The sequence below is a fragment of the Thunnus albacares genome, chromosome 13, assembly GCF_914725855.1.
Source record: "Thunnus albacares chromosome 13, fThuAlb1.1, whole genome shotgun sequence".
Taxonomy (NCBI): Eukaryota; Metazoa; Chordata; class Actinopteri; order Scombriformes; family Scombridae; genus Thunnus; species Thunnus albacares.
Window position 1 is genome coordinate 20200468 of NC_058118.1, and position 71485 is coordinate 20271952.

At 39.1% G+C, this 71485-nt stretch overlaps 1 protein-coding gene and 1 long non-coding RNA gene across 2 annotated transcripts; one reads left to right on the top strand and one right to left on the bottom strand.

The window, feature by feature from the left end:
• Window positions 1–12588: 12588 nt before the first annotated feature.
• On the top strand, window positions 12589–60502 carry pdlim4 (PDZ and LIM domain 4). The gene is made up of 7 exons (XM_044370502.1): window positions 12589–12844; window positions 23346–23497; window positions 35549–35633; window positions 48911–49194; window positions 50625–50782; window positions 55897–56035; window positions 57907–60502. The coding sequence occupies exons 1-7, from the start codon at window positions 12743–12745 to the stop codon at window positions 58109–58111; spliced, it is 1125 nt and encodes a 374-aa protein (XP_044226437.1). The 5' UTR covers window positions 12589–12742; the 3' UTR covers window positions 58112–60502.
• On the bottom strand, window positions 17996–31352 carry LOC122995337. Its single transcript, XR_006406781.1, has 3 exons — window positions 31242–31352; window positions 29587–29588; window positions 17996–18007 (listed from the first exon to the last, which is right to left on the bottom strand). It is a non-coding gene; the product is annotated as an uncharacterized LOC122995337 (long non-coding RNA).
• Window positions 60503–71485: the final 10983 nt, after the last annotated feature.

Genomic DNA, 71485 nt, shown 5'->3' on the forward strand with positions numbered 1-71485 from the left:
CTGTGCCTGGCAGAAATCATTTGTCCTTCTTGCAAAATGTAACACTGGACACTTTTTTTTTTTTTACCAGTTAAGCCAATGATTCACCTTAAAGGTGTGTATGACATTTTTCACATTGCTGTTGAAGCCATTGGAGGAGTTAACCATCTTAACTGCAGCCTGGTTTAGTTCAGCTAATGCTTTTTGGGGCAAAAGAAGGAAGGCAGGTAAACAACCTTTCAAGAAATAAAATGAAACAAAAGCCAGACACCAGGCCATTTCCTGCAAGTGTGTGAGTGGGTGGTTGTAGAAGTTTGTATGAGTAGGTGGGGGTGCATGTGTATGTGTGTTTGTGTGTAATGTTTGGTAGGCCCTTTCATGTTTCTTTCTCATAAGCGCTGTTTGACATTCCTGTACAGGGCTAGACCAAAGTATTTTTAAAGGATAAGGGGAGAAACTGAGGGTGGCAACAGGAGGGATAGGGAATAGAAAAGAAAAAATAAAGCACTTTTTATGCAATCAAATTTATATCAACCTCTTTCACTTTAACTTTTGTCTTCCAAAACCTCACAAATGCTTTCTTTTTTCTTTTTAATGTTTTAGTTGGGAGGTTCTTAACAGGAAGCCAAAATGTCTTAGTTGTGACATTCTAGTCTGTCTAAACAAGAACTCCCAGAGTGTTTTAATTGGTCTGCTTGACAGTGTGTGTTGTCTCCTTGTTAGTGTGTGTGTGTGTGTGTGTGTGTGTGTGTGTGTGTGTCTGTGTTTGGTGATGGGGGTGTTTAACAGCAGCTGCTGACCAGTAGCTGTAATTCATCCCATGTTCCAGCGCTCCTCAGAGAGAAACAGTGATCTTACGATCTGGACACTGCCCCTGCTAAATGTACTGGTGACTGCACGTAAGTTAAAATCAGAGTTATTTAGGAGTCTTATGGGAAATGCTCGTACTTCAGCCTGGTCTCCACTCCAGGCCCAAAAAAGGTTAAGCCAGAGTTCAGTTACAAACTGTGTGTCACACAGACATGGACACATAACCACTAACAGCCACAAAAAAGTGATGCACTGAGCCAATTTAAACTGATTTATTGTCATTGTCAATATACATACTTTTTAACATTTGCAATCAAGTTTCTATGTCCATCTCATACAGGTCCATATAAAAAACATAATTATACATTTCAGATCAATATCACTGCAAAACTGTAATCAGTTGCTCAACTGGATTTCATGCAAAACCATTTCCACAGATTACAGAGATAGAGTAGATAAAACAACATCAACATCACTGTAGTCCAGGTAAGACGAGTCTATAGCCAGCTGCTTGAAGCAGCTAAATGGAATTCAGCCATCATTCATTTTATTATTTACACCTTTGCTTTTCCTACTGAGACATCAGAATGTCTTCTGTAAACAAACAAACACTATTGAAATGTTTAACTTGATGATGGGGCTTGATGAAAAGTTGAGAGATCATCAAAGTTATTACAATTCATCCTGTTTGTCTTAGTCTATCCAATATTTGTCCAGATATCTTTTGATCAAAGTGGTTGACCGACCGACCAACTGCCATCCCCAAAACAATGCTGATAGCGTGGCCCAAAATAAACAGAAAATATACTGTTTTTTAAAACCAAAAGTTCAATCAGGGTCCCTGGTCAGTCTTTAACAAATTGCTCAAGTGTAGAGGTTTCAGAAATTACATTTCCAAAGCAACAGAAACCAGTAATTAAATAATTCAAATGTTTACGTTTGAGGTCTCGGTTGGATGATGAAGTTGATTCTATGCTATAGAATCCTCCTGTCATGACCAAGAACATCATGACTCACTTCTGTACTCCACGGCTGTAAGAATTGCTTCAGCTAGCTGGCCATTTATGTCTGTGCCCCAGGGGTAACACAACCCTTCTTTGTGTGTGTGTGTGTGTGTGTGTGGACACTGGCCTTGCCCTAACACTGAAGCAGTAGCATACCTCTGTGACTGTGAAAGTCTCTCTGTTAAGTCTACCATATAATTGCTTGTCTCAAATTCAGGACCAGACTTGTCAAACAAGCCCATTGACGCTGATGTTTTGCTTTGTTGTGTGTGCATTTGAAGTGCAGTTGTTTGGAGTAATCAGTTTGGGAGTGGGCCAACAAACTATACATTTCAAAACATCAAATTTGATGGTCATGAAATGTGAACTAAAGAGGAATCTTGGCTCAAATGACTTTAAAAGATGCAGGAATATTTGAAGCTTCAGGTAGCCGGGTGAATGATATACCAGATTTCCAAGGGTCAACACTAGCTCAAAGCTAACCCATCTGCTAATTGGGAATGTAAAATTCCCAAATCCTGGACAATTAAAACTAAATATCAAAGCAAAGCTAGCCTTTATTTGGACAAAACACAGCTGACACTCATTGGACCTCATTTGATCCAATCTAGGGTTAGAAGAGGTGATGTCAAAGGTGTCTAACAAAGACAGTTTTTGTCAAAGATGTTGTATCAGGAACCATCTTAAAATGGGAGTTTCCTGAGGTATCTACTCCACGTCAGTGGGAGAAAGAGTGAGACATCTCCCCTCCCTCCATTGCCTCTCCAGTATTGATCAAGTATGGTAAAAACTGAATGAATTCTAATTTGCTGGAACTACAAGAACCGTTTGCTTGGTGGGCCTTGGACCACACTTAAGGTATCCCTAAGGTAAGTTACAAAGATTTCAAGTACTATAATATGGTTAAAAGAATACTGAATCTATTCCTTCCCCCTTGAATTAGATTAAGCAGGAACACAAAAGATCAAATTTCTCTCTTAACAAACTCTGAATCTGAATGTTTAAAAATAACATCTAAACTTGATCATCCTGCTAGAATCCCTCTTTGTTTCTGCACTCTCTTCAGCAGCATATTTCCTTGTATGGCTGAAATGAACTCTGATGGACTTATCAGGGACTTCCCCATCGGTTTATGATGTGTGTAATTTTTTATCTGCACTTCACAACACCTGTTCCTCTTTTGACGTCTCTGAGTCAAAGATATTGTTGTTTGGTGGTTTGTGCTCATCCTTTGAAGTACGGCAAAGTGAAACCTGAGGTTCACTGAGGTGGTTTTGAAAAGATTTAAAGCAGGGGAACACACTTTTTCACAGCAGAAAGAAAACACTCTTCCATTTATATGGCTTATTTTCTTTATTTTGAGGTAAACACTGCACAACACTGTGTGCTTCTGTACACACGTTACAAGCCTCCCTCTTTTACAGGCAAACGAGAATCCCCAGTATACACTACAAAGCTACAGAGTGAGTTTGTAACATTCCTATAACCAACATAGAAGTTTCCAATTACTAACCACAATTAGCAGACAGAGGGATCACAGAGCATTGAGCTTGTTAAATCCCTTAAGACCCATTTACTAGCAAGGATTATGAACAAACAGCTACTGTTAGCCTCACGCAGTGACACTTCTACAGTATGCAATCATAGACATAGCAAAACATAGCATAACAAAAACGTCCTGCATTCAAAATTTTATTCAAAGGTTCATTCACAAAATGAATGGAAAATATAAAATGTATAACAATAAAATGTAATATTCTCTCAATTACCCATGAAGATATTTTCAGGTTTTATTTGTCCAGGTTTTGAGATGTCTGTCTCCACATTTTTTTTTGGTCAGAACCGAAAATTAATGGAATTTCATTTTTGTGCTAACAGCTTTGAAAATTACTGTGGACAATTTTCATTGGAACTCTTTTCTTCCTCCCCAAAAATAGTCCCAACATAAACAGATGATGGTTATCCAGACTAACAGGGACATTGATTCTTGAAAGAGATGCTAAACAAGCCTTTTATGAGAATGAAAGAATTAGCAGCATGGTGTCATTCATGTGTAAGATGCATGAATGTTGTATTTGGCTCAATTTGGATTGTTTAATGTTCAACCATGCATATTTCACTGGTATAGAGGTGAAAATAATCAAGTATTATACTAAAATTGTACTTTATTAAAGTAAATGAGATAATGCATTGTGTTACTTTCTACATCTGCTATGGTAGGTGAACACCATTGCATAATTTGTGTGATCAATATTGTACCAAAACTAACCATGATCTGATTTCCACTAAGTACTTTGGTTTGGTTTAATTTATAATTCATGCACTTGGCTTTAATACAGGATAACATGCAAACGTTTAATCAAAATACATAGAAAACATACATCCTAATGTTGTGATGACACAAGTTTGTTTATTTCACATTTGGGTCTTTGTTTTGATTACACTTATTATATGTTTTTGCTGTATAATATTTTATAAATTATATTTATGTTATATGTGTATGTATAATAGATGTGTATACAATTATACTCAACATTAGAAGGCATTCCACATGTTGATATAGACAGACAGGGCAGAGACAGTCCTGCCAGCTGGCATCAGTAGTAGCGGCCTTCAACCCTGTGGTATTGTGCATCAACTGTAAATACGAACAAAGCAGTGAATGTGCTGAACTCAGTTGTCAACAGCTGGCATGTGTACACGTGGGAAACATTTGTGTGTTCTTCACGGGTCAGAAACTTCCAGCACAGGACAAAGAATGCATTGTTACAGTGTTGATCTAGTGTAATATCTGTGTGTGGGGCATTTAGTAATGATTCGTTTAGATCTGAATCAAGATCAGATGATTCCACAGTTCGAAGCCTCGAGCATCATTTCCCTTCATTTCAGTTCTCTCTACCTCCACCAGCAAGGGTTCAGTTCCTGATATTAATTTGTTGGTTTTTTATTTTCCTCTGTAAAGCAAACAAAGATCAGTACTTTCAAATATTTTGTTCATGAGGCAGTCATCTTCCACATGGAACCACAATTTTAATCAATTATTTGTCTGGAACATGAACTCTAACAGCAAGATGTAAAATGTTATCACATTGTTGCTAGATTGTTACCAGAAAGCTACAATATTTAGGTAAATTAAACCTGAGCCAGTTGCACAAACACAGACTTAGATTAGACAAATAGCGGCAAACTTAAAGGATAGGTTCACAATTTTTCAAGTCTGTCTTGAAACAACAGTCGGGTGCCCATATGAACATTCAAACTGGTTTTGCTTGCTCTAATCATTCCTCCTGTTCATAATGACCATTTTAACATGGGAGTCTATGGGGATTGACTCGCTTTTGGGGCCAGCCTCAAGTGGCAATTTGAGGAACTGCAGTTTTTGCCACTTCCGCTTCATTTTTCAACCCCGGAGGTTGCTGCTTGTTTGGAGAACAATCAAGAAACTTCCATGTTCTCATGTGAACCTGGAGTCATCACAACTGCTAACTGTAATTGTGACCAATTTCAGCGGTTTCAGTGGTTCCAAGACAGTATGTCTCCCATGGTTGAAACAACAAACACAACATCCTCGAGTCTAACAATCTGTTGTGCAACCAGGATGATGGATGATTGATGCAATTTAACGGTGCCCACATGAATTCCTAATGCCACTCCTGTTTCTGTGGTCCTTTCCAGTTCATGCTCTTGTCACATGGATTGTTTACAAGAGAGTATAGTACTGCTTGAGTAGTGGTTTAAAGCCTAGTCACAGCATCATATTGGCTCATTCGGCTATAATGATTGGGGTGGTGTCAATTATGGTTTTTGTTTGTAACACTGGAGGGAAGTTATCTATAGCTCTTTTAGGTTTTGGGTGGACAGTTTGGTGGAAATGATTTGATGATTCATCCTGGTAAGTTTAATAAGATTATCCATGTGTGAGAGAAAGAGAGACAGAGAGAAAGAGAAAGATAAAAAGGGCGGAGAGTCGTGAGAAAAGAAGGAATACATACACAAGTACCAGTCTAGATGCATTCCTGGTGCATCAAGATGCATCCTGGACAGAGTGAATGGCATATTGAGATGACATGCTGCAACATTTCTTTGAGCATTTTTAATCTGAAGTTAATGTTCTATTTCTAGCTTTTCCAGACAGAGGTCTGCCTTTATCTTGGATTGTTTTGCAATTTCAGTCAGTTACTTAGTAGGAAAAGACCTTACTGACAGTTATAGTGTGGGAATATGACAAAAATTGCTAATTCAACAATTCTTTTCTGTACTACTACTCATGAATCAATCACTTTGTGTTCAGGCACCAAATCATATATAATAATCTCATTAAACACAATCATATTAAAATATTTTGTCATTTAACTCATCTAACTAGGCACTTAGCCTCTCTTATGTTCATGTCAGCACACTGCTATATATATATATTCTTGTTGGATTGTCTGCCAGTATGTCATATTAATGGGCTACACTTGAAGATCCATTCACATCTGTCTGTTACTCCAATGACAGTAATGCCTGAGCAGCACATTAAATATTCATTGCTAGCATCTGGTCAATGTACATGTGTTCCCGTGTGTGAGCCCAGGAAACAGAACTAACAGCTAAAACTAACAGCAGAAACAACTTAAACTATCACTTTTTTGGGGGGGGGTTATAACATTTAAATTTTATCAAGCCGTGAAGTCATGTATAATTAAGGACGTGGCTGCATTGAGTGACAGGTTGCTAACTGTTAGGTGGCTTGTTTCAGCAGGCAGGCTTCATTCGGCCCACCTCAGCCCTACCTCTTTGCCCATTTTGGATTAGCCGCGAGTTAGACAGAATCAGGCACTGCCAAGATGGTGATGTCCGAAGCCGCCCACTTTGAGCTTCAAAACTGCTCTTCAGAAACCAATAGATGACGTCACAGTGGCTACGTCCATATTTTTTACAGTCTTTGGTAATATCTACAGATATGTCTACAACATTCAAGTATCTCTTGGCAGCAACCAGCACCATCTTGATTCTTCCGCTGTATTTCAGCAGCACAATTTAGGACCGTGACAATGAATGCCAAAAATCTTTTCGTTTCCTTGCAGATATTCTGATCAGCTCCATTCCTTTTCTGCTCTGGTTCTGCCACCATCTTGTTGTTTCTGTCCATTCTCTTTGTAGCTTCAGCATACGACAATCCCTTTTCTGTTCTCATCTTATTCACTTTCCTGTACTTGATTCTTTTTGGACACTGTGCTGATCCCATATCGTGATTTCCTTCTCAGTGCAGGCACTTAACTTGCTCTTTCGCACTTTACACATCTCCACATTACAGTTGTCCTCCCCACACCTCCCACATCTTCTGACTCCTCTACATACTGCAGCAACATGTCCATATTCTTGACTACAGAAACATCTGAGAGTAGCTCTCTCATATGGCCTCACCCTGTAACACACATAATCAAGGTACACTCAAAACTTAAACACATAAAATTACTGTCCTCTTTCTCCCTTTCTGGGAATCGAGTCATTCCCACAAGAAACTGTGAACGGTTGTCTGTCATGGCTACCACCAACTCCTATCAGTGATGATAAGCTCTGCCAATGGTGCCTCCTCAAATCCCTGATTGAACGGTTGGTTGTTTTTCATCTTGGTATGAACAATGTGTCTTACTCTCAAAAAAGAAAAAGCTCCCCTGCGCCTCCTCATGAAAACAAATAGCATAGTAGTTAGTATTGGCAGGTCTGTGCTGAACATAAAAACGTAATACAACTCTTGACTTTGTTTTCTGTGTTGTGATTAGATTTTAATGTTGCATGGAAAATTCAAGTCACATTGAAAACCAATTCATTTCTTATTTGTTATTAAATACAAAAAGCTAACAATATTTCCCTTTTGAGCTTTGTTTTTTATCTAATTTTGTTTTGTTTTGTTTTTATGTAGGCATGTCAAATCTCTCATCCATAAGTGGGAGCTACTCAGTACAAACACATTAACTCATCGCCATTTAGCAGTTTGACTTGGAAAATTTATGGGTTAGTGGTCTGATTTAGGAGGAACTGTGAAAGAAGGTTGTATATACTCTTCAAATAATGATAAGGATTTTCTTTTAGATATTTCCTCCAATATCGATTGTTCTTCTCTATCAGTTATTTATAATCACATCAACTTGCCAATATTAAGTATATAAGTCTGCAGCATTCTTATGATAGCTTTGGGCCTGTGGTCGTCTTATGCTATGAAATCATCTGTTTTTCATTTCTGACTCAGCAATATTGCAACCACATGAATTAAGCTTCACGATTTCCCTACAACTATTTGCTTCCCCATGGGGTGCTTAAGGCATAGCACTGTAAGTGGCACCATTGTTTCTTTTTTTTGTTTGTTTAAAGATCTTTATTGAATTTCACAATAATAAATTTACAAATACAATATATCAAACAATAAAGTGCAATGAGTGCCAGCCTGTGCCATTACGGAGAACTAACCATTTTCATTGCAGGGGACATAAAGCTACCAAATGTTGTATGAACTAGAAAACAGAGTAAAGAAGCAATATTTTTTATGTTGATGCAGCAAAGATGTTACCAGTCAAGATCTACATCTGCTGATATATTTGCCTACAGCAGACTTCTGTGCCTGACTTAAATTTGTTGTAGTGATCCCAAACTATAGGCAAATAATTGCAACGGCCTAATGAGATTCTGGTATTAAAATGATAAATGTGTGTTTTTAATTACAAACTCAACTTGCAAACAAACCTGCATGAGTTGATTTTTTGGCCACCTGGGGGCAGTACAACAAGCTGTACACAACACTGACATGTTAATGGCTTTTTGTGGAAAATGTGTTAGCACCACTTGCTTATTTACACATATGACATGTAGCAACATTAGGAGTCCTGTGTTTCTGGCCACCTGATGAATAAGTCCAATATTCGCTCTGATGTTTTGGTCTTGACCAACACCTGGGTGAAATATCCGGCTCATTAGCTGTTATATGCTCCGCTATATTCTATGTTCAGCTACTTGCTAACTTTATCTCTTTGTAGGTACAGCAGGTTTACCAGAGCTTTTTTTGCTGAAAACAGCTGACTGCTGCTGTAAACAGGGTTGATGAAAGCGGTTGAGACTGAGCCAAACACTGAAGTTGCAGGTCGTAAAACCAAAACAATGAGCTGAGAGAGGTTAAAATGTTCCCCTGAGCTGAGGGTAACTGCAAAGTCAGGTGATTGTTATCTGTGAATTTGTCACTATGAGCAACATTACACATATGTCAGATAAAATCCATTTATAATGTGAAAACAATATTGGTTAGTGCTGCTTTATTTTTTGTTGAAAACTTAAACCTCAGTGTTAATGTTGCTTTCTGGACAAAGATATTCAGCATGTTTATTACCCAAGTTGAACTGCTACACCATATATCAAGTATTAAACTCTGATCTTTGGTTTTCAGAGTTTTTAGGTGTGTATACTGTCATATATACTGTTAATATAGTTGTCTTTTTTTACTGCAACCATTGTATAATTCTTGTACTAAGTAAATTTGGAACGTGTCTGGTGCACCAGTTAGGAATCTCCTATGCAATATTATATTTGAAAGATTTTAAAGACCTTTAGGCCCATGATAAATGTTAAAAACTCATGGTATTCTGTCACGATTCCTGCCTCGGTCCTGTTTGTGTTTCCCTTGCCCTTTCTGCCTCTGTCCCTGCCTTTAGCCCCACACTCTGCTCTCTTGACTTTGCCATTCTCCACCTGTCCACCAGATGCCCCCGGACTTTTCCTGCCTGGTTCCCACACCCACCTGCTCATCTGTTGCCACCCCTCAATTGCCTTCACCTGCTGCTCATTACCCCATCAGTCCCAGTACTTTATATACAGGCACTCTGTTTTCCATTCACTATCAGTTTGTCAATATTGCTTTGTTGTACACTTGTGTTCCAGCCAGCCTGTATCCTGTTCCTATTCCTGTTCCTGAGGTTTAGACCTTCCGCTTGTTTGTGACCTGCCTGCCTGTCTTGCCCCTTGTTGACTTGTTTGCCTGTTTTGGACTTACTTCCTGATACTGATCTGTAAGCCTGTCTTTTGGATTTCGTTTATTAAAGCCCTTTTCATTCTACCTGTCTGCCTTGGTGTCTGCAGTTGGGTCCCCCTCCCATTAGCCCTGTACACAGACTAGTGACAGTATTCTATTAAAAATATATTTGTCAGTATAATTCTTGCTCCGTTACTGAGCACTGTCTCCCAACAGTTATAATTGTTAGACTTTATTTACTACCAGTGGAGGAGCTAAGGAATCAAAGTTTGTGCAACAGCTTAACTGACATCATTCTCCCAGACAGCAAAGGTAATCCAGATGAAGCTCATAATTACAGCACTGCTGGTCTTACCTGTTTCCCTTCAGGTCCTTTTTGGCTTTATAACACAGAGGCAAAATCAGAGAGTAAATTGATTTGTAGAGATTTAAAAGGACTTAGGTGCTGCCGAGGGTATGTCGAATGATGACCATCCAGGGAAAAAGAACAGAGGGATGGGAGCTCTCTGTAGTTTGAGTTAGATTTATTGGGAGCAGGCTTTGAAGAGAATGCATATCCGAAATGTCAACCCGCTGATCTGCTCAATAAATCTCCAGTGCAGACACCAGTCTTCTCATCCCTTTTTGTTCTTTGTTAGTCATCCTTTAGAGTATTCTGGGAAAAGGTATTTTTCAAGGGCAGTCTGTAAATACAGTTTTGTAACACCTGCTGCAACATGATTGTTGGCTTTGTTTCCATGTCCATACAAATTACTGTATAGGTATTTTTTTGTTTTGTCTTGCTTTGGTGTACCTTTTGAGCTTCTATTGTGAAAAACTGATAAAGTATGATGTGCAGAAGTGAAGCATGACAGTATTATAATGAGACAAGAAAGTTTTAAAGCTCCCGGTGTGAACATACACTCACATATGTATATTTTGAATGTGTTTTTTTATGTTTTCAACTTTTGCAGTACATACTCAAAGTCTTATGTCTCTTTGTCTTTTTCTGAATCCAAACTCCTGAGAGGATGTTTGTAGGTTTGTGTACACTGAACTGATTTAAAATTATCTGGCTCATATTCTTTCTTCAGTGTGTTTTCTATTGTTAAACAATGAGACAGCTTGCATCAATTCCTACTTTCTCAACATGCTTTATTGCATCACAGCAGTTGATTGTGCAAAGTTTATACAAGACTACAAAAACATTGTCACTCATGATGCAAGGACAATTATAGCTACCTGATGTTGAGATCCAGTTGGTTTGACATGACAGTGCCACTTGTTACACAGTGACTGGGATAGGTTAGTGTCTGAATCAAATTGACTCAGACCTCCAGACAGAGCTCCGCATGCCTGCAGTTGTCTGAAAGACAGATTCCCAGGAATGTCTATGAGATCATTCTCTCTGCAGTAGAAAAATCGTACTCTAGCTCACTGACTCACTCTGTAATTGGCTGGGGAAATGAAAGAATCAAGACATGGGGGCAGACAGGATACTAGGATATCCACTGACAAATGGGAGAGGTCTTTTCTGCCAGTGATGCATCCAAATTACAGCAAAGCATCTTCGCTATTAAAGATGATACTCAAGCCTTACAGCTTTTTGCTTAAGAGCCTGATCAGTGAGTTATTGACAGACTTACATTTTAAGTGCCTGTCCGGATTATCCTACAAGGACCTGTTTACAAATTAATTCATATGTATAAAAAGCAAACTACAGGCACTGGTGTATGAAGCAATGTTGAAGTTATAATACAAGCTTTTATATAGCTTTATTCATTAGAGAATTAAAATACTGATCTACCAGTATGAAGCCATTCATGACGCTTCAAAGCAGAAGAAAATACATTAATTTAACTTTTTACTTGAAATGTCATTTCATACACATGCTAACAATATAGAAAACAAGGATTATTAATGTTGTTCATGGTTTCTGGTACTGTTAAAGCCTTGTTTTGTTGACAGAAGTACTGTAACACTGGCGTTTTCATTTACATATTGTTTCTCAATCAATAATTATATCAATTATCAGTTGACAACCAAAAAAGGCATTTTTTTTCATAGAAGTCGAACTTCTTCTTGCATTTGTTACTCTATCTGTAACTTAAAGATTAAAATCTGTGTAGAACATTAAAAATAGGCTAATTAATAATTGCCAACTACTTCAAATAACCAAGTGAAGTCAGTGATGATTAAAGGATTTCCATTGTAGATCTGCAACTAACAATTATTTTCATTATTGATTGATCTGTTGATTATTTTCTCGATAAATCAATTAGTGTTTGGTCTATAAAGTGCTTAAAAAGGGTAAATAATGTCGACCACTGTCTCCAAAAGCCCAAGATGATGTCCTTAATTGTCTTCTTTTGTCACCACCAACAGTCCACAACTAAGATAGATATATTGTTTACTATCATAGAAGAGTAAAGGAACCAGAAAATATTCACATTTGTGTGGCTGGAATCAGATATTTGCGATTCCTTTTCTGACGACTGACTGACTGATTAATTGCAGCTATATTCAATAATGGGAGCCTACAGCAAGGAATAAAATGCTTAACGAGGAACTGAAGGGAAAACCAGAAGAAGTAATAACCCACATTTATAGCCCACCTGCTGTGTTGAACAATAAGCAGATTTTCGTGTCTCCTTCTCCCTCACAGTTCACATGTCTTTGTTGTCGCAGCTCCGTCCCCTCCCACTCTGCACAGCCCGGGTGAAGGCGGGTAGGACAGCCCGTCATCCCCACGTCAGAGGCAACTTCGTTATTTAAACTTGAATCAAGTGGGAGTAAAGTTTTCACAGCCGGGACAGTGTTGCCTAGCAGCTAGGCAGAGGACTTTGGATAGTTCACGTTGCCCCCTTTTTTTTTTTAAAAAAAAAAAAAACCCGTGTATCGAGAAACCGCGGACATTTCCCCCTCTCATTCTGCCTGACATCTGTCCGTTCCCCTTTCGCAGTCTAAAATGCCAAACATGCCCCAGACCGTGACACTAAAGGGACCCTCACCTTGGGGTTTTCGTCTGGTGGGAGGACGGGATTTCAGCACACCGTTAACCATCTCCAGGGTAGGTAACAACTTTGCTGTTTCGACGTGTGTATCCATTCATTGAAAAGTACGCACCGCCGGAGGGAGTCAGCATCTCAGGGCATAGTTTTTTTTAATCTTTATGTGAACGACTTTTTTGCCATTTCCAGGCCACTTATAGGCTACTAGATGACAGACAGTGACTGGCCGGTGCAAAGGATGTGGGGAAAAGCTGGAAGTGAGTGAAGCTGGAATTGTTGCCCGAGCAGCCTAATTAATCTTAAATAAGAGGTCGCCGACGTCTAATTATAAGTGTATGAACAGGAGCTCCACTCTAAAAGCTGCCAGATGGTGCCGTCTAATTCCTGGCAGCAGAAGTCGCCGGTACAATTTATTGAGTCATTACATTTGGCCAACCATCAATTAGGCTATATGGCTTTCAATATCACAATATGGTGATTTTTTAAGAGTATTTCATTATTAGTGTTATAGCTTAACTATAACAACATAAACATAAGGACTCCCTTAAAGAGGGGATGGTTCATGTCCATAAGGTTATCCGTAATTGTGAAATAAGTTTAGTTCTTAATGTATAAATGATGCCATTTAAACTAATTTTTCCAAATTTTGACTGTAAGTGATCCCAGATGGTTGTGAGACAGGCTGTAAAATGATGCTGGAGTTTTGGATTATGATAATGATTATTGTTGCCGTATTATTATATGTGTTATTGAATTATTGTCAATAATATTGATGAAAGTAGTAGTAGAAGTAGTGGCAGCGGTATTCATAAACCTTCATGAACTTTCCTGACCCTCAGAATATGGGTCAAGAGTCAGTGTGCTGGCAGTGGATCTGGCAGTAGCCAATAGTTCATCCCGGCCAGGGTAAACACATCCCGCTTCTGCTGCAGGGCTTGCAGAAAGGGGGCTGAGGGGGGAGGGGGGTGGGCGCTGACATTTGTTTTTCATCAGAGCTCATTGGTGCTGCTGAGGGATTCCAGGTGTTGTGCTCAGCTGTATCACCAGCCCCAAACTGACCCTTTAACTACAGGGCCCTGGCACTTCAAACTAGAGGGGTAATTTTTAGATTTACGGCGGGCGATTAACGAAGTTGAGAGAAGCAGAATAACCCCTGAAGATCACCTGAAGTACTGAAGTTTTTAAACCTACCACTTTATCCCTCAAAAGAATTGTGATGCAATGATGAGGCAAACTCTGACTCACAGTGTTGAAGTCATGAGCCTTGACACTGGTACATCTGTTGACAAGATGACAAGTTTGTGGTTTCTACATCTATGATTCACTCTTTAATTTGGTACCTTCGTGTCCCCAAACACTTTGAAAGGCAGCTGAAATTTGCACCTTTAAAAAAACTACAGAAATCTTCTTTTTGGTGGCTCAGATGTCATTGGTGAATCCAGCTCTCTGTGGACTGAGGACTCACTTTATGCTTGAGGTTCATGTTTCAGTTAGTCTCTCTGTGTGCATGGAGTAGAGTTTCCAACAGAGACCATGCCCAAGACCAGAATTCATTGGTCAAAAAGGGAAAAAATACTCTGCAGCCTTTTGCAGTCCTTTTTTGTTCATGCTGACTTGCTTAAAATGCTGCAGCTTCAGGGGATCTCAGGCTTTGTGATGCACATCATTCTTATTACTTTAATCATTTGTACAGCAGGCAAGTCATGGTTTCAATAAAACTGATTTCACAGCTCCTAAATTTCACCAGCTCAATCTTTGCATACTTGCATAACTGCCTATATGAACATCACGGTGTGTGCAGGTCAAGTTTTTTATTTATTGTGAACATTTTGTAACTTTCTTCTGGTGACATCACTGAAATTAATTACAGGTTACATAGTAGAAAAGGTGGCAATAAAAAACAGCCTTCATGTGGAATAACTGCTTGCAAGAAGAGAGTTTAACTCCAACATGTTGGCCACCTGAAAATTATAGAAAGAAGCAGCTGGTAAGATGCAAGCATTTAGCAAAATATCTTATATCAGAGGCATAAATACACAGTCTCTTGGCAGCAAGTCCAAGCATTACATTGCCTCCTGCGGCCTCTTTTTTGCTCTCTACCAGCTATTACAGAGCAGTTCAATGTCCAATTGATGTCACATGCTCCAAAACATCAGCTGGCGATAGCAAATGTGTTGCAGAACTCAATAATTGTTTTATCCTGGTGTGTTTTATGTTGGAGTTTACATCAGCCTATAAATCAAAATTAATTTCAAGGACGTGCTAAAAACACAGAGACGGTGGGAAAGGAATCCTTTCGCCTCACCTCATGGGAGCTTGTTGCATTCTGAGGTTGAAGCAAGATGTTATTCATTGCTGCAGATATTCTGGAATATCTCCTAAACTCGCTATTTATCACATGCTTGCTTCATTCTTGCTGTACAGTGCATGCCCAAGACGGCAATTACAATGTGCGGAATGGTGACACAGAAAGAGTTACATGTAGGGAGAGGAAGAGTGTGTTTATGAGAGTGAGTTTCAGACAAGAATAGTTTATGTCTTACAGTGTCCAGAATACCTCTTTTGGGGGCACTTTAGTTTCATGTAAACCTCGTATGAGCCAGAAAAGTCCGAAGGGTGTAGCAGTGTCTACTACCCTTTAATTTTAGTCAAGAGAAGTTTAAAGAAATGCTGAACCCTGTTGTTTTTAAGTTTTACAGTATTTTACACAATCATACCTCTACTTTGCATGATTGACAGATTCCCTCCCTCTCTTCCTCCATGTCTTTCTGCAAATATAAAAGAGAATACCATGAAACACCTGCACATGCAGAGAGTGAAAGCTGTAAATACCAGAAAACAAGTTCTGATGGCAGCAGCTGGTTCTTTGCTTAAGGTAATAACGTCCCAGGATAAGCCCATTAGTCCCCTGCCAGCCCATTAGGACATGAGTCAGTTAAAGGCGCATCTACTTGACTCTGGAAATATGTACCCTGATACTGTGCATGGCGTGTTAGGTTGTTAAATGGCTGTTTGTGCATGAGACGGAACGAGTAGCAGTGAAAGAGAAATATCATAAAATCGCTGATGCAGCTGCAGAGTTATTTAGAGAGGATGCGTTGAATATGGCAGCTGTGGTATAAGCCCTTTGGTAAACTGATGTGAAACCAACGTCCAGGCAGAAGGTGACGCAAGACGCTTTTCAGTCCTGCCAACTAGTGAACGGTCCTCTGCTGGACAGGAATTCCCAACTGAGTGTTGGATAAATAATGACCCGAGTGGTGCACAGAATCACCGTCCAGCTTCACCTTCTGACACCTTTATGTTGTGTTTCCTTTGTGGTCTGTCTTGTTAATGCAAGATGCTGTCTGCTTTCAGACAACTGTTGATGCATTTAGGGGTCCATCTCAGTTTCCCAAAGCCCAAGGCAATGCTTTCATATTGCTTGTCCAAAACCCCAAATATTCAGTTGAATATGATATACAGTAGAACAGAGAAAACCCACAAATACTCACATTGGAGAACATGGAACCAAAGAGATTTTGGCCTTTTTGCTTGAGAAATGAATCACAAGATTAAATACCTGTCAAAGTTGTTGTTGAGTGGTTTTCTGTCTATCAACATATTGATTCGTCATCTATCATATTAGCTTTAGTCAGTGGAAAAAATGGGACCCCTTTGGACATCTCTGATGAACTTTGTAATATACACAAAACTGATGTATCTGGTTCATTAAAAAACAATCTTGGATAAATCCAGAACACAAACTTTTAATATGAAATACAATTCTAACATTGTAGGTATGAATTCAAGTCAGTGCCTGCCAGAAAAACCAGATAAACCCAGCAGAACGTGTAGGATTCTTCTTCATTAAAATTCCTGTAAGCATTTTAATGAAGCAATCATTTTAGCTCATTGTATATAATGAATTAACTTACATTATCGTGCTGTTGTCTCAATGGCTGGATTTTATTCCCATCTGAGTCTAAACTCAGACAGAATGAAACATTACAAGATAAACTGGAACTGGTTACTTTCTGTTTTTTGTGGTGTTGATGAATTTAAGGAAGTAATGAGACAAAAGGAAAGAGAAAGCCAGTCATGAATGCATGAATTAAAAAGACATAACTTAGATTTTATTAGCGGTTAAACATCCTATGGACTCAGTGTCCTTTGTAACCTTTAATCTCTTGGTGTATGTCTGTCCGTCTCTCCGCCACATACCAGAGACAGGACATGTGACCTAAAGCCACATGAGATGTTTCTCTGACACTGCTGGTTATAATTGTCAGCTTCAGGTTGTTCTGTGGCATCTCTTTTCTCCAGGCTAGAATTATAAATGCTACAAGCTGCATCTCCACAACAAGTCGAGCAAAAGATAACAGATGGTACTCTCGAAGAATTTCCTGTTGTCAGTGACGCCATGGAGTTCCTGAACCAGAAGGGCGGGAGAACAATGCGAGTCTTAGGGTTGTTGCTGAGCTTCTCCGGGTCATCTGGTTATCTGATATATGAAATTGACTCTTTGTGATTGGTGCTCATATGAAAATGTGTCAGCAGTGCTGTTAAGATGACGGTAACGGAGAGATCTCTGGTCTTTAACACCAAAAAGTCAGAAAAAACATCATAATAGAGTACAGTAATTACAGTATTACAGACAAATTTGCTTCAATATGACCTGGGCCATGAAGAAAATGTCAAGTTCTTACACTTTGTTGTATATTTATTTACTGTATTATATACAGTTTGTCTCCCTCGCGGTGTAAAGGGAGTTTTTAGTAATGTGCTTTCCTTTGTCAGTCTTTCTCAGGTTGTTGTTTTGGAGCAAATACATCAAAATGTATTTGCTGCAAGGACTGCCACGTATCAAAAACATGATTCTTGTGATGCTCTTATGATAATGTGCAACATACTGAACATGCTGAGAAAGACATAAAACAAGTCTTCAGGGAAAGTTGATCCCAATTCAGTGCAAAAACTGGTCAGAATGATAATTGGATTACAGATCAGATTTACAGGGATTGTCTCATACTTATTGGTGACTAATATTGCTGAATAACATCATGGTCATGCTAGACAGTGTGCATTACAGGCTGTAGTGGTGTTCAAGTGACTCTCCGATTTGTTTGTGTTCTCATTAAAACCTAACCCCACATATTTGGTCATCATCTGCAGCTTTGCTTGTTACTCTTGGCACATTTGGTCTCTTTGTTTCAGCATGATAATCACGCACCAGTCAGAACCTCACACCCCGAGGTATGTAATGGCTTTTACAAAGTGTCACCAAGGTCATAACCATGGTTCCTATCGCAGGTCCAACAAAGCAAACAAAGGCGTTTGACACATTGCCAGGAATTATTCTCTCCGTCGCTGAGACGTGCAAATCAGTGCTCCCACCCAGCAAAATTGTCCCTGAGGAATCCACACATAAAGAAAACATTTTAAATTGATCTTTGTCGAAAGATTTTTGGATGTCTGGTTCATACAACTTTTCAACCAAATTTGGTCCGCTTTTAACATGGATGTTTACATATCTTCTGACTTGCAAATCACCAAATTCGTACATACTAGGCATGAAAACACAGTGACTATGGGTCACCATGCTCTCTGACCACTGCTGTAGATATATGGTTATGGAGGAGGTTGTATGTGTTTGTGTTTGTGTGTGTGTGTGTGCACATCCAGAAGAAAGAAGCAGGAAGAAAATTTTAATTCCCTTGAAATGAATAGATTAATGATAATTTATTCTGCAACTACAAGAATTTCTACTAATGTAGGAATGACTCTACTGATTTTGAAAGTGTCCAAACAGAAATGTCAACATGTATAAAACAGAAAATGCAGAAAATGTCAAAGAGGGAGTATTGGATTCTCAGCTTGGATCAAATATGTGCTTTACATACCACTGTTGGAGAAAAGAAAATCCTCAAAAGGTCAACTTTTCAGTAGTTAAGAAAAGCTCTGTTCATTTTATGGCTTAGATCTCGAGACAAGACACAAACACTGATGACATGAAAGAATACTTTCCCTCAGGGCTGGCGTCATACTCGAGTGAAATCGTTGTAGCTTTTTCACTCGTTCACTTGTGTATGCGTGCATTCATACACTTACAGTACATAAAAGCATTCACTTTCATTGCCCTGTCCTCTGACTTTCTGTTTCACTCTGGAGCACACAGAAAAACACAAGAACCCACAGTGTGACCACACTCCAGCACACACTCATGAGGCCTCCGCGTGCCACATGATGACTCGGTGCAACATGAGGCTGTCATTTTCTAACCAATCTATCTGTTAGTAATTAACTGTGTCATTGTTTATGGAGCGGCCAGTTATGGAAACACTGACTGTTTAGATCACCCAACAACTAGCACAGTTGCTTTCTGCAGCATCAATGCCGCCCCAAATCCTGTCATCATGGGACATCATGGCTGCTTGGGCAATCAACACACACCACCTGTTTGATGCCTACAAACATTAGGTGAACTTATTGCAATTTAAAAAAATGATTTTACTTTCATAGATTAAAGGTCATTTTGTTATTCTCAGTCACTGATTAATATAACGTAATGCAGATTAAATCAATTTGACTGAAGGCTAAATAGTTTTTCATTAAGATTCCTCTGTGTTTTGATTCCTCTTCCTGTTAGCAGTAAGATCAGTATGTGTGGAATAAATAAAAGAAACCCTGTGTATTTCAGCAGTTCTAACCACCATAATTATTATGTAATAGATTACAGACTCACTTATAAACCTGACTTTTGCCATTTGAACAGCCATTTCCCGAAATGAAAATAAATATTCCTTTTGTTGTCGTTTTTAACAAATTCCATGAACGTCTGCTGGAACAAAAAGTAGGTTTACTGAGTGAAAATAAAATTAAATTCACACCATATGATAGTAAGTTACTATTTCTAGCAAAGTTATATTTTTTTGTGGAATTTATTGTCTTTTTCTGCCCCTTCCACTTTTCATCACACACAACAGCTTTGGTTCCATCCGCTGTTTGAGCCAAGATAACTTTTTTTATTAGTTGCACTCACACACCCAGTTTGTTTTCACAGGACTGTCACTTCTCGTTTTTGAGTTAGATAATTTTATTCTTTTTTCTGCCAACAAACGAAACAAGTAGAAGTTGATCACACTTAGCTTTTGTTACAGTGGTTTCATGTAAGTAAGAACACAAAAATAAAAAGTTCAGTATAAAAAAAGAATGTTGGTATTGCCCTCAAAGCCACTTGCGTAGGCCATAATGTAAAGACCTAATTAGATAATTGCATTCATCTTTAAGACTGCGTAGATTTAAGTCATTACATCACTTTACTGTACATCCGCAACATAAATATAGCATGTTATGATTATGTCTAAACCACGTAACTCTACACCCTCCTTACATTTCCTTACAGAGCGGAATGTATGTCCTCTAGTGACAACGTTAGTCATGCCATTGTGGCACTTGGCATACCACTGTGTGAGTGTGTGTGTTTGTGTGTGTGTGCGGTTCACTAGTATTCATGGCTTGACCCTGAGGTGATATTACTCACTCTGTGTGTATGTGTGTGTGTGTGTGTGTGTTGGGGGTTCCTGAACCTTGGTCCACTATGACACAGCCCAGGCACAAACCCAAGACACACACACACAAACATTTAAAATGCATTCTCACCAGGGAGGTCGTGCTAAATGACGTGGGTAAACTATAACCTCCAGTTAGTGATTGTCAACAGATGCACTGAAACAAACTAGTGTAAGTCACGTTTCCTTTAAAAAAAAGAAAAAACCTCATTTGTGCCTTTGCTTATGTGAAAGACTCAATCTTTAAAAATGTATTCAGTTGTGTAGTTTATATCAGATTTCTGCAAATGCGGTTGATGTTTAGGTGGGTTTCCTTGAGAGTCCTACACACAAACATATACACACTTCCCACAATGCCTCTGACCTCTCAGTTTACCGGAACTGAGTCAGGGACAGAGGGGCAGTCAGAGGTTGTAAATTAGGAATTCCACATCTGAACCACACGACTCAGCTATTAGTGTTTCATGGAGCGTGAACATGTGTTCCTTTGCTCTTAAAATGCTCTTCCCAGTTAGCGAGTGTGCTTCTATTACACAAGCAGCCCCACTCGCTCTCTCTCTCTCTCTCTCTCTATCCCTCCCAGACTGGGCCTACTTTTAGCCAATCACATCCAAATTTGTCTTGGATGAGATTGCAAATATCTGTGAGTGAAGTAAGTGTTATTTCAACACAAGGTTCCACTGTTCTTAATGCACAGCTGTCAAGGTAATAGGCATTACAAGACGTTGAGAGGTCAGGCAGTGAGCGCTCTGGTATGGAGATGAATGAGCTCATAGAGAGGTATCCACTTAAAAACCTGGACGACAGGACAAGGATTAATTGCTGACACTTGACATACAAGGGGATCATTAACTGGAAAATCCTCCTAAATCTTCTGTTTTATGTGTATTTTGGATACAGGTAGTAATTTTAGCTTTCAGACATGTTACAAAGTGCTGGAATCTGAACACCTACAGTACCTGGCTTACATTTGTTTTTAAAAAAAGCATCTCAGTTTGATTAAAATAACATTTTTGTTTATTTTTTGGTAATTTTGTGCCTATATTAGATGAACCGAGAGAGAGATGCAACAAAGGCCCCAAGCCAAAGTTCACATATTGATGAGAGGTGGCAAACACATGGGCAAAAATATGTGTCATTAGAAACTGCATTTGAATCATTTATATTTGAAATAATTCGAATTTCTCAATTTGAATAAATGCATTAAAAAACTGAATTTGAATTATATAATTTGAATTTGTACTGTTTAACTTGAATAATTGCATTGAAAAACTGAATAGCATATTCTGAAATTGAAGTTATTAGTTTGGAGCTGAATTCCAATAAACTTGGAACTGAATATGATTAAATGAAATTGAATTCATGGGCTCTGAAACTGTATTTGATCCTAACTGAAAGTTCAACTCTCTATATATTTCCACATTTAGTTCTCGCAACTCAAATTCAGTTCTTGCAATTCAGTTTCAGTTTACTGAGACACACATCGGGTCATCGAGGATGCGCAACTGAATGCAGATTCAGAGATTCATATGTATTATACATTTATACAAACCTGTGAATGGAGCTCTTGGTCATTCTTCAGCATGCTGAAAACTGATGGTGTTCAGTATCATCCAGAGAACTGAAGGGAATTCTTGTGCAATTTCAAAAATTTTCTCCGAAAAAGCAAGACATAAAACTACTGTTTTTACATAGAATGGGGAAAAACTTAATGCTTTCTAAATATCTAGCTCCCATTGGTCATTGATATCGTTGAGAGAAAATAGCCGTTACAGTATGTGAAAAGGAACTCTGTGAATCTGGACTCGATTGCTCTTCCTCAACAACAAACAATATAATTCAAACAATATAAAAATGTCAAAGAGCATTGCTCAGAATTCTTCCAAAAACAGTGTGCAATTGCACCCAGCTGTAGAAAATCTCCTCGCATTCAGTGGTTGGAAAAATACAGTCAAACTAATCGTCATACATGTCATAGCCTGACAGCACATGCAGCACACAAAAAAGACGAGAAACATGATGACAATTGTTCGCATTTCATAATGTTTTTGTTTCGTTGCTAGTAAAGCATTTTCTTCTACAGCTTGCTGCCATATGACGATGACTGCTTTACTGTGGATGTCTTGGTTTGATGACGGAGGATTTGATTGGTAGTTTCTTCTTATTTATGCCCACCAAAACCGTATGACCAGTAAGAAGCAGGCCTAGAAATAGCAGGGACATCTGTGTGTGTGTGTGTGTGTGTGTGTGTGTGTGTGTGTGCGTAATAATGGAAAATTATTATCATATGTCATTTAGTGTGTCTGCGAAGGTGAAACGTACCCACTGGGATACTCGCCCTCCCCCTTTTTTTCCTCTGTATACCTCACCCGTCTGCCTCCCTGTGTGGCTCAAATGTCCACAGACCAGCCTGTTTCTGGACTCTCACAGAGAGAAAACTGCTCACCGTCCAACAGCTGAAAGATAATAAGCAAAATTACAGTGATGTGGACATGGGCTCTAAAAGATCCAAACGGTCAAAGTGACAAATAGAAAAAGAAAAATGTTAATCGATATATTGAGCAGATGCTTGCAAATGAATCTAACGTTACACGGTGACAGTTGTTAAGGTTCAAGGTTCAAATGCAAACTCTGTTCAAAACAGCTTATTTAATGCAGCTGAAATCAGGGTTTAGTCTGATGCAGTTGCTGAATGATCATGAATAAGTATAAAAATGTTCCATGTCTTTCCAAATATTTCACGACCTCCAAAACTCTTAGTGGCCTCTTGCTTCTCAGTGGCACTGTTGCTGGCTGTAGAAAGTGTAAACTTAGAGTGCTGCCTAAGGCAATATTACATAAATCAAAAGAGAGCTGCTTTTGTTGAATTTGGCCTCCGTGTTGACACTCCCAAACTAAAACTCTTTTTCTGTCTTTTCTTTTGGTCTTTCTTCCTTAATGACAGTTTGACACCACTTATAACAACCCTTTCTTCTCTTTTCCTGTTTGTGTGTGTGAATGTTATCTTCAGGTAACACCAGGCAGCAAGGCAGCCCTAGGTGACCTGTGTCCGGGCGACACCATCCTGGCTATCAACAGTGACAGCACGGAGCACATGACCCACATGGAGGCTCAAAACAAGATCAAAACCTGCAATCAGCAACTCACACTCAGCATCATCAGGTATGGAAACGTGAGACTGCCCTCACAAGAGAAAACTGCAGCTTCGGCCATTTGGTCAAACCCATACCTACAGAATGTTCAGATTTTCCTGACAAGGAAGCTTTTGTGGTTATGCAAATAATGACTCTCGGTAGCAAAATAGCTTGTTGTTGTTATAGCACCACAAAACCACTAATGGAGGAGGTTGGTGCGAATCATTGGGCATATGAAGTCTTACTTTTACACCGGAGACCTTGATTTTCATCCAGTTTCCTACCAACAGCATTACTTTCTTTTAATAATGTTCTTTTAGTTGCCTTAACAACACCTAACCTGAACCATAGATGTGGCAGATCAGAAACAACATTTTGGAGGGCACTGACAATTAATCTTGGATTTGTTGGGACACATACACAAACACACACACACACACACACACAAAAAGGGTTAAATGTACATGTTTATACTCAAAATGTTACACATACTGTTTGAGATATGGGTATCTGAGATGATTTGTTAACTACATCATTAGAATGTCACTTAATCGCTTACAGACTTATGGGCGCTTGTTTCTCGTGACAAACTGTGTATTCTGCCCATTTTCCATAGAGGATGACCGATAGGAATTATGACGTTGAGAATAATTAGATTTCAGGAAATGATGAACATTAGTCACTTGGTAATCAGTCATCACTGCTTTGACCCTCAGCAGAGGCTCCTTATGGTTTTTGCTCTGACGCTCATTAAGTGAATTGAGTTGAAAAAGCTGACTGATTTTTATGACTAAGGTCATTTAGTGCCTCTAGTCCATGAACACATATTGTTTCTATTTCTGGTTGGTCTGCTCAGCTTGGCACAGTCGAGTCATACGGACAGATGACAGCTTTACAACAGTTTAAATGATCGACTCTCTGCTCCTATAGCGCGCTGTCAAAGTCAATGAGGCTTATGCATACAGTGAGTCACACTGTGGCCTTTAGAAATGGACTTCACAGGTCAATATTGTGCATTTTACCAGTTCATGAGGTGGAAAATTATCTTCCACTCTTCTGGTGCATCATTTTTAGAACTGGTATGTGATGACGGATGATTTGGCCTTAAAAGGAGGACAGGAGCAATGCGTTTCTGTTAACATAGCAGAACGGAAATTATCCGTCTAAAGAGTAAATGACAGAGAGAGAGGGAGGGCGATGGGGGATAACCAAGGAAAAAATTAAATGTCAGTTGATTCCCACATTTCTATTAGACGGTTTCTTAGGGTTGCCAGAGTACTGGAAAGTGCAGAGTGAATCTGGCAACCTCTGAATCCCATCCTCTCAGATGAAGAGCACTGTGTGGTTTCAACCTCAGTTACAAGTGACAACTGCCAACTGGTGCTTCAGCCGTCTCCTTTTAGGGCAGTAAACAACACAGCTTCTCTCTCATAATGGTTTGGAACATAACGTTGACTTGCAGATGCAGTGGAAATAAGAATCGCTTGCGGAGTAATTGGACCCGTCAGATAAGCAAAGATTCACACGTGCAGGAAGTCTAAATTCAGACAGAGAAGCACTTTTTTCTCTCTAACTCTGTACTGTATTTGTGTTTTATAGTATGCACTCTTGCATGCAACAGCACCCTCCCCCCTCCCATCCCGTAGTAGAAACCCTTCATCCATATGTCAAGCTGAGCGACTGAGCGTTAAGTGGGTTGTCCACATAGGGATAGTAAATTTATTTAAAGATGCATAAAGTAGTATTCAGGGCAAAGTCTGGGGGGACTCCTCTACAGCTGCCGGATGCACAAAAAGGGCACCCCCACACTTAAATACTTGTATCCTAATGTTCCCAAATTCTGCTTAATTTTCCCCTTAAATAGTCAAAGTAGTTTTACACAGATTTCAGCGTGATACAAAGCAGGAGCACTTTAGAGTGATTGATACGCAGCTTTTATTTAGCTTCACAGTTATTCCTCATCTCCATGTTTCACTGTTTTGTAGAAAATCTATCAATTGTAGAGAAATCTATTAATAGAGACTGATAAGTTCAAATCCAAGATGCCATTTTTTATGGTGACATCCAGATGGAAAATGGAAGATTTCCTTGCAGTTTTAGCAGGCACGCAGTATTTGGTGTATTTGGAAACCCTGGGATCTTGACCCGAATCTCAACTAATGTTCTGACGCTTGCCAAAAAGGCTTTGGGTGGGGTTGAAGAGGTTAAACTCATTTTGGTCAGTGACATAGTGTCCTTACCTCATTCTTGATGTTTAAAACCCCTATATATATATATTTATATGTATTTTGTCAATCAAAATTCATTTAATAGGCCTAACTTAAAATGCTAGTGAGTTAAATGTGGGTAGGCAAAATTTAAAACAAGCTATAAATGACTTTTCAATCATGTAACTACCTTTTTTAGTTGAAAATGATTCCTATAGTAAGTCATCAGACACCGTGATGCTGTTCATCAATCCTCCTTATTTTCCCGTTTCAACTGACATTTCAAGATAGCAACTTGATGCATGTTCATATAACAACACAGCAGCGCTGGTATGTGACCTTTCCTGAGTATATTGGTAAAATAATTACAGTGTGAACTGCCCTGCTGCTTGACAGGAGGAGGGAGGGTAAACTGGGCTGTAAAGTATACCCCCGCAGCCCCCGTAAGCAGGGGGGCCCCACGGTCCAAACAGCCCCCCCCACCTGTCAACAACTTATGATAAGAATTTTTACAATTACACAGGGTGTACATCATGATATTATGCCAATATTGGCTCTTTTTCAGAGATAATATTGGCGTAAAAATGAAACAAATATTTCTAAATATCTTTGCTGGTCCAAAGTTTTCTTTGTTATATAAGTCATAGACTTTTGGTCCAATTGATACGTTAGGTGGCAAATTCGAATTAGTACAACTCAGTGACATCACCATAGTCAGAAAACAGAGCCACTTTGATAATGAAATGAAAATACCAAAGCGGTGCCCAAAAACAGAAAAATACAGAAAAATGCTGAATTTACTGCCAAACTGTGAAAAATTATTTTTGGAACAGTAAATCCTGTCAGCTGTGAAGGTTTCGGGGGGGTAACACCTTAGGTGAGCCTGGTCAGGTAAGGGTAATGCATTGTTGCTAACTTCGGGGCTAACCTCCTTTGATAGATGAGTATTTTCTTGGTCTTGAGGAGCTGCAGCATTTATTAACTGACAACTTACTGCTAAACTTTTCCTCTGCTGCGCTCACATCGCTGTCACTTTTCTGCCGCTTACTCTCTGCACTTAACCACTCACTATACTACGCTACATTCAGACATATTATGCACTGCCCTATGCCTTAACGGAGCTATGCTACTCTTACCTTTCACGTAGATGTCCTTTGAAGAATGAAGGATGACTCAATACAACTCCACAGTAACACAGGATATTATTCTGCTCGCACAGTGTGCGAGTGAACATCATTAGTAATGCTTTGATATTAATGATGGTGTGAAATTTTAGCAGCGGCGCTGACAATTTTGCAGTGGCGATGCGCCACTGCTGGATGAATATAGGGGAAACACTGGATGCTGTAGTCCTATTGCTACGATGAACGTGTATTCACAATTTACGTAATCTTTGTTGCTCTGTTTGAGAACCTGATATAAAATAAAAATAATTTGGCCTTTAAAGAAAAGCTTGTTCTATTTATCTTCACAGTAAAGTTGTGTAACAATCAGAGTTGAGTGGGCAGGTGGGCTTTTTACAACAACTTTGATAATGAAATCCTGCACTCTGCGACAATGAGTAATGAGGAGGAGTCAATCACGGAGTACCCTGGACAGCTCCCACAATTATGGCCATCGCAGGATCAGCACCTTGTCAGCGGTTGTGACACTTCATAGTTTGTAATGTTAAAAAGCTCCAACAGTTTAAAATTTACAATTAACTCCATAATATGTGTCCAGTGTTCTAAAGTGGTCTGTTAAATTTCGTTGTGAGTTTGAAATGATAAGTATCCTCACTTTGAAAGATGTTAAAATTTGCCTGCTCTGTGCTGCAGGAAAGGGGCCCACTCAGGGTTAGCTGAGGGGGGACCTCACATGTTTACGTAACAGTAAGGCATGCCTGAGAGACAGGCATGCACCTTTGGCTCCAATGCATTGAGCTGAAACGACCTGCTGGTGAAGGGGATGGAAGATAGAGCAACAGGGATTCAAGAAAGAGAAAATTTTAAAAATGGACATGAAGGTTTGGACTTATTCTGTAAAAAAAAGATATGATAGAAAATAATTAGAAGTGTTGAAAGACACAGGGGATGGCTGTCAGAAAGTAAGAAATATGAGAAAGAGAAAATGAGACAGGTAACAATGGTAGACAAAGAGAAAGAGAGAGACCAGGACAGAGAGGAGGGAAGTTGAAGCCAAGTAGACGAGCGGTGTATCAAGAGAGACCAAGTGAGAAATCCACATGGGCACTTTCTTTGCTTTGAATGCTGTTTTACAGCCAACATTTTCTGCTTTGTGCATTGCTGGAAATTCAATTACACAGACAAAGCAGTGAATCAGCTTTGTGAGTCTCTCTCCCTCACATAGAGGACATATGGTGCCACGAGTTTTGAAAGAATCTTTGAATATTCTCCTTGGTTATTATGGAGAAAGGAGATGAAGGGACTTCATTTTTACACATTCTCCAAGTTATTATATAAAGACTATATATGGGCAAAGCATTTCTTTTCAACCTAGAGTTGATTAAAGCATTACATTTAGTATATTAAACACCCATGTATGGTAGGTTTTTCCCAAGAAAAATGCTGCACAGGATGACGTGTTAATAAACAGCAACGGTCACTATGACTAAGCAGACAAATAAAATAGAGTCATCTACATACTGTAATCCCAAATTGGTCAACAGCAAAAAAAAGAGGTCACTGTTTTGGCCACAGTGAAAGCTGCTGATTTAATCACCAAAATAAAACACAAATGTTAAATAGTAAAATGGATAAATGGAAAAGTCACAATAGAAAGGCAAATGTTGAGGGATCAGAATATTCAAAATCTGGAAAAGCTACTCAGAAATTCAATGAGCCGTTAAAAAACAGTGGTTCGGTTATACAGCCTTCATCTGCTGCCACATGGTAATGTATTTTCTGGTTGGTGACTAAAGTCCAAGCCCTGTTATTACTTATCCAGACAATGGAAGATGTCATGTTCATGTGTAACAGATGAGCACTTGTATTATTTACTGAAGGACATGTGAAATATGGGGTATTCAGCTTATTGAAAATACTAGTCTGATGTGGGTTACAGGAATAACTGAAGGATCTTTAATTGCAACCAAAAATGGGAGTGACTTGGAGAACTCACGCTGAGCTGACACACTAGAAAATAATACTTTAGATGACAACAGTCCCTAGCCCCCATTAAACGACTACACCATAAACTACTCCAACAGTCACAGAGTCAAAGAGAAACAGTAGACCTGTAATTTTGTGTTGCTGCCGATGGACAAATATATGAGTCTACACGTCTGCTGTGAGCCAAAATTACAGTACGTTGGAAGCATGTGAGCTTGAGGTCTTGTGTAACGCAAGAATGTTTCTTTGTAATGTCTCCGCATTTATTACTTTCATAACCCCCATTTTTCATAACTCCTATTATGGAGCATTTTTAAGAGCGTTCTGTATCAGGGAGGGTTTCTGGTTAGGTGTCCCGGGAAGCTCATGAAAGCTGAATACGAAAATAAAGAGGCTTTGTGAAAATTGGGTTGGCAGCTGCAGTTGTTTGTGTGGAACACTGTCACTAATGGATCATTCAATGCTCATATTTTTAAATGTCATAATCTGCTTTCCAGAATTTATTTTTTAGTTGTGATTAACTGCTTTGTCTTGTCTACTTGGACTTCAGATAGCGATTTCTTACATTTTCCAAAATATGTTAAGACCTGGAGTTTTATGATTTACATGTAATCAAAACACATCTTGTAAGTGCATTACATCCTGACACTGAGGAGACTACAAACTCTGTTGCAGTTCAATATGATATCTTCCTGTAAAAATCTATAAGCAAAAAAGAAAATTAAGAAGGAAAGAAGGTACAGTAAGAGAAGGACAAGGAAATAGGAAAAAAAAGTACACTGCGGTCAAAACTTTACCACAGCTTTCCATTTTCCATCTCTACTGATGCAGGCCTGTCAACGCTCCGCTGTGAGGTGAAACACCCTTGCTAAATTTTCTGTTAGTTCCTGGCATCGGTGATCAAACGGAGCTGTGTCGTCTTGCTGGCGGAGGAAAAATGGCTGCCACCTCTTCCACACACATTTTCCAAATTCACTATAATGTCACAGGACCTGGACAGACATACACAGGGCTGATATTGCAGTGTGTCATGTCTGCTTCACTCGAGCTGTATATCCTCAGACCTAAACAGAGTCTGTGAATACATGAACCAGCTGTGGAGGAAAACTTCTGCTCCAGCTCTTGAAATGCCTCCACTCTTCCATTTCCATTTCATTCTCTTTCTTTGACTTTCTCATCCCTGACTTCCCTTTTCCCTGACTTCTATATCTGCCTTCTCCCTCTCCAAACCTAAATCCTACTCTACTCATTCACTCTTTCTTCTTCTTTTTATATCTTTTCTTCTTCTTTCTCTCCTCCATCTCTTCCACCCTGCTTTCACCTCCCTGCAGTTTTCCTTCCTTCTGCCAGAGAAAGCCATGTGGTTGCAGAGGCCTGAGAGGCAGATGGCGGTTGGGATGTGTGTCAGGCTGTTCGGAAAGAGTCCTGCTGGGGTGGCAAGTTTAATGTGTTGAGAAATGAGTCATGAAGCCTGGGCTGTGTGTGTTTCTCTGAGTGCGTGTCTTGTTTGTGTATTTCAAAAAAAAAAAGAAACTTGTGAAGTAAGGACACCCCGCTGCCCTTCAATTTTACTTACTGTAGAAAAGAAAATTTAGGATTAGGTCCGGAATGAAGCTTGTAATACAGGTGGTTTAGAGGTTTAAGGATCACCCCGATACAGAAACTTTCAGAAACAAAATCCTTATGAGTCAGAATAATCCACAGTCTTCCCTAATAGTTTTCATTGGAGCAACTTTCTGCTGAATTAATTAATTCATTTGCTTCCATTTTATCAGAGTTGCAGCAGAAGATTGAAAAGTAGATATTCTCAAAACCTCGGTACAGAAAACCAAAGCACTAACCATCAGTTTAAAAAGAAAAGTTTGTTTTTTTTGTGAATTTTGTGAACTGAACCTTTAAGTGCAAGGAATGAATGACATCAGTGTAAGGAGCAAATTACAAATGTATGTGTTTCATTTTGTATTTCTGTACTTGTAGTTTGTTTTTCTTTACCACAAGTTGACTGGAAACCTTGGAAGAATGTTACAACAGCAGTGGTTAAAGGGGACATAACATGCTTTTTGTGGTTTTCCGTTATTTTTATGCTGCTATGTTGTTGGATGTCTATGTTAAACATGGTCAAAGTTCCAAAACATGAAGTGAACGTATGTAAAAATGTTCCTTGTAAGTCAAAAGCCCAGCCTGCTCTGAACACTTTATAATGCAATGGTAGCCTCTACTTTATCCTTGTGGTGACATCAGAATGTTTGCACATGCTCACAAATGGTCGTCCGTTCAGCAGCCTTTGTTGCTAATGTTGTTTCATGGGTTGTTCACGTTGTCCCGTCTCATATTTCGGATCAGATTTAGGCACAGACATGTTTCAAAGTTTCCATTTAGAGTTAAGAATGAGAAAAAGAAATTAAATCTCACTACTACTCTTTGTTTACGTAGCTTCTGGAAGTTAACTAACCACAGTGGGCTTATTGGGAGCTGGGTCTTAAAGAGACAGGAGCTAAAACAGCCTGTTTAAGACAGAGGCTGAACTGAGGGGCTGCATTAAGAGCCAGTATGAGATAATGAAGGAGTTTTTTGAACTTTAAATCATGCAAAAATATTCCAGTAAAGCCCCAGAATATAAATAAAGACCTGGAAATGTTCATGATACATTGCCTTTAAGTAAAGTATATGTCAAAAGGTTCACCTGCTTACCTTTTTGTTTCTGAGCTTTTAACCACATCTCACAGTCTTCATCAGTGAATGGAACTGACTCTGGTGTCATTACGTGACCACAGTGTGAAACATCAAGTTGATGTATATTGGGCATTTCACACATTTTCAGGTGAGAGGTTTTGCAGAATAGTTTTAGGTTAAGGTAGGGGTTAAGATTAAACATGCAGTAGGGAGGGTTAAGACTAGAATCAGGGGTTTTGGTTAAGTCTAATGAGTGCATATCTGACCCCTGCTGAGGGAAGAAATACAAATCTGATCATGATTAGGAGAGGAAAATCAAACACAAACACAGGGCAAATGATTCATAAGGAATCATAGAAAACCGGCAGAGAAAATGACAGAGTCAGACCGCTCCGATGGAGGATTTGCCCCTGCTGTCTCGCTTTGACTCTACGACCTGTGACTCACAGCTGAGGAATTATGCACGAGGCTGCATGGGACCAAAGGAACACAGGACTCCAGCTGGGACAATGAAAAAAAAAAACGCCAAAGGAACCAACTCACACACATGCCTCTCCATTACCAGCACTGCTGCCTTCTCCTCCTTCATCCCTTCATCTCTTCATTCCTCTCACGCTCTCCCAAGGTCTCTTTTTTGTGGTTGTTATTAACGCAACATCAATAGAGTTTCAGAGGCTGTGCTGCAGAAGAAGGAGGAGGGTGGGGGCACCACAAAGCTCCCTCCCTGCTTCCCTCTTGGGTTGATCTTGTCATCACTCAGATGCAGATTTTTCCAAGTGACCCCCTCAGGTCTGCTGACAAGACCACCATAATTGCTCTTTTAAAGGATCATCTCCATCTACTCACAGAGGAGAAAACATTTAACCTCATCTCACGTTACCAAATAACATAGGAACCACTCGTGTGGTGTCTGATGAATGATAGGGCTGAAAACCGGCCTTGTCTTTTTTCAGATGGGTTTGACAGAGCGAGGCTACGAGGGAAGACTCTCGGTGAACCCTGAAATGTTCCGTGATAAGCCACATCTTAATTTGAGGGCACTTAGTTTTCAGCCGTCTGTCTCACGCTCCTCCTTGAACATGGTGATCCTGTGCAGCCAAAGTAAACTCCTCCACCGCTCCAAAAACCAGATCACCCCAATCAGGAAATTAAACCTGGCAGGGGGAGGTCAGGCAAGGGAAAATATGACCAAAGGAAAGAATAGGAAAGTCGTCTTGATGACCTGAGAATTTCTTTCTCTGATGTGCTTTTTCTATGTGTTGTCTTGTCTTTTTTTCTCTCTTTTTGTCTCTGATCCATCCATATTCAGAAGTCTTCTGTGGCTAACTTTTATAGCCTTGCTCTTTCCGTTTATAATTCTTACAAAACTTTTATGGCTTTTGCTGTCAATAATTTCAGATTTTTGCTTGTAAATGTGCCTCATGAATGAAGACTATCAAACAAATCGTGGCGATTTGAAAACAAAAACCAAGCAACTTAATATATTAGTTACCAAAATGATAACATGTGGACTCTCCATATTTCAGAAATAAGCTCCTCATGTGTTGCCCCTTTACACTCTTTTCTTTCTCTTTCACTTTTCTTTCCATTTCTCTGTATTCCATCTTGTTTGACATTGATGTATACAGTTAAAAGCAACCTGGTGGGTTGAAAGCAAAGACAACACTTTAGGAATGAACCTGGGACTATTCACCCCTTTCCTATTTATCATTTTGAATCCGTATTGAGAGACAGAGCACACAGATCTGCTGTGACGATCCGTCTTCTCAGAGCACTCCTCAACCTAGCAGCTAGACAGAGGAGGTAGCAATGAAGACAAGATAATGCCACTCAGTCTGCAACTGGATTTTAATAGAAAACATCTAGGTCTGTATAACCTCACAGATCATTGTGATCTGGTTTATAAATCATCAAATTTGAAAAAGGTATTTGCAGACTAGGAAGGGATTTACTTCTCATGGTAGAGTCATCCTCGGATCAGAGAAAGAAACAAAACAAACAAAGAAGAAAAGAAGTGAATCAGGGAGAGAAAGAAGAAAGAAAAGTTACAGAGATTATCAACAGATTGATGAATGCGTAGCAGCAGTTTGTCTGATGTGGACAGTAGGATCCTGATCCTTCCCAGACATCCTGAGTAATCCCTCACACATTGACTCAATACTAGAAGATCAACTAACAGAAAATAACAATATAGTTCATTGTCCTGGTATGCAGCAGATTGTTTCTGTCTGCTGTGGCCAGTTATGTTACATTACATTTCAGATGTTTTGAAAGAGTTTCAATTCTGGAAGAAATATTAAAGCTAGAACTTGTGTATTGCTCAATATTTGAAATGTGGCATTACATCCAGTTGTAGGCATGATGCCTCATAATTCAAAGGGGAATAGTTTTTCAAATTTCAAGTATGCAAAGGACATCTCTGTTCCAACTGACCTTCAGTAAAATGAGCACAACAGTATAATGCTGCAAATCCCAAGTTGGTCTGTCTCTGTTTCCTCTCACGCCTCTGCATTCACATCTTCATTATTATGGATGGACGATAAATTCCATGTTTCTGTCTTGCAATTCCAAAATGTCAATTCAAATAGGCCACTTCAGATTGAACTTTCACTCTTTTCAATGGGCTGTTTGTGTGGTAACCATCGAAACCAAACAATCTGAAAACATGAAGGCTTTCTGTCCCAGGATTGTGAAGGAATTGGCGGAGGGGAGCGATAGGGGGGGGGTCATCCTACGCAGTAGCTGTTGCTCGTCCACCAGACACTCGGCGCCTCATAAGAGCGTCCTTGATAGCAACACCTCCGTGGTTCATTTCTGAAGCATTGCCTCAGCTCAACCAACGCCGTGCCAGCTGCAGCCTGATGACCTCACCTCTTTAGACGTCAAGTCTCCCCACTGTGGGGCTGACAAATGCACTCACGCGCGCACAGTCATCATTTTCACGTCTATGTAGATGATGGTGTGAATAAATGGAGGGTAGGTCAGTGAAGAGAAGCACACACACACTCACACAAAAACACATGCTGTCCTTTAGTTACTCCGTGTGATGTCCCAGTGTTACCCTTTTAGATGTTGGATGGATTCCCATTTAGCAGCCAACACCATGGCAACAAAAACCTGCCAGCCCAATGAAGCAAAGAATCCCTTTGATCTTTTTTTATATCTTCTGCTTCATTTTTCTTCTTTTATATCTTTTTCAACATATGACTTGAAAGTGAAACATTATGCCAAGTGATACTGTTAGGGATGAATCAGGGATGTTTTATTAGCCTGAGGAATAAATGGGACCTTTGCATTTTATTTTCTGCCTTTTTAAAGGATGAAATACAGTTTGTGGACCCCAGCTTATGCATGCACAGTAGGCCCCTACAACGGTGCTGTAAATAATGTATTTTATCATGGCTGCCAGTCAGTAAGTCATATTCTCTCTTGTAAGTAAATACAACTGGAGTCAATTAGTGGTAATCCAAACAGTGGGGGAGTGCTCAGATATCAGGTATTCAGTTATCACTTCTTTTGAAAAATCCATGGCCATCCCAAAATGCATTCTGTTCTTCCAAAAACCGGTTAGCTCATATGGTGGAGTTATGATGTGATGATGACTTCTTCGTACCAGTGGGAGGAAGCCAGAACGTAGCTTTGTTCCATTCCTAATGTAAAAACCTGCCAAATGTGTAAATCCATATCCACACACACATACATAGCACTCACTCATGCAAAGCTACCAGTGCAGTGTATGATTTGTTAACTGCAGCTATGTGAGTGTTTTGGCACATAGAGGGGATGTGCACCACTAATATTAGACAGCAGTTAGTGGGATATCATGTGATGCTAAAGTCATCATCTTCCCCAGTTTACAGTCATTTTAAGAGTATTAAAATAAATAGCGTCTTTACTTTCACTCTTTTCTGTTTCTTTTCAAACATTCACACTTGGAAATAATTACACTTAATACACTGGAACTTCTGTCAGCAGAGAAAAATTCATACTTCTCAGCAGAAATGACTGCATGTTTCAACACTCGGGTGCTTGATGACACAAGATTTACCTGACTCCCTCTCTCTTTCTCTCATGGGTGTTGTCTTTCAGGTCGGGATCAGGAGACAGAGTGTGGTCGCCAACAGTTAGTGAAGATGGCAAGACAAGCCCTTACATGGAGCCTGACTCACACCAGGTAACCACTGTTTACTCAAGATTTACCAAAGCACAAGTCACAGGGAGTTTTTTTTTTTTTAGATTGACATTCACACCCACTGGGATGCTGTCAGAACAGCTTGAACTTCTAATTCTGCCAACACAGAGTTTCACAGTTAGTATTTTTGGTCAGGCTTGGGTTGAAAAATACTTTTAAAATTACTCACCAGCCCACAAATGAAAGCAAGAACTGATGAGTGAAATCAGATGGTGAAGCCTTTGGTTGGCTCTTGGACCTCCATGTTATATAATTGTCTGTCTTTAGCCTAGTGGTGAGACAGGTAGGTCACATATATCAAAAAACAACAACACTGGGCTAATGTAACTAATCTTAGTGTCCATACCTAATGTCTTTTGATTATGTTGATGTGAACATGTGTGATGATAAATGTTGACAAATGTAGAAAAATGTAGACAATGGCATACTAAAATTCTACACTGAAAAACAGGATAATTATCACAAAAAAAATATGATTAACATTACATAATGATGAGACTTTCATGTACACAATCAGCGCAGTATTAGTCAAAACTCAATTTGCGCTGAAATCCATGAAATTGGAGTAAAGGCCAGTATAAAATGGATGTACAGTAAGCTCATACAGTACATTGGTCAATTAACAACAATGACATATGGTATGTCATATCTTGTTTAAGGGTCCTTGATCAAACATTTATAATTTCAAAATTCTTCTTCTTTTCCTCACCACTAGTGGTGTTTAGACATGCAGATATATCCAGCCCCCACAGCACAATGAAGGTTAATGGAATTTCATTAATACATCTCAGAGTATTGAAAATGACATTTGAAAACCCCAACAGAAATGTTCTACTCCAAAAATAACGTCCCGATTACCCAGGATAATCTTCACACCTCAGTCCCAAAACTGTCTGTGGAGATTTCACAACCAGACCACATAAAAATTAAATTATCTCTGTGGCTTGATGCCGGTGGGGTAATGCTGCGTTCATGTCACATGGGATAGATGGGAAAAATGGGACACATTTCCCATGTTTACAACTTGCGAGCGTTGTATACACTCATCATACAGTGAGTGTGTAAATTGTGTAGTTACAGATAATCTGACAGTTGGGAGAAACAGCCTCTATTAGTCATATTTCTGGCTGTTTTTGAACAGATTAAAGCAGGTGTGGACAAACTGTCTAAACCATTTCAGTCTATTTGCAAATTTTATGTGTGTATTTGTGTGTAATGTCAGATTTAATTACCTTGAACCATTGACAATGGTGGTTATGTAGCCATTTTGGCACCCGTTTTGTTGATACTTTTGAAAGTGTTTCTGACAAATGAGAGATATCGTAGCTGTCAGAAATTCCCAATGACTCCAACTCGGAATTACAGGTCAGAGCTTAATGTGAATGGCTTTTCCCACTCAGCTGTTCGTAATTACGGTTTGAACGACATAATTTGATCTGGCCTTAAAAGAGCTGGCTCAAAAAGCTTAAAAGAGCCAGCTTTTCTGTTATATGATGTGTATTTTACGGTAGACATGACATGGACGAGCACTTCTATGAACCTCCTCAATAGCTGACCCAGCAGTGTAGTTCTTTGGTCAGATTTATGTTAAAATGAGTTAATTCTGGCACCTAGTACTTTGAAATCTACTGCTTTGGATTAGGATCCTTTGCTACCTACCACATCAGCCACAAGAGAGGATAATTCACATCTGGGGCCATAACTTAAAAGTAGAGTTCGCTGGGTGTGAGACCCAAGTCTTCCCAATCTGTTTATATCATAAACAGGATCCATGGAAACAGGCACAACACTAGATCTGTAAATTGCATGTTCACTGTCATTCACATGATTATAAATGAGATAATGCGTCCCACTGTTCACTGGAAGGGTTTTGAAATAGTGTCTTGATTGTTCTCCAGTTGTACGAGCTGCCAAAAGGATATTCAAGGCATGATGAACTCTAGCAGATGATCTTTTCCAAGTTTTCCGGTGCTGGCAGGCCAACAGGTTTCTAAGCATGGAGTGAATAAGAGGTGTGTGTGTGTGTGTGTGTGCACACTCACACATATGCTGTGAGTATGGAGATTGTGTGACTGAAACGGACAGACAATGAGCATATTGTAGCTCAGACATGTGAGAGCTGTCCATTTGTCAAGTATTGGTTATTGTCGTGGTAGTTTTAAGACTGAGTCGAGACTGATCTGTGTGTCTCAGCCCTAGCTGTGGCAGCAGCAGGGTATCCTTGTCTAAAAAGGGTGGAACAATCACACAAAGAGCGGAAGTGAAATCTATCTGTCCACTCATCAATGGGAGCTTAACACCTTAGAGGAAAGTATTGTTTTCAGTGGTGGAGACAAAAGTGAAAGGAGCTTTAGTGTGTAATGTGATTCATCAGGGTTGCTTGTGGTCGTGGGATCAGAATTCTCATCAGATGATTTCTCTTTCCAGTAATAAGGGTGTAAGCAGCTTCCTGTGGGACTATTACTCTGAAATAACCTGACAGTATATTGATGTGTTAGGCTGATACATTTTGTGTTATAAACCCAAATTAAGCTTTCCAGTCAAAAATGTGCTTTGCTTCTTGTTACTTGACTAGGATGTTTGACATGCACTGTACAGAATGTTTTATGTGCAGAGTTTGACAGTAGAAGGCTGTTTTCACAGTTATCTGCTGAAAGTGGAAAGTTTCTCTGAGCTCACCTCATATTTTGTGACATCACAACTAGTTTGGAGCCAAACGTGTTCCATCTTGAAGTCTCCAGGGCTGAGAATGGACTTTTCAGTGAAGTTGGACGCATCTTTTACCAAGCAGCAAACTTATATTTGGACAGCCATAGATTCTGGATTTTGAGGGAGATGAGGAAGGATTTCATTTTAAGGATTTTAATGAGGTAATTGAGCTTTTTTGTGAATCATTTAAATATTAGACACAAATTATTATTAAAAGCAGAATATTTTTATGTATCTTAAAACATATCTGGAGGGGATTGTTGCCTACATTGTATTGTATTTTACACCATGGCAACAGAAATTACTGGTTTCTGATTGGCTGTCAGGTGACCATTAAAACTGTATAACAGAGCATATCAAACAGAGATTCTATAGTTTAACCACTGTTAAGAGTCAGTGCACAAGGTGTATCTGTGGGTAAACCTCAATTATTTATTGGTCTGTTTTTTTTTCTTTTTTTTATATTAATTAATTTTATCTTCTGGCTAAATTTTACAATGCTTCAGTTTGATGCTGCATTACCAGAAAATAGCTCACTGAAATAGACCTAACCATACAATTACTAGCTACAAATAAGCTTCAAAAATGGATGCTGATTTGAACACAGCTTACTGTGTTTTCCTTTGGTAAGTGACCATGGTGGTATAGACTCAGAGGTATCCTGATACATATATAAAAATAATGGACTAATGATGGAAAAATAAAATAACTGACAATCAAGAAGAAAGTTTCCCTGTTTTGCGTGTTGGTGCAATATTTTATGAATGGATGAACCTGCAGATATTAATACTGGACAGTAAATGCGCTGCAACAGTCTTTATCTCACAATCTCAGCTCCAGAAAGGATCTTGCTTTGATTAACATGAGGAAATACCCAAACTGACCGAGAGGAACCATCAGCCAAAACAGTCTATACAAACACAGACACGCATGACAGGAGGGCTTTGCATGTGGGTAATACGAGAGTAGCAAATCTACCTCTCTCGTGCTCTTTTCTCTCCGACTCTCCCCCCTTTGCCTCCCTCTGTATCTCTGTAACATCTTATCCAGTCCTTCCTCTCTCCCTCACTAAAGTCTAAAAATGTTCCCTGGCGTCTCATTTAATGAAGTGAACCTGGACGGCTGGAAACCACCAAGTCAGGGCCACTTTAGCGTCACGCTGAGGTGGATTCTTCTTAGCATGAGAAGAGAAAACATCCGCTCCCTGGGGTCACATAAAAGACCATGGCTCTCTCTTTGTTTCCTGCTGTATTCAGATACAGCTTGAAGGGGTACGCTGACATATAACAATGCAGATTGTTCCTCAGACACATTGGAAACAATATACACACCGGAGCCTGTCTCACACTGGCCGAACAAATCCAAACTGTACTGTGTGATATCATTGGCCCACAGTTAGTCTGTAACAATAACAATGATGAGCCAATTTGGACAGCATGAGCAAAAATTAACTGAATCGAATTGCTGGATGGGAAGGACAGCACGTTTTCTGATTGTGCTGGAAAAGTTTTGAAGTAATATGTCTGTCAATGACTTGACTGGCAACAGAATGTTTGCTCCTTAGGACTGCAGCTGAAGCAGTACCCTTAATACAGTATCAGGATGAAAACTGAAAACAAAGACGCCACACCAAGACACTTCAGCTTACTGTAACACTTATTCTCCTGTGGAAAATCATGCCACATTTTTCCGGCGTATGCACACAGATTCATTGGTGTCTGCACACTGCAGATTGACTCCATTGACTAAGAATGAGACAAAAAAAGAGACAAATCCTATGATGGCATCCTTTAGGACATTCTGCATTTAGCATCTCCCTTTTTATTCATAGACTGCTTGTTTTTGATCAGCTGGCTATGCTGGAAATTCCAGTCTCACTTGTGGGAATTAGCTACTGAGCAGGAAGTGACACATGGAAGCTATGAGGTGTTTCCTTTCACGTTGGGAACATTGGAGCTTCTCATAAAAGTCGATGAGGAAATACTGTATTTTTGGATAAAAGTAAGTGTATGACTCTATACTGTTTATGTTCCTGTTTTTGCAGAGTGTTTCTTTTCACTTTGGGGAATTTGATGGGACTGAATGATGTGTTTCCAAAGAACTGTGCTCATGTTTTGGCAGGACTGCCCGCAGACTACCGGATGTCATACACAACTCCTTGAAGCCAAAATAATTTGATAAAGAGGTGTGGTGAGGATGAGATAATGATGAGGTGTCATAAGTGGAACAGCATGAAGTGCATTGTGTAGCTTTGACAACCAAATTCTGACTGAAGCTCCACTGTGTTTTTCATGGGAATCAGATGTTAAGGCAATATATCATCAAGCTGAAAGAAGTGTATTGAATTATGAGTATCACTGAATGAATCAATAGTATGGAAGTTCTGCTCATGACTGAAAGAGCTGTTCTACACTACCTGCTGTGAGAGGTTTTTTTATGCCGTCATTCAGTTGCTATAATTTGCTCTTGACCTTATTTGAGACAACCTGATAGTTAGTCTTGTATTTTCATCAGCAGTCTTCAAATGTAAGCAATCCAATACTCAAATCATCATTATCACTTACATCAGGTTTCAAGAGATGTCGGTAGAACTTTTTTTCACAGGCCTCTTCATTTTATACTAATTTGTAGGTACTGAATGGTTCATTTTTAGGACATTTTACGGAAAGGTACAATTTGGTACAAATTATAAGAAAAATGGAAAAAAGTGAAGTTTCCATTTCAGTTTGCTCTTGTAATTTGGTTGTAAATGGGAAATGAGTTTTTGAGAAATAAGCTAATATGCCAATGCAAAGTATTTTCTGAGTCTAGTTTATTACAAATTTTTAGCAAATTAACAACTACGAACCCAAATATGATGAGTGGGTACTTACCAACTATGCCAACACTTTTGTTCCATTTTTTCTTATAGTTTGCACCCAATTGCACCACCCTTTCTGTAAAATGTCTTAGAAATCCACTGTTAAACACCTGCAACACATAAACATTACATAAATATGTAAAATAAATAGTTACCGAGATGTCGAATATCTAGGCAAAATTCCATTCTTTTTGGCCTTGATTTGGTTTAAGGACAGCACACTGGCAGTTTTGAGTGCAGTGCATGCAAAAATAACTTCCAAATCTCATCACATATCTTCAGTTGGAACCTTTTTCCAACAAGAAAGTGGGTTTTTGAGAGAAAATGCCTCTCTATCTTGTTAATGGTTTTCTCATCTTACATCTGTGCCTTAGGCTTTCAGTTTTCACTTATACTCTTGGAAAAGTTTTATACACCGGTAAAGCAATACCATCAGTTACTGACATTTTCAGGTTTTCAAAATTCCTTCCCTTAAATTACACTGTGGCAGCTTCAAGTAGGTGGGAATGGCTTATTGGCCAATGCTAAAGTCAAACAGTAATTTTTGGCGAGTAATATCAGAATGCCATTCATGGATTCCTGGCTGCTACCCTATTATTAAAGTGATAGCTGTTGTGGCCGAGCACTATGTCCCTGTGGAAAGAATGAGGCTTCACAATGCGGAAGCTGAGAAGTCTGGATCACACGTCACAGAGACTTCCAGGCTCAGCCAGGAACTGGCAGCTGAAGGCGAAGTCTCCAGGCTAACATTGATAGGAGCTGACAGATAGAGTCCTTGCATGACTTACAGACCGTAATTCCTTCACAGCTTGGAAGTGAACTTTACTTGAGAAAAAAAAAGTTTGTATGATATGAATTTGTTTTATGAATGGAACAAGACTGTTTCTTCCTGGTATCTATCAAAACACACAAAAATACAAGATGGTAAAAAGTTAGCTGTAAAATGAATTCACCAAATATATATATTTATGCTATAAATGATGACTTAGGCCAGTTAGTGATAGATTTTATTTTTTCCAAAGTGGATTATCATTTACACAATTAAGTCCCTGAATAACTTTGAACGATATGCGTCACTAAAGGGTTTAGAGTGTTCTCATGGGTTGCCAAAATGTGTTTACTGGGTCCACTGGTTCTTAATCCCTTGCCAGGAAATCTCAGACCAATGGAGCATTGCTGGAAAGTCTTTTTAACAGCTCTACATTCATTCACACAGCAGGCCTTTTAGATCACAGACCTGTGACCTCACTTATTTGGTTGTTTGTGTTCACTAATCAGCCAGTAATCCCTAAAAATGTCCAAATCAGTCTTTGGGTTTTCCTAAAAGAGCCTTCCCTGCTCTGCTAGGCTGTCAGCATGCTGGGGAGTGGATGAGGTCAATGAAAGCTGCTGGGATGAGAGGGTCCAGAGAGACTGAAGCCATCCACACTTATTCATATGTAAAAGATTTAGAATAACATTCTTTCTCAGTTTTTTCAATAATTAAAGGAAAATTCCTATGTTTAAACCTCTGTCAATCCATCGATGTTCTGCTGCTTTTCTCAGGTTAAGCAATACAGAAGGTTGTATTTTGAACTGCAGGGCTGCATAAAGGTTCAGTATAAGATTTTTAACTGTAAATCATGCAAAGATATTTCAGTAGAGCCCCCGATTAAAACTATAGACCTGGAAATGTGCATAATATGTCCCCTTTAATGTGTTTTTTGGAAGAGATAGGAAGGTCAAATGTAAAAACTGTCTACTATGGTTTTGCAGACCTATTCTTGCTCAGTCTTTACGAACAGTTTACCATAGTTCAGCAGTTTTACACTGCAGTAGACAAATATAATAGACATTTTGTTTTCACTTTCAAAAAATTGTTTCAGAAAGTAGTAACTTGATAAAAATCCTTCCAGTTACTTTTGTTGTCCACTCGGCTGGAAAGTTGTGTATATACAGTCTACAATGTTGTTGCATCCGAGTGTCTTTTTAGAACTAATATGGTTAATATTATTCATGTCTTGTACAGTTGTATCATCAATTAAAATGCTTAAGCATTTCCCTACCAAGTAATGCACAATCAGCAGTGGTAGCTCATCTTTTGCTCTACTTCATACTATGATGCCAACTTTAACCCCGGTGGCTTTCACTGCACCGTGTATTTAGTCCAAATCAAATAAACTCTCTTCATTGCTCTAAAATGAAATTGCTGTCACCTGGAACTTACAGGCTGTATAATGCTATAATTGCTTGCATCAGGATTAAATTTAACCCGGTGGTGACTTGGCAAAATATGTGTGGAAATAAAAGTTAATAGCTTTATTTAATAGAGGAAATTGATAAAATGCATCACATCTTCATACAACCCTGGATTCCATGGCTACATTCATCCCCCCCAAAGCTTTTCTCCTCTCTCAGACAGGCTCATGGCCAGAGCCCCTAAAAAAATTGTACTCTTTTCCTGTCTTCCTGCCCCTCCACCTCAGCCCTCCATCATCTCCTCTCTAGCCCGTCTGTCTCTCCTCTCAGTGAGGCACCCAGGGCCAGGCCCAGGGAGCCATAAAGGGCTGGTTTATGTTTGGTTAGTGGTGCAAAGCACCATGTGAAAAGCTTAATTTCGAAGGTCCAGGGGGATTAATCCATGCAGGAGGCAGAAGAGAAGGAGGTGGTGTGTTATCATGAATTTGTGTATGTGTGTCCGGTGAGGCAGGCAGACTGAGGTGTGGGTCCTTAGTTAAAGACAGGCATATGATTTCAATTAAGGTCCACCTTTTTCTCCTCCTCCTCCTCCTCCTCCTCCTCTTCACCCCCTCCTCCGCTCATCTGTCTACCCTTCTTTGGCTAAACTGTGGATGTGGGCTGAGATGCCAGAGCTGAAACTGCAGTCTTCTCCCGTTTAAGACCTTATTAATCAGTGAAACTTTTAGTCAGGTTGATGAATGGAGGAACCTGGCTCTTTGTTAAATGCACCTCAGTTAAACATAACACAGAGTACAAGTGCTTGAATGCCTACCATCCATGCAAAAACAAACTTTCTTTCTTTCTTTCTTTCTTTCTTTCTTTCTTTCTTTCTTTCTTTTTTTCTTTCTTTCTTTCTTTCTTTCTTTCTTTCCTTCTTTCCTTCTTTCTTTCTTTGTCCTTTTTGTATCTTTCTTCCTTTCTTTCCTTTTTTGGCACATAAACACACTCATACATGGTCAGTCATCCTGAACCATTAGCCATGCTTGGTTACCATTGTAAAACAGGTCAGTGAAATCAGATGGCAGTCTGAGTTTATGAGCATAGAGCGGTAGACAACGCTGGTTCTCATAAATAGTTACTGTGTTTGAATTTCTTTCTGGTTCTTTCTCTTTTCTCTATTTTCCCCTTTCAAAGTTTCTCTTCCTATGAGCCAGGAGGAGTGCAGTTAAGATTTGGGAGAAAATGAAAGAGTAGCCATTCTCAAGAGAGAGAAATTAGGAAACAGATGATCTCACAGATGGCCTTTTCAACAATCTTGTTATGCTGAGTTTCTGTTCGAGATAGACTGAAGCTGCTCATATTAACTTTAAACTGTTTTGACTACATTGGGAAAACAAGATAAGGTTACCAGGGGACTTGGGGTGATAAGGCATTCACCAGATTAACGTGGCTGTCACCTTGAGACAAAGTCTTCATTAAACTTATATGTAGTCCAGACGTGAAAGGTAGAATAAATCTTTTTAATGAGACAGTTGGCTTACAGCTGATTTTTGTACTAAAAAAAAACCCAGCCACCAAAACTTCAGAGCAACCTGAAAGCACTTACAGGTCCTTAATGTTACCAAACTGGCATTTTTATAAGAGAACCACCAGATGTGCTGCCTTATAAATCTGCCATCCACCCAAAGCAAATATCTGTGCAACAGGCATGCTAGACCAGAGAGGAAAGAGCGTGAAGAGAAAGAAAGAGAAAAAGATTGTTTGGTGAAGGGGGTTCAGTTCACTTGAAACAGAAGTAGTCACACCATATCAGGTTGGAGTGTGAGCATGAAAATGGGTAAAAAAGTAGTAGCTGCTGACAACAATGACAGACATCAAAAGAAGTACTCAAGTGCAGTATTTAAAGGAAAAATTCCAACTTTTACACTTGCGTTTTTATTATACTGACTCATGTACCACAGTTAGAGAATTCTTTCTTCTGAATTCTTGGGGAAGCGAAGGAATTGATCATTCTGCTTCTTGTAGAATTTATTTTTCCCTGTCTGCTTACAACCTTATCTCCTGAAACTTACCTTATCACACAGAAGTTATATGAAAGTGGCCAGGGTCGATGGGGAGCGTACAAAGTGCAGTGGAGTTTGACACCAGAGACTGAAGTTCATGTACTGTATCCAGAGTGTGTTAGGTTGAGACAGCTTAAACACTTTTTAAAGATCATGGTTTTGTTACATATTGAAACAAGACTCACTGCTTCAAATCAGCGTTGACTTCTTCGATATTTAAGAGCACGATCTTTCCCTGACAAAAAACAAGTGCCAAAATATAAATCGTGCTTTTGCTGAGACAAGCAAAATCCCAAACACACTTCTCTCTTCTGCGCCAGCATCCACCTGTAGGCTCTGAGTCTACATTCACCATAAGAGGGAGGGAAGGAAGTTATTAGTGTTACTCCCCGCTTCCTGCTGTGCTGTGCTGTGCTGAGCTTGGTTTTTTCCTTTTTGGGAGCAACAAGGTCACAACCGAGACGCTAAATATCAATGCTGTACATATTCCAATTTTTAGAAGGCAGGGTTGCTGGTTGTTCTATGTTTGTGGGAAATTGGAAGTCAAGAAAGAACTCCTTGTTTTCTTTTGTGTTTTTTTTTTTTTTTAATAAAAGCATAATCACATTACTTTTGCTCATGTATGCACCCACAGAACATCAAAGTCATCCTAAAATGCCTGCCTTTGTTGCCTTTCCTCACGTACAGTATAAAATTTTCTCGATTTGATTTCTTCAGGGTTATTCTCCTATCCTGTCAGTATTGGATTGGAATTTTTTTGTCCTTTATATTTCTTTTAAGTATTTCACCACATGATTTAGCTTGAGATTAGCTGTCCTCCTTCACATGCCATGTTTGTACAGATTACGAGCCATAAATGTAATGTCTTTAGTGTCACTCCACTGTAGGAGCATGTATGTAACACAATACACTCGCAGAGATTTTTTTCCACTTGCCTCCCGTATTCTCAGAACACAGACATGAATCAGCTTGCCTGACAACGATACAGTTATTGTAGTGATTGTTATCTGCAGATTTAGCCCTTGTCCAAATATAAAAAATAAAAAATGAATTCTCATTAAGACTAAAAAGACATGTAGAGACAATGATTTTGTTCTGAAGATCTTCCCCCTTCCACTTCTTGGCCTATTCTCAGGAAATTGAAAGACGTAAGAGCAAGTGAAATAAAAGAAAACAGGTCAACTGAAATTAAAATGCCTGAAGAAATTACAGAAATATTATTTTGGAGCAGGGAGGGAGGTGTTTTGTAGGTGGGTAAAGTGGTGAGATAATTATTAAAATGGTATCACAGGTCCAAACAAACAGTGCATCTGCCACATCTTTACCTGACCTTGCACTGCTCCCATGTTGATGGTATGTAATCAGTAATACGTCAATATCATTCATCAGAAGATTTGATCTCCAGAGAATTGTCCTCATTTATCAAGTAAAAAATATTTTCCTAGAGCATTTCTATGTACTGCCAAGCAAAATAGAGGCCACAGTGGAATCTAAAGGAACATTTTGGAAGCATTTTCAGTGTAAAATTCCAGTTCTGCATTGCTAAGTCAGGAAATGCTCAGTAATATCAACCAGACAATATCTGGAGCACCAGTAATTTTATCAAATGTCATTGTTCCTTGAAAATAGGAATAATAACTGTGTGTTTCACAATGTAGAGAGTGAGGCAATCATTTATTAAATTCACATGAGGTCCACCATCTGCGCAAATAGGGTTAAAGATAACAAGTAGAATCTGGTTTGGCCCTGTGGTGAGAACCAGGCTTCAGAGTGTCTGGTTTGTTGGAGAGGGAATCATAGAGAGCTGGGTGTTTCTGACATCCAGCCCAAACAGGGTTTGGCTCAGGAGGTTGAAGCTGGATTGAGCTCTGATTCCCCTGCTTGTTTCTCTGAATTTTAACCATGAATGGATATCTGCTAACATTTTGTTCAGAGGGTTTCTAGATTCATCCATCTTTGTTGTCCGAGGTTTCGGGGAGAGTAGAAAGAGGTGGTTTTAAATTTCTTGAAAGTCATCTGTCTGCAGGAAGCAGGGCAATGACAGGGTCTGGAGAGCGCTTTTCCAAATTCAAGATGTGAGCTTGTTGGTGTAGAGGAGAGGTCTCCAGTATGCTGAAAAGTGCTGATTACAGAAGACGTGTGTGTGTGTATGTGTGTGCGTGTGCGTGTGTGTGTGTGTGTGTGTGTGTGTGTGTGGTCCAGGTGAAGACTGAGGACAGGATGACATCCAGCAGACCCATCTGTTGAAATGACAGGGGTCCTGTCTGGAGAGGCTGTGAACCTCCACCCCCTGTGGCTTAGGCACATTAAACCATCCCGAAACACACAACCACACACACACTGTCACACACATGCATTCTCATTCCAGTGGCTCATAGTTACAACAGTCTGACGGGGAAGGATGACTTGTGTTTGCTTTCCCATCCTGCTGCATTGCTTAACTTGTAAACAAGTCACTTAGTTTCAGCTGAAATGTTTATAGTCCAAAGTTATGATAATGTGCAGCCAAAGTCAAAACTGCTGGCTATCTCTGAAATTCAAAGCACTAAAACACTATCAGAGGTGGTGACATCATCACAAGCCAAGCAATAAAACTTTATCTGTAAAGCTCAGTCTCTGAGACAGACGAGCCCGGCTAGCAAAGAGCGTTATCAGTGAAGCATGCTGATAGCACTGCGCCTAAAGAGGTAAACACTGAGAGGCTCGGTGATGTCACCGCAGAGTTTGTGCAAATGCATAAAAAGGCCGTTGACCTCAGCATGAACACACTCACTGAGTCTACAGTGGTGTCAGTGTAGGTGTCTGTGCATCTGTCCTGCATTAGTCCCGCATATTTTTCCAAACAGTTCCAGCAGAGCAATGTATATGTGGCAAGAGTGTAGAAAGTCAAAAAGATAATAATTTAATCTTTCGCAGTATCCGTCAGCTACTATAAACTCCTCAATTCATAGGAGAGGGAGGAAGGAAAGAAAAAGAAAAAACATTTTTTCATATTTACACCACAAAAGTTAATTTGTTTTGACAGAAACATCTGCAGGAAATCTAATGCAAGCTCCTTCTTAATAAGCCTTACTATTAAAGAGGGAAAAGCAGAAATGAAGTAGAAAAGGCTTCTCTCTCAAACCTCACTGCTGCAAAGCCTCATTTGCAAACAACCACTATTTTCGCCTCTGAAGAATTGTGGTTTTTCTAGTTGGTGCACCACTGGGCTTGTTTTCTCATTGCTGTCCTGTTTTTACTCTCATTTCCAGAGCCAAAACATAATGGTACATCCTATAATGGGTCCTTTTTTCCTCCTTCAAACATTAGTCATTCTTTCTCTTATGTGACATGCTCTTTCTCTTTTAACATTGCATCTGTTGGTGCATAGATTTCAAATCACGAAAAGCAGATATTTTCATGTGATGCTGTGTTTTAGTGCGTCATGTTTGTTAAATATGTCTCTTTTTTTTCCTCTCTCTTTGTAGAATTTCCGTCCCATCACCAGCGGATATGGCGGTTACAGCCGTAAACCTTCATACACCCCTGAACCCCAGTCGCCACCAGTTCCCCAGTCACCTCAGGCTCCTCAGCCCACTCACCTGAATAACGGACACTCCAGACCAAACAACGGCCACAGCTATGGGTACGGGAACGGAACCGGGCACGCTCAGTACAACAACCCGGCAGGACTTTACGCTCATAACGGCAGCAATGGAGACAGATCCCTGCCAAGCAAGATGGGAGGCCTCAGCCTCAGCGCCACACACAGGTGAGGTGATCGGTGTGTGCTGCGCAGTAACATAAACAAATGTCCTAAATCTGATCATGACTGACAGTTTTGTAAATTATTATCATTAGATCATTTTCAGTCCCCCACTTTAAAAGTTACAGCAAATAATAACTTTTTCTAATATTTTTTTTTGAAAATCAGTGAATCACCACACAGTAGTTGCAGCAGAAACTTTTGCGGCATATCAGCTTGCAAAATATCCCTCTGTGACTTTTCCTAGAACAGCCTCATTGCACACAGGTATCAACCTTTCTATTATTTAAGCCTCACCATATAAGATTTTATGTAAAAAAATACACATACAGTATATTTTAATACTCCATAGATACATTAAACACACCAAATGCATCCATGTGTTGACACTCACAGTAACAGATGCTCACACAGAAACAGACAGTCAAACACACTTTGGACGTCTCTTGACACACCTGCACAGATGGCCGTGTGGAAAAGCCATTTGTTGTGTTGCATCCCCTCAAGCGGGTTATAAATGTGTGTGTTTAGTCTCTACTACGCCCCTGGACTGGACTTTTAATCCTGACTAGGTTCACACACACACACACACACACACACACACACACAGACAAGGACAGAGTTAAACACCATCTTAACACTGCTAATTGCCCACCGCCAGTCACTTTCTCTTACACACTGATTACACAGTTCCGCCATGTCTCTCTTGCTCAGTCTCGCTTTCACTAGCTCAGGCTGTCTCTCTCACAGACAAACACACATACGCAAACACACACAGGCAGTGAAGCGCTTCTTTCAGACTCCTGGAGAGGAGTCTGGAGACAAACATGCAGTTAAGTGTGTCAGGATCTGAATACATCTGTCAGCAGCCCTGCTCATCTTCCAGTGGTTTGAGTATTTGAATGTAGCAAATGAACGTGATCCATCCTGTTAGGTTTGGGAATAACTTGATGGATGGATGAACGCGCAGAACCGGAGCACAGAGCTGTTGTGATTAAGACTTCATGCGTTTGGAATCACATGTAGAGTCTACAGTCTACAACTCTATTTTCCCCTCTGTGTGTCCATCTCTGCTGTCCCAACAAAAGAAAAAAAAAATCTGTGTCTGTTTAAACAAAAGAAAAAAGGTTCAGCATTACTTTCTTCAGCTGTTTTTCTGTCAAGTTTCCCATTTTCCAGTTGGTGGTCTGGTACTTCTTTCATTCTTGCTTTGGTCACATCATGGCACCACCTGGTAAAAAAACACTGTGGCTAAATAGGATACCACAAAAAGACAAACTCAGTGTTTACACATGTTTCCTTGGATCTTTTACAAGGTACTTTTTGTTGTCATGACTGGTTACTAAAGGAAATTAATGGTTTTTGTCACATGTCATTTTAGCCATCGTTAATCACATTGCAATGCAATAATATCTTTGCTCTATTGTCTCCCCCAGCCCAGAGCCTCCCATGCAGTCCCCTGTGGGCCGTAATGGTTTCGACACACAGTCAGATGTCTACAAGATGCTGCAGGACTACGAGGAGCCCGTCTCTGAACCCAAACAGTCTGGCTCCTTCAAATACCTTCAGGGAATCCTGGAGGCTGAGGATGGAGGTAAGGATTTCTTTCTCTCTGTGTGGATGTGTTTGTGTGTGAATACTTATGTGTGTTACGATGGATAAAACAGCATGTAGTTCCACTGAATCATTTTTTTAGTGTCATGGTACCCTTCCAAGGAACAGAAAATGTACACCAAAAGGTATAAAGAGGTAAAAGCTAGAATCTAAATAATGGCCACAAATTTGTCTGTATTGTTTTCATTATTTGTATCATTACCAGCAATAATTCACATGTTTTATATGGACAGAATGAGCTTGATTTTCTTTCCATTAGTATTATGACCGGCTTGCATAATCCGTCATATACTAAAACATATTTTTGGTGATATCTGAGTCAATGCTGGTACTGTTTTTGCAAAACTTTAAGGAGCTTTCTCCTTCTGTGTGCGTGTGTAACTGTTGCTTTTTGACTGCATTTTGAGAGATGACATTTTTTGCTGCTGTGGTTTTGTGTTGATAATGTTACACTAAACGACCTTGTAAAATAGATACTTGGCTGCCTTCACTGTCAGCAGACTGTAACACTGTTGAGCAGTTATAAAATGAGACAGTTATAATGTGGCAAGATGCCTGCGAGCATCCATGCGATTCTCATAACTGTATTGTAAATTCACATTGTTTGTATGCATCTGAAAGAAATTTCCATGTAAATATTTCCTCCTGTGCAAATTAAGCTTGTGATTCCAACCAAAGAGAACGTCTTGCTTTGCTCAGGTGGCGCTTCTCTCTGCCTGTCTGACTGGCATAGTTTTCCTTTTATAGAAAGACAGCAGAGACGGCAAGGTTAGGGGATAGAGAGAGGAAGACAGAGAGAGAGAAAACAAGGGACGGAGGGAACAGGAGAAAGATGAAGTGCTTTAAATAGCTCATGCACGGATGAACAGGGGAGGGAAGTTTTGGTAAGGCAATTTACTGCAAAAACAACTTCACAAAGGACAATAAAGTGAGAAATATGGTTTTCCTGTCTGCCTTCTGACCGTTCAGCATTCCAGCTTTCTGAGGAGGAGTCATGTGATGCTGACAGCAGCAGAGCAGACAGCGAGTGCTCAGAAATAATAACTTCTCTTCAGAATCCTTGTTTACCACTAAAGCTGTTGTGAAAGTTAGAATTATAAGCCAAGTTTTAGCGTGTTGAAGCGGAAATAGCCCAGAACTCAGAGAAGTGGGGTTATGACCTGTTAGCATGGATAGTTAATGATGAATGTTTCTCTCAAACTCAACTACAACAAATAATATTGAAGTATCCTTGAGAAAAATCCCCAAACCTTTATTACTGAAGTGAAAGAATGTGGCTGGAGAGTTACCAGCTGTGAGTGTATGAATCTGCGGGGTCAAATTCAGCATGCATACTCATGAACCTTTTCCATAGGTAAATACAGTTATAATATATGTATATTGTCATACAGTCAATGTGAACCCCACCTTCAAAGATTTATCAGCTCTGAGAGAGTTTACATACTCTGGTTTGACTGGGTTTGAATGCCAGTACTGGTACAGATGTTTTTGTTAGAGAACCTAATGATAGCTAATACTTGGTACTGATTTGAAAGTTTTCATGCAGTAAAACAACACAAACTTATTTTTAAAATCTTATTTTAACATATTTTTACCTTTGCTTATGGAAAAATAGAAAATAGGTTGAAGCATTATGAAGAAAAAACCTTAACCTTTCCTCTCCTTGTTTAATAGTTAATACAATATTTCAAGCAAGGCCAAAAAAGATGTTAGAGTAATATGTATATAAAGATGCAGATAACCATGTTGATTTTTTTCCCCTGGAAAATATTATTATCCCAGAACAAAAGGAAAGTTTATCACATCTCTTTGATGTGAGAGCTGGCAGGATAATCCACAGCACAAGGAACAACACTGACTGCTCCTGCAGTGAGGCTTGGAGCAGAGCCAGACCATACTGTTTCCTTAATTTAGCACTTACTGTAACACCCAAAGCAATGACAAAGAGGGAGAGCTAAAGAAAGAGAAAGAGAGGTGGCAAAACAGATGCTCAAGGAGGTTGGAGGGAGAGAGATTGTGACACTGCTGATGGATTAAACAGATTAAAAGGGAACTGTGTTTGTCTGCTGTCAGTGATCTTTCAGCGTGGGGGACCGACAGGTTGATTGACAGGCTAATCCCCCGATGAAACAGGGAGACACTTTGGGTTTATTTTGGGATTATTTTAAAAGCTACCTGTCCCTCTGTTGGTGGTTGGTGGTGTCATCTGATCTGTGTGGGAGTGTGAAATCCTGCCACAAATGTCACTAAAGTCTGTTCCTTTGTTATTGGTTTTTTAATGGCTTGATAAAGATGAGACAAGTCAAATTAACACAGGTACAGGTTAAAGTCAAATCATCCTGTTATTGAATGCATACCTCGCTGTCAGGCTTTTAAATCACTGTACTTGGTCTCCTTTTGAAGGCGAAAGCCCCTGTAGAGGCCATGTTGACTTTCAGGGGCTTTTAAAGTTCAAGCAAACAAGAGTGTCAGTTTACCCAGAATTCCACAGTCTCTGCCATGATTGGATAGCAATGTGGATGCAAGAAGGGTGGAGTGACTGATAAATACTGCTGTTAAGTTAACACATGTGAAGCAATATCACTTATAATGGATAGGTAACAGAAAGTTGTACGTTTGAAAATATTAGGATCTTTTTTTTCTAGGTGTTAGAGTATTTATTAGTTATATGCTAACAAACGAACAAATTAAAATTGTCTCCTTTTGAATGTTAAATATGAGGCGAATCAAAGGGGAAGACAGACGTGAGATGTGTTTCTTCAGCAGTCAGAAAAAGAAATAAACACGATGTCAGTGACCTCTCTGAAACTCCGTCCATTCCCTGACCTCCAAGGTTGTTTGTTTAAAGGAAATTTGGAAAAATATCATATTCTGTACAGACTGACTGCCCCTTGCGTTGTTTATATCCAGAAAAGTGACTTTCCATTACCTTGGGTATTTTTTTAGCAGAAAGCTCATCACAACAGCGATGAATGATGGCCGCAAAGCCCAGTTACAGTACATAGAAAGAACTCAGGAGAAAACCAGGCTGTGTGTTTTCTCAGAGGATACCCCTGTGAACTAAGACATCCATCAGCATCTCTGCTATGCAGAGAAGGAAATGTTATACTTTGCAAATTCAATTATTGATTGCCTCCTGTTGTAACATGTAAACATGGAATGGTCAAATACTGTGAGATCTGTTATTTTTAGGTCACATTGCCTAGAAACTATGTGTGAAGTTAAACTGATTCATATCAGTAGATCAACATAAAACTGGTTTGGACATCTTGATAAGAATTTCCTGTAGCCGTGACAAGATTATTTTCATTATCATTTAGTAATTTCTAATTTCCATACTCTTTAAAATGCTACAGTGATGTGAAGCAAACAAAAATCTTGGTTTTAGGAAGCTGCAACAAATAAATATTTGGTTTTACTTGAAAATAATGAATTACTTGATTATCAAGCATGTAATTAATATTTTTGTCAATCAACTATCATGTCAGCACTTTCTACCATATTTTTGACATATTTTCCATGTTTTTTTCCTCTCTGACTGCATGTGTGGCCTCAGAGATTGTAAATGTGTCTTTGTGATACATTTCAGCTATTCACTGTATCTGTTTTTCAAGTATCTCTCTTGTTACATTGACCCCTTTTACACCCCATGGATAAGTTCAAACCTACTGCATGTGCAATATGGTCAGTAAGAAATCATTTTCTGACTTCCTTAAAAATTTGTAGATGCAATATCCCACAATAACTGTCTAAAACAATATTGCAGCTGTTTATTTATCTTTTGGATTTCCTTTGCCTTAAATTCCCTCCGGCTTCACACTCTGTGCTTGACAGGTTTGAGTTAGGATGGGGGCTTACGTGGGCGTGTGACCGTACAGTATGTCTGGTTGATATTAGTCACAGTGTAGGACACACATTGTGCCACGAATGTTGCGTGGGGTGAGATACAGTATGTGTTGGAATCGGTCAACTTGTCAATGTCTGTCAAATAAAATATGGTGTCTGTCGGCAATGAAATACGTAGGGTCCATGTATTCTGGCTATTTAAAAATGTAGAAGCAAGACTAAACAAGCACTCATTCATTCTGCCTTCTGTATCTATTCCCGACTATGGTCTTAAGACTTTTATTAGTCAACCTTCCCCTCTGTGAGAAAGTCACGAGAGTGCTGCACATAAAAGATGTTCCATTAGAGTGCATCATTAGGTAATAGAGACATTAATCCCAGAAATAACGTACCCAGCTAATGGCAGGTCTTAATCACAACCTTGAGCAGTCAGAGTCAACTGTTACTGGGAAATTGAAAGTGCTTTGAGTCAGGTGCCAGATATGCGAGGTAATTAGACTGTGGTTAGTGGCAGTGATAGGTGGCCTGTTGGCCCGAATAGCCTCTGCTGGCACATCATCAGTGAAGGAAAGTCACAAACTGCAGTTCATGGCCATGCCCCCACCAATCTATTCTGGTGCACTTGGAGGAGCTTCAGATACCCAGGATAAAATATGCCTCTTTCATGCATTCCAGTCAAGCATAACTAAACGCTTGATGGTTGGCATTGATCGCTCTTAATAAAAATGCCATTCATGGGAAGGCAGCAAACTCTGTCTACCATCATGATTTATAGCTCATGTGTTAGTTTTTACAAACAGCCATTGTTTGTGCAATTGTAACAACATGAATGTGCATTATATATTGAAATTAAATTAGTTAAATAGCATTTGATTGAGTTGGTGTCTTGATGTAGGTACAGAACTGTTTCTCTCGGCCAAAAAATAGATATGTGTTGAATTTGAAAGTAAATGTTCAAGAAGTGTTTGTTTTACCAGATGTTTAACAAAAAATGCATCCAACCGTTTTTGTCAGTAAGATGTCATGTTATAACTCACCTTATATTGGCAGCAGATATCATGTGATTGCAGCATATTGATGTAAAGTTACCAGAGGCCCACAGCGAAGGTGTTCATGTTATGTCAGCACCGTGAATTATCAGAGCATATTGTACATGTATAGTGCGCATGCTTCTCTGGCCTGTGAATGGATTATGGTGTAGTTTCCAAAGTCTCTGTGTTTATTCTGTGCTTATTTTCTTATTTCTAGGTGTTTCCCCAACAGAGAGAATGAGAAACTTAAAGTCTCCGGTCAGGTCTCCAATCCCCAAGCTCGGAAGCCCCATCCCCAGCCCTATGTCTGGTCTCCAGAAACTACCCCAGTGCACACGCTGCTGTAATGGTATTGTGTAAGTATTGTACACATGTTGGTTTTAATTTTTAAGTAAAAAACAATAAGTGTCTGTGAAGATTTGCTCTCATCCAGGTCATGGTTGACTTAGCCTTTCTGGATATAAATACCAAAAAGTGAATAACACAAGTTAAGTCTGGAATTTGGTCATACAGGTATAAGTCAGACACTCCTGTTAGAAGTCTGTGATTTCTTTTTGAGTCTATTAAACACAGACCATTCAATATATCTAAAATGTTTTCTTTATACTTTATATTCCTATTTAATATACCCCCATCAATTTAAGACGTCCATTTTTATTGCAAAAAGTAGCTTGCATAACTTGAATCTATACCAGTGACCAAATTGTGCATCTTAATGGTCAAAAATAATGGTTCCTCAGGTCTACAATTACACATTACTGAAAATACACTAAATATAAATGATTTATTCTCAGATTTGCAATTTTATTCCCCATCTGGAAGTTAGATTTCTCCCTCCTGTTTTATCACCCCGTCTGTAGTCATAAAGTTTAAAAGTTGAACTGTGTAAGGTGAGTCAAGGTTCTTCCCTGACTCTGAAACAAAGAGTCAAGGAAGAACCTTGTCACACAGGTGGACCTGCACCAACAGGCCTTTCACAGGTACTCGGGGAAAATCTATTCCCATTTATCATTTTAATGATTAAACCAAGCCATCCTCCACACCCTTTTCCCACGCACACATGCTGTATACACATATTCTTACCTGCACACATACACATAGGAGCATATACCGTCAACATTAAGTGCTTACCCACACGCACATAGCTCTCTGTCAAAGAAACCACATGCACCGGTAATCCCCCCTCTATAAAAGCAGCTGCAGGTAGGCAGTGATGTCATGGACTTACATTACTCGTTAACAAGAGAGCATTGTAGGTGCTTGCATGGCACAATAAGCCTGTTATGACCTGGGAGCATTTTACAGCCTTTTAAACAAGTACAGAGCACTGTGTCAAGAGTTTATCCTGCATGTCGTGTGGTTAAGATGCAGAAAGAGGTTAAAAAAAGAAGCAGGATTATGACTGAATGGTCGCTGGACCGAATCCACAATCCAAAAAGGAAAGTCTTATAGGGAGCAGTGAATGAACAACGCCCTTAACAACTGCTGTCATTGTGTGACTGATTAAAGCAATAAAATTCCAAATCAACCTGTTTTGATCAGTAGCCAGCCAGCAGAATAAACATGATCTATTCAGCCTCCAGGTATGACAGAATAAATGTGATAAACACAGTATAAATATGGTGAGACATATTCAAATCCTTGCTTGGTTACAGGTGTTATAAAGTGCTTATTTGCATAGATAAGACGAAGCTCAATCAACAACTGTGAGCCAGTCAAAAGCAATTCATCATCATTATTTATTTCCTTTTAAAGTGTTCTGTCTGCTGTGATGATGGCACCTTCCTAAAAAAACTGCAGTAACAGTATGAGGGCGTGTTCTTCCTCATACTGAATATTTCCTCATTCTTCCTTACCTCATACTTCTTCCACTGTCAGTGAAAATACAACTCAGATTTACACTCCAGATCTGGCGCAAAACATATCAAAAAGAAACCACAAGATGAAGAAGAAAAAATAGAAATCTGTCACCCCTAATATGATCTGTGTCACTATCAACAACCAAAGCCTGGATATTAAGGAAGGGATGAAGGACAAGAGACCTTTCAAAAATAAGTCTTAACAGGATCAAACAAAACCCTCTACAGGGGATCAAAGGGGAAAGTCTCTCTTTTTGTCTTGCTGGATTGTTTTTCATTTTTCCTGTTATTTTTAGATTGGCTACATAACTCTAAAGCCTTCAAAAATCTAATACTCTCTCCCTTCATCTTTTCATCTCTTCCTCCAGTGGCACCATTGTGAAGGCCCGGGACAAGCTCTACCACCCCGAGTGCTTTGTGTGCGATGACTGCAGCGTCAACCTCAAGCAGAGAGGGTACTTCTTCATCGAGGACAATCTGTACTGTGAGACCCACGCCAAGGCACGTGTCCAGCCCCCAGAGGGCTACGACGTTGTTGCTGTTTACCCCAACTCCAAGGTGGAGCTTGTCTGAGATGGAGATGGAGCTGGCTATACTGTAATATAACTGGGAAACCAAAATATGGGAGAATGGGGCTACTGAGTATCCTAGCCAAGATTTATCAGGCTCTGTCAAGCAGGAATCCTGATCTTGGATCAATTTTTTGGTTGCAGAGTCGTATGAAATGTGTGTTTCAGTGATCTCAGATCAGAATTTCTACACTGGCAGGCTTGATTATTGCTATGTATATTGAGCATATTGAAATATGTTGAAATAATAAGAGTTGGATCTGGTGAGAATTCCAAAACTCCAATCCGTTAAAACACTGACATTGTACACTATGTTCTGACCTGACAGCCCTCATCTCTCAATCAGTGCGTTTACATTGAATGTAGATACAAGCAAATTACTGAACTAGTTAAGGTAATATCCAGGAAATTTGTTCATATGAACCTTCTTATCTACACATCACAATCACCACATATCACCAGAATATTCCTTGCACATGTAATAACAAAGAAAAAAGACATGCACAGATGGCAAAAGTCAGCAGAAAATTGAATGAGATGTTTGTGCAGTGTGAAATAATTATACCAGCATACTCCAGCTATCTGCTTTTCTAACAATCTGAATCAAATTCAATGTTGCATGACAACTCTCACTCAAGCCTTAAAATGACTAGAAAACCAGTGTGAATGATGTGGGTAATCACAAAAGATTGTTGAGTTGATTAGTGTGTTTGCTGTGAAGAACTGTGCAGAAGAGTTAGTGGTTTTTTTTTCTGACTTTGCAATTAGCTTTTATAGCAAGAGTTTCCCATGCAGCACATCACACCACAAAATGTCAGTCTGTTTTACAAAGCATTTAAGGTATGTATTGTTCAAGTTTTGATTAAGAGGTTTAAAGGTTTAATTGTCTCTTTAACTATGTTACAGTTTCACATTATACTCCTGTTGCTTCTGGACTTTTGCATTTGCAATTTTACATATATGCAGTTTACTTTTCAGACTTTAAGACATAGTTTTTTTAGGCTTTCTATGTTGCAAAACTGGGGAACATCTCTGTTTTTCTGCTCACTTCTCAGTTTTGTAAAACATTAAGCAATAATTCATTATATACAGTTCGCTAACAGATATAATTGTGAGTGTTGGAATGCCAGTGTGCTTTGGTGAAGAGGTTTACTGAACTTTAACATATAGTAAATGCCTCCATATGCAACTATGCAAGCACCACCTGCTGAAATGTAAACAAAACCCTGCAGAACACATCCTTAAAGTTCCATGAGATACACTAGAACTTTTTTTTATAAACAACTAATTGCAAGAAATGAGACTTAAATGATGAAATAACTTCTAGTCTAATGCAGGCATGATACACATTCACATAAGACCCTTAACTAAAGTTCAGCACCTGACTGAGAGAGGAATTTCAACTATCACTCATGTTCACACTGAAGAATTCCTGTTCATAAAGTCAACAGCACGGAGTTCACTGGGTCTGTTTATTAAAAACACTCCAAGTTGACACCAATAGGCTCTTTGCTCCCTGTGACAACTTTTAAAAATGGTTATGTGCATTTGAGACAGGAGACATGGCCATAGAAAACCTCTGGAAACTTGTAAACTGGGACTCCACAGCCTACAACATGTGGGAGCAATATTCACTTTGTTTAGTTTTTTGGATCCACTACACAGATACATTTCTTTGGAAGAGAGAAAGACACAAGTTGGAAGTACCTTATGCATAGTTGTATTCCCTTCCTACTATTAATTCAGATTTCTGGTCACAACCAAGTCTGTGATGCAAATGAAATATATTTCTACATAAGCAGAAAAGGAGGGAGTAAGTGAGAGAGAGCAATGGGGGGAACAGCATGTATTTTCATTTCTTGACAGAAATTCTTTCTTCAACGGGAAAGGAGCATGTCGTTATGAGTGTAACATGTGGCCATCAGTCTTGGCTTATTGTGAATAGTGAAGTAAACTGATTGTAGAGGAGTGGTCTTATTCTTAATTTTAGAAATGTTTTTAACAAAACTACTTTTGTAATTTGAAATGAGAAACTGAATTTTGCAGTGCTTTGATGATATCCATCTTTTTTTTGTTGTTTTTTTAGATATGAACAGTAGCTGCTGGTATGCCATCTATACTAGTTATCTTGTAAATTATGTGAAAAATTATATTGCTACCACATAGTTTTTTTTGGTATTGTACATATTTCTTTCATTGTGATCGCCTTAACATATATAACATGTCCCTTATGTGCTTTTGCATACCCTGTGTCTTTGAACGATTTCCATGCTCTTTGACACAAATCTTCTTCTTGTGTTTAACTTATTGCTTTACCAACACATGTTTTTGTTCTCAATCTTCTTGTTTGCTATTTTTTCAGGATCTAAATAAAATGAGAAGTGCATTACTATGAGAGGATTGTTCACATTCTTCACAGGTCTTAACTGCAGGATTTCCCCACAAAAGATTTCATGAGTTGCACTGTGAAAAACACAAGGGATTCAATTTGTCTTAGTTTTATACCCCATGTTCTGACACGTCAGTTTCTCCATAACACACATTTTAAGACCACCAGGCTGCAATATGTGGGTCTTGCAACCAAAATCCCCAGTCATTCACTTCACACAGGCACTTAAATCTCAGCATAAAATTGTTTTTGTGTCACAAAACCAATTTTATTGCCCATGAGAAGAAGTGTGTTCTTTCAGTTTAGGTCAGCAGCTACCCTGCTGAAACTGTTGTACACTTAGAAATCGTAGTCTGAGGTATTACACACAAAGCCTGTTTCTGGACAGAGTGTAAACTAAACCAGGAGTAGGCCTTAATTTAGAATAGTTCATCCTTGTTTACAAAGTTACTCTCTGAAACACATCTTATATAGTTTTCACAGTAATAACTTCTTGACTGTGTAGTCCAGGATAGAGTTAAATTAGATTTGTTTCAGCCATCTGTTTTAGTCCTCATTTGTAAGAATATGCGCAGACAGCAGTGGCCTGGGATGCATAGAAATCCTGGATGGCATCATAAGAAGCTCAAGATATAATGGAATCGGAGGAGTAAAAACTGACAAAACAGTATAGACTTGGGACAGAACATGTAGAAAAGGTCATATGCTTTCCTTTTAATGACAACAATGCAAGTCCTAACTCCAGTAGTGGAATAATCACTGCAATTTCTTTTAAGTCCTGTCCTGTCAAGGAGTACTTGCCCAGCTAGTGGTTTTTCTGAAATTCACATAATCCATTCATTTCTACTTGCAGACAGCACAGCATTCATTGAAGTTAATCCGGCATCGTTGGAGGTTTAATTAAGCCCCCATTTAGTCCTGGTATCTCTATTCTTTTATTAATTCAATAATTTAAGCCTAGGTTTAACCTAAGACTACTACAAACCATATCAGAGAAAGCCATTTTGAGTTACCCTTGTTTAAAAGGCCACTTTAGACTAGAACTAGTCTTAATGCCTGTCTGGGAAACGGGCCATGGCAATTTTGTATTCTCATACTTTGTGGCAATGCTTTATGGCACTGCAAATGTGTTGATTTCCATCATATTTCTGGCTTTTCACGTTTGTGTATGTGCATCAGCACCAGAGCATCATTATAGTAAATCTATAATGCATGCAGTTGCAGTTGCAGTGCATGGCACAGATTCAAGGGAACTCTTGTAATCGAAACCAGGAGGTAAGAGGCGACCTCATACCCAATTAAATGACGTTGTGCTTTCAATAATAGCTCATTCAACAACTGCAGTAAAGGCGTCCAGATTTTGAGAAAGAGGCGGGGGAGAAAGGGAGAGGCTTTAAATCAGGGTGAGAGAAAGTGTCACAGGAAAAGAAAAAGAAGGAAAGAGAGAGAAGTAAACAAAGTGCTGGTGTCTGGACCAACAGATATTCCTCTGTAGAGCTTTGTGCAATCAGCATTACTCACATTTGTTAATGTTCCCCACATTATGCTATAAGTCCTTAATGTAACGTAATGCACTTGAGTTAAATCAAAATAATATATATTTGTGTCTATGCCAGACTTCTGAGAAGTGTATTTTCTTCATGGAAGAAATGGAAGTCAGCACACTTTAGACATACAGCCACCTCAGAATGAAAGAGCTGGAAATGGCACATCATCCATTGTATTTCAGTTTACTTTTTCTCAAGTAAATATGAAATTACCAATCTGGTGTGGAAACCCCTCACAAAACAGCACTTAACAGACCCACACAGTGAATTATATAAGGCAGTTAGAAATACTGAGAGAGAAGCTGTGACCTTGCTACATGGAAAGAATTTTGCTTCTCTCACATCTATAAACATTCAGTCCATTTTAAAGATAAACACTTCAACTTCCTCAGAACCAGGGAGCTCGCTTTGCTCTGCATACTGCAGCATCACTTCTTAACCAGCTCACATCTCTGAGCACTGGCTTAGCAGTTTTCTTCAACTTACTTCCAGGGTCACATTCTTCATGTTGACCTGCATGGAGAGCTAAAAATCTTTTCTGTTTACATTCATGTATTGTCTGATTTGACCAGGGGATTAAAAAATAAATCATAATATATAATAAATATGCAACCGAAGAATCAAATTCATTCAGTCAGAATTTTACAAAGTTCGTTGACAAATCAGATCAGGCTCAATAGCTTTACACAGTTTAAAATAACTTGTGAAAACTTAGCCAAACCTAAGAAATAAAAATGTATCCAATTTAAGTTTATACTTTTGCAGGCTTCACACATTGTTGTGCTTAAATCCATCTCCAATTAAAAGTTCTTAAGACAGAAGTAAAAGGTACACAACCTCACAGCACTGGCTGTGTGGTTAAGAGGCTTGTTTTCTTCCCTTTGGTAAGAATGCTGACACTGTTAATGCTGCTCCAAGACTTGTTCTGGGTGCCTGACAGTTCTTTCTGCTGATATAGCTAACCATCATGCGGGTCCCACTGCTTACACCAAGTGGTTGTTTCTCATTCTCATCACTTTCTCTCCTACTTTCTTTCATTCAGCTACCTCCTTGTCGTCCCCCTACTTTCTTTCTTTGCATCCTCAACAATGTCACACAGAACAAAAATATATAACTATATTACCAGATATTATTATCTCACTTTAATCTGTGCACCTCTCCTCCATACTTATGGAGCATACTGCACATTCCATGTTTCTGGGGCCATAAGGTACCAACCTGTTGCCTGTGACAGCCGTGATTTGTAGAGTCTCACTGGATGAGTGCCAGCGATACCTTGGTATATGAGACTGTACAGTATATACAGCAGAGCAGCATTCTAGCCATTCCTCCTCAGCTGTAAATTGAAAACATGTACCATAACTCAAAAACCTATAGTTTAAGCACCACAAGCAACACGCGAAACTGTAATATATTACAGTAAAGGTTCTTGCAAGTTATAATATGGAGCTCTGCTAGAAGAGTGTTTGGTCGATGATGAAAGAGCCGAGAGAAAGAGCCTGTTTATCTTCATAATAACATTGGCATTTTGTGCATATTAAAGGGCCGGCAGTTTTGTAACCAAGTTCCAGTCTAATGGCTGGTGTAACTGAAGCAGTAATGCGTTTGATTTTGATTTGATGACCTAACATGATGCCAAAGAAGTTACTGTGCACATAGTGGAGAGCAGGAGAATAAAAAACATATCCTTGCTGTATGCTATGAACCTGTAGCTCACAAAAGTCTCTCTTAAATGAGAAATCTTCTGCCAAAATCATTTCCTTGTCTCTCATGGTGCTTTTTTTTAGTAGTAGTATTTATATTCTGCAGTACATGTCTGCAGGGATTTGTGTTTTTTCTATATATACAGTTGTACATGTGTGTATATTCTATTTATTCAGTGGGGACAAAATCTACACACAGAGACTGAAAGGTGCACAGTTTGTCTATATACAGTACCCACATGGTTTGTTTTCAGGGATTTTCGTGTATGTTCCTAAAAGCCCCCTGATCCTCTGAATGTTTTGGTTTGGCCTTGTGAAGGGATGAAGCTTCCATTGAGTTTTTTGCTTTGATTCTCATTAAAAGGGGATTCAGAAAGAGACAGTCACTAATCTTGAGACATGTCACAGGATGACCTCAGACTCGCTTGGCTCTCAGATGAGCAATACATTCTTGTGAGGAAAATCAGAAGGTGGACCTGAATAGATTGGTGGGTATAAAACAGCACCAAGGCTGCCAGAATGAGGGGCTCACGGTCTGTAAAATCTGTACAACGTGAGAGAAATTAGTTTCTCTGAAAGGGATATTGTGCAGGAGACAAGTGGAAACATAGCATAAGCTGAAACTAACCTGAGCTTTGCCAGGGCAGTTATTTTCAAACCCAATTGTTAGTCTGATGTAGCAAGATATCTTAAAATCATGTTGACAGATCTCAATAAAATGTGGTGGAATGTAAGATCATGGGCCAAGGAACAAGCTATTTACTTTTGAACACTTTTCTCACGGACTACCAAACTCACTTGGATCAAAAACAACCTTGCATATGTATTTTATGAGCATCTATCACTATTTTTATGCAGTTCCAAATACAGATTCAACTTATCTAAATATTTCTCAACTATTAAAATAGAGTAATGACATATTTATGTTATTTGACAGAGAAATACCCTCTCTGGGTAATGTCTAGTTTAGGTTAGCTGCCTAACTTGTCAAGTAAAAAAGCCTGACCCCACCCTGAACTATAACTGCTTACACTGAAAGGTTTCACATGGAAACAGTGCAAAATGCACGTCCGTTGTGCTGTAAAGACATTAAATATGCTCAGATATTGTGTCGGATATGTCATTTGTGTTTCAGTACATCACAATTTCATCAGACCGTGGCAGAATCAGAAGCTAAGGTTGCACTGACAAGAAATGACTTAAATATGATGGTCATGGAAGAGAGTTATATACCTATGTCAAATTTTATTTTACACTAAATATTTATTCATGATAGCATTGGCAAAGATGTACAGAACATTATGAGTAACACAGAAAAGGAATTCCCTCTGAGGTATTTTGCTTACTCTAAGCGTATATTTTGCCAAAGTGGCTATTATCCAGTCACAGAGAAGAGCTTGCTACAGTATCTATTAGTTTTTCAGACATATGCAACATATCTCAACCCTCTCAAGTCTGTTTAAATAAAAGTGGATATAAAAACCAAACAGGCGAGTCATTCTTTAGAGGGATGTCTGCTTTCAACAAAACCTGGCTCGGAATGAGGTGCAGTGAACTGAAAGTGATGACAGACCGGAGCAGGCGATGGATTCTGGTGTAAACTTCATCAAATGTGTGTGTCTAAAGAAGAAGAAACAAAAAAGAAAACAAAAAACAATACCATTATTTCTTTGCTTTAAGACTTTGCTTGTCTAGCCAATATGATTTTGGATCAAATATTACAGCATTACCTTGTCACTCTGAATTTATGAAGGTTTTTCAGGTCTGGTGTGTTTTCTGAATTTAACGAGAGATGTGGTTTTAAAACTGAAAATTCTATAAAGATTCAGTTCAAAATGAGTAATATAACAGGAACACATTAAATATGTGATGAAAAATCACACATTTACAAAATTTTAAAATAAATAGTGACATGTGGACTTAATAAAACACTATAACCCTACTCTCAGAGGAGTCACCACTATTCCTAAGCACTATTTCTATGTGAGAGTTTTTGTTAAACTATTCACTTGCACCAGTTTGCCAGCTGCTGCTCTTTGTCAGCAATGGTCAGCATACATTTTCTCAACAAATTTGCAACAAATTTTGAACTATGGATGTCAAATTTTCGGCTGTACCTTAAATTAAATTATGGACCAGATTGATCTATGCTCTACACCTCTCCAATGGAGTGGAGGTTCTTCTAAGAAATCTGGTCTGGTCGAGGTTCTTAATTTAAGACATATGCAAAGTAAGAAACATAGGGACAGGAAACAGGAAAACCCAATGGAGCTGACCCAATCCCAACAGGCCAAACAAAACAGTAAACTGTTGTCTTCAAATTTAAGGAAATCTCTTCATCCAACTCATTGCACAACCACTTTTTACTTCCTTTTCTTCTCTTCATTATACTGTCTGTACTTTTTAACACTCTTTTTACTGACACAACTGAAGCACACACACATTCCCACACACACTTCTTTGCATACCCCCTTTCTACCCTGACAATACCTTTAAAAGAAGCAGCTGCATGTTTCAGTGGTACCATAGTGACTGTATGAAAAGTTCCACAGTGGCAGGCACTATAGGACAAACACTGCAGGATACAAGTGCCAGCTCTCACCCTCCCTAACTCCTCATTTCTCTTTCTCCCTTCCCTGTGTGCCTTTCATCCTTTCCAGACATCTTTAACTGAGTGAAAAAGGCCTTTATTTCCCTAAACAACTCAGTCTGGACCTCATGAAGCAGAGATACAATCGTCTGAGGGTCTAAGTATAGAGCAGGCAGAGTTATAATTCTATCAGAGAGACATAAAGAGGTAGGTCAGGCCTGTCTACTGGACTTATTTGTACTGTTGGCTTTGGCCGCATGGTATGAATCACACGCACACTGACAGCTAGAAGAGTATTCATTTCTTAACTTCAATGGTTAAAAGTAATATTAAATATTAAGACCACAGCTATATTGTTGTGTTGTAAAGAAATCTTTTTTTTAATGTTTTGAGCTGTTCCATTGCAATCTTCCATATAATTATTAAAAAATGTTCCTTGTCATTTCCCTCTGAGGCACACAGACATAAACAGATTTCTGCGAGAGGTCAGAACACAAGGGCAGCCAGAAGCCTGAGACCTTGAGATTATAGATGGATGTCCCAAATCAACATGCCACCAAAACCAAAACAAGTTTTTGACCAAGTGAAACACTGTGGTCACTTTGTAAAAACATAAATACTCATGCCACATCGAATATAACTGAATTTTTTTTAACTCATACTAACCCTCAGTTCAGCTTCTGTATGAAACAGGGTGTTTTAGCTCTTCTCTCTTTCAGGCCCCCCTCACAATGAGCCCACTCTGTCTTAAGTTGCCCCTCAGGAGACTTCTGCCAGCTCCAGAAGCTAAGTCAGCAAACCATGCAATAAACTATTGTAGTAAGATATCATTATTTTTAACTTGTTCTTTACTCATAATGTCTGTATCTGTATATGTTAGAGCTGGAATTCGATCTGAAATATAAGAATGAATAATGTAAACAACACATGGAAAAACCTTAGCAACAACCTTAGCAACAAAGGCTACAGAATGGATGGCCGTTAGTGGGCATGCACTGACGTCAGCTCGTTGGCAAGGTAGAAAAAAATGTCACAAGTGACGCATTCAGAGCAGGTTGAAGCCTGGGCTTTTGACTTGCAGGGAGCGTTTCTACATACCTTAACCTCAAGTTTTGTAACTTTTAGCATGTTTAGCATAGATATCTGACATCATAATAGTATATAAATAACAGAAAATCACAAAAAGCATATGTCCCCTTTAAGTTTTCACTGAGTTTTCTGTGCCAGTTAGGTGCACTCTTATTTCCACCTTAAAAATCCAAGGCGAGACAGGCTGGTAGTATTTTACTCTACAGGTGGAAGAAGTTTGCTAACCAAAACAAAAGCAGTAGCAGTAAAACAAAGCATCGTCATACAAACACATAATTCTGTATCTTTTTTTTCTCTGAATGTAACACAACTGCTGATGTCCGCAAAGATTAAGAGTATCTGTAGAGAGCTGAGAGCTGTTGTACTGCTGCCAACAACGGATGTTAGTTAGTTAATGATAAACTAGAAGGAATACAATATCTACGAATTGAAGAATATCACAAGTTTAACATACAAGAATGTGATGTTTTCATATTAACATTCCTTAAATTCCAGGAAATTCATTACATCTTTTGTTTTATGTTAAGATTCACTGTTTTTCAACAAAGGCTATTAAAAATGTTGCTTCCCATTATTTATAATTAGGTACAGCTCTTCTTATAGCTTCAGAAACATTTATCATTTAAAGTCATCCCGATACTAAAATTATTTAGGCCTTCAAAAACAATGACATATCTACTCAAAAAACAAGGTCACAGTAAGAAATGTTTTACTGATAAAGAGTCATGAACTATGCTTTCTATCATGTTCAATTGACTATATCTACCGGATTCACGTCAGAAGAAAGCAAAATAAATCCATGAAAACCAATTTAAAAAAACATGGTTTTCAAAGTCACTAACCACAATGTGGACAGTTCATAAAAAGCACTACACTGAGAACACCAAAACCATCACACACACACCCACACAGTTTACAGTAATCCACCCCTGTGTAAATGACAGGGATTGTGTAATTATAGTTGTGTTAATGTGACATAATGTTCAATCCATCCGCGGATGTGTGGGGGTTTTTTAACAGACCGCCCGGATGAAACCATGTCACTAGCAAACATGAGCTCATCTCCACATTCAGACTAATGACTCAAACTTGGGGCTTAAAAGTCTATTTGTGTACATTCAAGAGTGAAGATCTCGTGGTCTTCTTCCAATTCACCACATTAAATTGAGATTTGCAGCTGGGAAACTCCATTAACATAGTTGGAGTGAAAAATAGGTGAGGATAACTGCACCAGGAAGGTTCGCATTGTGTTGCAATGGTTGTCAAACATGAAGAAGTGAGTACTTCCTGCATCATATTATAATCTAAAACAGATACAAAGAGCTATTTGCAAATGCTATCTGACCCATGTATGTTAAATTTGGTCACAGTGAAACGGTAAAGCCCACCAGTTTTTCTACCTATCACTGAGTTGGCATTGTGAGTCCTGCCCTGAGGAGCTGGCAGCCATCAGAATTTCATTAATATTGATTAGTTTCAGAGCAAAGGTTTAATGTTACCTAATCTGAATGTTATTTCAGAGGCCAACCAACCCCACCAAGAAAAATATCTTCCAGGAAGCAGAGCACTTGAAATTTGGTTTTAATGTTGTCTCTTGTTTTTCTGGTGAAACTGCACAAAGGTACAGACGGGTTGAATGTTGAAATCAGGCTGAGAGGAGGTTTATAATGATGACAGATTATTTCAAATGTCAGTGTGTGTTATCTTGTCTAAGGTAAGCTAAATAAAGGATAAAAAAAAGAGGAGTGCAACCGGTTAGCCAAGGACAAGTGCGTACAAGTAACGTATTTCACAAATGGGACACAGACAAAAGATAAGAGATATTTGACATCACAAGACTGTATGTGTGTGAAATTCTGCAATTGATTCAGCTATAGTACTGTAAATTGGACATCATTTAATTATTTGCAATTATTTACATATTGGTTTTTTTACATATTTTAAATGCACATCATGGTGTGAACTTCTAGTTTCAACAAACCAAATCCTTGGCTATGAACACAGATGAGTGGGAGCGGGATCTGTGGTCCAGATGCACTGACTCACTCTGCTGCTGCTCGATGCCCTGGAGAAGAAGAACAGAAAGTCTCAGTGTGTCCTTCTCTTTCTCTCTCAAATCATATTCACTTCAAAATGTGATTTATTGGTAAAATACGGCCCTTCACCTTGCCAACTAGAAGATGATATGCACGAAATTTCTTGAATTACTCTAATCAATTGAATGAAGTACAAATGAAACGCTCAGGGTTTCATATGTACTGTAATACTCAACACCAGTCACTCAGTGCCACAAAAAACATCCCTGTATTTTCACATGCGCATAAAATTATTCAAGATTGGTATTGGATCAGGTAGAGGCCTCAGATCACCTGCCTCCTTTATGGGAGAGGCTCAGGATTATAAATCCTGTGCTCTGTTAGCACACTGCTCTGCTGCATGGACATACTGTATTTGTTACCAATTTACATCTTGCTCAGGATGGAGACAGGATGGTGTAACTCTGAACCGTGTGCCTGAAAGTAGATGGAAAAAATGAAAGACTAAACTAAACTGTCATCTACTCTACTTGAATTAACTGTTTTTAATTCAATTGGCTCCACTATTGTAGCCATGATCAATCTCTCCCTTTCAACCGGCTCCGACTCTAGCCAGTTTAAACATACTATTGTTCAGCCTTTGCTGAAAAAGCAAATTTAGACCCCACCCTCCCAATGAATTATACACCTATATCTAAGCTGCCTCGTGTGTCCAAACTGCTGGAAAAAGTTGTCACCAAGCAGCTTATAAATGTTTTAGGAACACATAGCCTGTATGACTCCTTTCAATCAGGTTTTCATAAACTGCATTCAACAGGAACGGCTCTTCTTAAAGTCACTAACAACATTATAATGGCTGCAGATAATGGGAAATGCTCATTATTGGTGTTACTTGACCTCAGCTCTGCTTTTGATACTGTCGATCATGATATTCTATTAAATAGGCTAAACCAGTTAGTGGGTATTTCCAGGTGTGCCATGGATTGGTTCTCATCCTATCTTGCTGATAAGAGTTTTTGGTCTACGTCAGTTCATGTCAGACACAGCACCTTTGTCATGCGGTGTCTACAGTGTCCTATGTTGTTCTGTTTATATGCTGCCTCTTGGACAGATTATTAGCTGTTATAACATCATCATCTCTTATCATTTCTATGCCGATGATATTCAGTTGTATTGTTCTTTTAAACCTGATGACAGTAATCAATTGTCCATTTTAAGTGAATGTTTGGATGCCATCAAGATTTGGATGGCTGACAACTGCCTTCAGTTAAATGTAAGTAAGACAGAAGCTCTTATAATTGCTCCTGAAATTTTTAACCCAAACATCAAGCAGTATATGGGGTTGTTAAGTGTGTTCAGCATAACCTTCGAAATTTACATGTCATCTTTGACCAATCCCTGTCCTTTGACAATCATATCAGCCAGTTTATGCATTCATGCTTTTTCCAGTTGAGGAACATTGCTAAATCAAGGTCTGTGGTGACCAAGATTGAGATGGAGATGATTATTCAAGCTTTTATTTCTTCTTGTTTAGATTATTGTAACGCTCTTTTTACCTGTTAAAATAAAACTTCTTTGAACCATCTCCAAACTGTCAAAAAACTGTCTGCTCAGCTTTTAACTAGAAATAACAAGAGATCACATATCATGCCAATTTTATCCTCTCTTCACAGGCTTCCAATTACATTTTGGATCCATTTTAAGATACTGGTGCTAACCTTTAGAGCCTTGCATGGTCAAACACCCCAGTTTATTGTTGACCTCCTACTCCATTATATGCCTAATCAGGCTCTTAGATCTTAGAACAAAAATAACTGTCTGTCCCTCAAACCCACTTAAAACCTGAGGTGACCATGCTTTTCAAGCTGTTGCATCCAGTCTATGGAATGCTCTCCCCTTATTGTTGCAATCCCTAGACTCTTGTGACATCTTTATGAAACAGCTGAAAACGTTTTTATTCAGACAGGCTTTTGGTTAGCCTGTCTGAATAGCTGCTCCACTTTATTTATTGCTCTTTTACTTTA

Bases quoted from the DNA above. Each gene is read 5' to 3' on its own strand.
- pdlim4 (XM_044370502.1), top strand. From the start codon at position 12,743: ATGCCAAACATGCCCCAGACCGTGACACTAAAGGGACCCTCACCTTGG. The intron at 35,634-48,910 runs GTAACCACTGTT...CTCTCTTTGTAG, and splicing joins TGGAGCCTGACTCACACCAG to AATTTCCGTCCCATCACCAG. The intron at 50,783-55,896 runs GTAAGGATTTCT...TCTTATTTCTAG, and splicing joins CCTGGAGGCTGAGGATGGAG to GTGTTTCCCCAACAGAGAGA.